This window comes from Orcinus orca, chromosome 9 (genome assembly GCF_937001465.1).
Source record: "Orcinus orca chromosome 9, mOrcOrc1.1, whole genome shotgun sequence".
Classification (NCBI taxonomy): domain Eukaryota; kingdom Metazoa; phylum Chordata; class Mammalia; order Artiodactyla; family Delphinidae; genus Orcinus; species Orcinus orca.
This window is the reverse complement of record NC_064567.1, coordinates 95,026,969-95,098,600: the sequence shown is the minus strand read 5'-3', so window position 1 is coordinate 95,098,600 and position 71,632 is coordinate 95,026,969. Positions and strand designations below refer to the sequence as shown.

The following is a 71,632-nucleotide window of genomic DNA, read 5'->3' as shown; positions in this document are numbered from 1 at the left end:
CTTCGGGGCTTTGGCAAGATTTAACAATAGTATACAGAAAATCAAGCAGATGAAAAAACAAGGTAATGATTAAATCCAGGAAAACAAAACATGTATAAGAAAAGAAATGTAACAGTGAAAGAAAAATAATTAGTATAGATTCAGCCAAATATTTTATGAATCTATTGAAAGATGGAAGGAGCGGGAGAGAGTGTGGGGTAGTGGGGAAGGGTTCGAGGGCTAGAAGGTCTAAATTGTAATATTCAATCATTAGGCAGTCGATCAATAAGGACTAAACTTGTAAAGTCAAGGAGTAGGATAGGCATGTTATTTAAACATAAAAGCTCAAGTATAAGACTTCCAAAAGAAAGCATAATAGAAAATCTTTGAAACTTTGAGCTAGGCAAAGAATTCTTGGACAGGACATATTTTTATATTATATGCATTATAGCACAAGCTATAAAAAATTGATAAATTTGACTACAATAAAATTGGCTAAATCTATACTGTCTTGATTACTGTAGCTTCATAGTAATTCATGACGTCAAGGAGTCTAAGTCCTCCAGTTTTGTTCTTTTTCAAGAATGCTTTGGATATTCTAGGTCCTTTACATTTCCAGAGTCATTTTATTTCATTTTATTTATTTTTATTGACATATAGTTAACTTATAATGTGGTATACAGCAAAATGATTCAGTTATATATATATATATATATGTCATATTCTTTTCCACTATGGTTTATTACAGGATATTGTATATAGTTCCCTGTGCTATACTGTGTGACATTGTTGTTTATCTGTTTTCTATACAGTAGTTTGTACCTGCTAATCCCAAACTGCTAATTTATCCCTCCCTGCCTTTCCCCTTTGGTAACCATGTTTGTTTTCTATGTCTATGAGCCTGTTTCTGTTTTGCAAATATGTTCATTTGTATCATTTTGAAAGATTCCACATGTAAGTGATATCATATATTTGTCTTACTCTTTCCCAAAGTCATTTTAGAATTAGCTTGTTAATCTCTACCAAAACAGCCTGCTGAGATTTTGACAATTTATTATACTAAAACTATATCAAAGTTCTTGACAATTAGTTAAAAAGCCCCCAAATCTCCATGTCTGAGTTCCGCTGTTAACTGAGTATTATATTTGTGAATTGGGGGTGTGGCTTAGTGGTCAGGATGTCAGTGCCATAGCTACATGGCTCAGGTCCAAATCCTGGCTCTGCCAGTTACTAGCTGTATGACACGCACATGGTACTGATGAATGCTCTACGTCTCTACTGCCTAATGTGTAGAAACCCTGTAATAATTGTACCTAGTCCATGAGGCAGTAGCAAGGTAGATGAGTTAATATGTAGAAAACTCTTAGGTCAGTGACTGGCATGTATCAAGTACTATGTGAATCTTTGCTCTTACAATTATATACTGTATATATATTTTCCTTACCTCATCCCAAAATGTATTTAAGGTGGCTTACAGTGGTACATAAAACATCAACATAGTTAAATTAAAAATCAGAACAAAAGCAAAGAAAAATAACTTGCACTAACTGATTCTGGATTTTTCCGTATTTTCCAAAAGTTCTCATTAAAGATTTTTTTTTCCTCTCTCTCATGGGCATTATTTTTATGAGGAATTTCACATTTCTAATTTAGATACATGGATGTAAGAGAAAGTAGATCCAAAAGGAGCAAAACTGTGAGCAAAGCCTCAAGGGGACCTGTGGAAAACCAAAACCAGCAGAGCATCCGGAGCAAACACGCACTGGGAGTAACAGGAAGGGAGAGGAGTTCCCACAGAGTCACTTTACAAACGGCGTGGAGCTCACGCTGAGGAATCCCATCGAGGGTAACAGGCTTTTGAGAAAGGAGTTTACATTATTTGACTGATGTTTCAAAATATGAATCTGAACTTGGTCCTTATTAATTTCATAATCAGATGTGTAAGTCATCGTGGTGAGATCCAAGTAAACTTTTAGTAAAGGGAAACAGAAATATAAAATAAAATGACGGTAAGGAAATCAAGCTCTTCTCTTCATAGGGTCGACCATGCATAGCACACTGGTGATCACTCGTTTTCAGAAATCTAGGTCTAAAAAACATATGGCCTTTAGGTAACTTATACTGAGCATCAAAGGGAAATATTTTAAGGCCTCAGAGCTCCAGACTTTCTTACATTTTTCATATCATTTTCCATAGTGCAAAGACATTTAATAGAAAGAGGGAGAGCCAGTGTTCCTGAGAAATGACTTTCCTTTTTCACCCTTCTTTGCAGTCAAGGTTGAAGTAGGCTGGGAGACATTTACCCTGCAGGTTCCAGTGGCCTGGGACTCTCACTCTACTTCTAGGCAGCTGGTTAAGTTCACAACTTTGCTGTAATATCATACCCAGGACTGAAACAGAAAACCCCTGAAGGCAATGGACATTTACTTCCCTGAGGGGTGATCTGCTCTTTCTCTAGTTTCCTGGGATAAACAGGGAGGTGATGGAAGATGAGCCCTCAGCACAGACCGGTGATACTCCCTCTTTTTTCCCCTCAATTTTCCTTTCTATAAAACTTTTCCAGTAAGTCATAGAGTAATAGAAGGTTCAGGGGCTTGATTAAAGTAGAAAAAAAACACATTCCAGATCACTAACATGAAACCAACAGTATTTTAAATGTAGGAAATATAAAATAGAACAGAAGGGAAAATGGCATAGGGTCCAGTTACAGTATCTATATTGCCAAACCTACAGAACAGGGGAAATCTAAATATAAAACTAAATAGATGTATTTGTTTATTTAAAGATAGAGGGAGGTTAAAGATAAATAAATAAGGTTGGCTAGGACACTATATCCCGCATTACAGGTGAATTTTAATTTGGACAGTAATAGTTGTATAAGCAGAGGACCATATGATCCAAACATTCCATAAACAATATTTCCTTGTTCCACAATGTCATTCTTTCTTTTGAGAGGAGAATAAATTTTTCTTCTGGAAACAGCCAATATGTCTGTTTTTAATAAAAATCCCTCAGTTGAATGCCTGAGCTGCATTCTGTGCTTCCTGAGTCAGAATCTCAAGGTGGATGGAAGCATCCCTACATTCTTTTCATGCCAAAGGTGATTCACAGGGTTCTTTTCCAGCACTCTTCCACGTTTGGCTGAGAACTATACCCAATGACCGTATTTGTTGCTCAGGCTCTAAAAGCCGGTTCTGTTTTTAGCCAATACTTTTCTTCCCTTCTAAATTACAAAAGAATCAGCTTTTCTCTCTCAAATTTCTTCTGGATATTTTTCAAGAGCAAACGAATTCTGAAGCAGGAGAGGAAACCGAAAACGACAAGGTTCAGTGAACGGGTTTTATCAGCCTAGAAACATTAAAGTAAATTCAAGGTAAGATTTCAGGGGAGAATAAAAACATTTCTTGTCATGCTAAAGTACTGTAAGCATTCATTTCATTATACATTCATGTTGCATCTTTTGGTGACATTTTTTTAAAAATAAAGGAATAAAGAAAAGGGAAGCTGTGTTAGTCATATATCAAATCTCGACTCAGTCTGCTGTACAATGAAAGGTTGAACGTGGGCGAAAGTGCCTTGAGGTTGGAAACCTATTACTAATTCAGGAGCAAATGCATTAGGAGGTGCTTCAGAGCAGTGGTCCCATCAGATACTATCAAAGAGCTGCACATGGAGACAGCCTCTTCATAATTCATAGGGCAATTCCACTTTCTTTCGGTGGAGGGGAGAAGGTTTCTTAACAACAGAAATGTGTCCTTGTGAGTAAATTGTTAGGAATATCAATTATGTGCCTGAGTATTTAATTCTACAGGTATTCTTAGTTAAGTCGTGAAAGCATGTAGCTGATCAAAATAGAATTTCAGCATCTTTCTTACAGTGTCATTCTTCGATAGCTCCAGTCTTGTTAAATGTGGGTTAATACAAAGTAAAGTTTATTAGGAATAATTTCTTTGATGTTCAGAATAGCTCTAAGGCTCCCCTTCTCCCAAATCACTGAAGTATCAATGCTCTAGCTGCCCCCTGCCCCTCAAAATACTCCTGACTTTGATGCAAGAAAAGTAACATTTACTTTTTATTCAGCGTTTAATGTTCTCTTCCTCTTGACTTACAATGAAAATGATTCCCAGCAAACACTACTGATGAAAGCAAGTGAATTCATTTACAATCAGTTGTCTATGTATTTTAAGATGTTAAAAAGGGACTTCCCTGGTGGCGCAGTGCTTAAGACTCCGCCCTCCCAATGCAGGGGGACTGGGTTCAATCCCTGGTCAGGGAACTAGATCCCACATGCATGCCACAACTAAGGAGCCCACATGCCACAACTAAGGAGCCCTCAAGCTGCAACTAAGGGGCCCACTGTTGCAACTAAGACCCAGCACAACCAAATAAGTAAATAAATATTTTAAAAAGATGTTAAGAGAAAAACTTGGTGGGGGGGTTAGATTGGGATTTCTTGCCTATATATATCTCTCTTAATGACTCTGTGTTTTTTAAAAAAATTATTTCCCGTCTACTACTAAGAGTTACTGAGTTTTAAGTGTTCATTTGCTGGAATTCAGTCCAGTGCTGACAGCATTTAAGGGCATAGTCTCATATAACATTAGTTCATTTCACAACTAGACAGGGCAAAAAAAGTAAAAAGTTTAAATGGAAAACAATGAAAAGTCTACATAATCTCTGAGATTTACAAAAACCCTAAATATTAGATCTTTACCAATTATGACAGAAAGGGACTGATTCCTTTTCTCAATGTAAGAATAATCCTAGGAAACCAAAAGGAGCTTTGAAGAGAAGATACTTAGGGAAAAGTACTCAGTCTTCCAAAAATTTATAGTGGGGAATATTTTACTGGAACATACCCAAATACCTTTGCCTTTTTATTTCCAAGAGTGTATATTTTAGAATTCTAAGAATAAAATTTTTGAAAAAGACATCAAAATCAATGAATGTAATATACAGCCACTGGAAAAATGAAGTCTCTAAGATTTATTTATACTGAGTACTGAAAAGTAGGCATGAGTACTGAAAAGTAGAGGGGAGTTTGGGCCATGGCTTTTTTCTGGGGGTGCCTAGTGGTGTGACCTAGAAATGGCCAGAGCAAAGGGGATTTAGGAGAGAGAGAATTTCCCAAGTGGATGGAAACTAGCAGTGTCTCCCTTTCTACCATAAATGATAAAGGATTCAAGATTCTGGTGTTATGCAAGAGGGCAGATGTGGCATCCAGGAAGAAACACCAGTTTTAGGAAGAGAGTCTCAATGGTAGACATTGAGTGTGGTTTGCTGTCCAAGTCTAAAAAGCAGTCGGAAAAGCTGACCCAGATCAGGAGGGTGATTGGTCTGAACATGGGGCCGCAAAGGTAGAGCAGACCCTAGGTTAGGATGCTTTGGTGAGAGGACCAGAGATTCCAGAACTAGATTTGGGATATATTCGATATTAGGGGGAAGGAGGCCCTAGTGCCAGAGACAGGCTTCTCCATGGCTTTTCATTTAATGCATATTTAATTCTCAGTATAGAGATTTATTTAGAAAGTTGGGTTATTTCTTGATATTGGGTAGGGAGAATTTCTAAGGGTTCATGTTAATCACTAAATTACTTTAGGCTTAAAAATAGCACGATGTTTCATACAGACTCCCACTGAGTGAGCACAGTGTAGTAAATAATTTAACATTGTTCAGCCAGGCAGGTTTTTTTTAAACTGAAATACAGTTGATATACAATGTTATGTAAGTTTCAAGTGTAAGACGTAGTGATTCACTATTTTGAGAGGTTATACTCCATTTATAGTTATTACAAAATATTGGCTATATTCCCTGTACTGTAGCTTATTTATCTTATACCTAGTGGTTTGTATCTCTTAATCCCCTACCCTTATCTTGCCCTTCCCCCCTTCCCTCTCCCTAATGGTAACACTAGTTTGTTCTCTATATCTGTGAGTCTGTTTCTTTTTTGCTATATTTACTAGTTTGTTTTACTTTTTAGGTTCCACATACAAGTGACATGATAAAGTGTTTGTCTGTCTCTGTCTGACTTATTTCACCAAGCATAATACCCTCCAAGTCCACCCACGCTGTTGCAGGTGGCAAACTTTCATCTTTTTTTATCAGCCAGGTAGTTGTTTTCTCTCTTTTTATTTTATTTTCCCCTTTACTTGCTACCACATCTAATACTGACCAGCAATTTCTTTGCAAGGCAAGGTTATTCTCTATTTCTTTATCTTCCGCACAGGTCTTGAGAAATAGAATTAATTTTTTAAATTGAAGCAGTCGAAAGATTGCTGACTTGATACAGTTTTGCATGTGTGAGTTGTAACAATATTGGTTCCTCCAAAAGACATTTTCTGCATCTGACTGAAGACAAGCTCTTGCCTCAGTTAATATTACCAGATTCTAACAGAATGCTTTCTTAAAATCTGAAGCACTCAAAAGACAATGATGATTTCAAATCACATCTTCAAGATTTAGTTATCACTCAAATCCCTAGTAAGGTGTTTACATTCTAGGCCTTATACCCATATGGCCACAGCAGCCAATACAAAGGCAAATTTATGATATGGGGATGGAAGCCTAGCTTTCGTTCTATTGTACCTAGTACTTCTAGTTGCCTCTAACTACTGGAAGAGATTATTCTCTCTGAAGGGAAGGTGGTAGCAGGGCCACGTGGCCAGAGCGAGGTTGGGTCTCTCAGATTGTGGGTTGGGAGCAGGAAACTGTCACCTGGGAGAAAGGGAGAAATCAAGGAATAGAGTAGTTGGAGAATCCAGAGTCCATAAAGGAAACGTGAGGATCAGATGCTTGGGGGAGCAAAGGTGGAGCTGCACCAAGATGAAAGCTAAACTTGGAGTTTGGGAGGCAAGAGGATGTGAATGAGAGACCAGGCACAGGGGCCCCGAGCTGCTTTCTGGAAAACTACTTTCAGGAAGGCTTCTTTGATTTCTCTAGCTGGTGTCTCCTCCTTTAACTCCCTATCAATATCTTTTTATGGTACAGCTAGTAACGTGCGTTATGATCTTTTGAGGGTATATTCACCGCGCCAAGTCCACTGCGCCCTTCATCCTGTGTCTTAGTAAAGGGAATAAGGAGATAAGAAAACAGGCATTTATGGAGCACCTGCTATGCAGGAGGTACATGTATGTGTTATTTAATTAAAGAGTTTATGTAATTGACAGACGAGGAAACTGAGGCTCATGATCGCTGAACTAACAAGCAAGGGAAGAGCCAGGACTGAGTTCACGCCCTACCCCGTGGTCTGCTTCTCACAGCATCATCAGCCTGCTGGCCATGAAGGAGAGAGGGACCCCTGTTCCTGCTCTTGAAGCAGGAGGAGACCCACAAGCCACAGCTAGCTCCTGTTTGCTCCAAAGTGGACGCTCCAGCTTGTGCATTATTCTTAATTTGCCTGTTCTCCTCTTACTTCATCTTTTCTATGACCTCCACCCAGGGAAGCAAAGGCAGGACAAGGAAGGTGAACTCTGGTGTGGATTTTACTCTTCATTGGAAGCTCCGGAGAAATTTTGCAGATAGAAATTATTTGCTTAAGTTAGTTTTATGGAGTGACTTTCTGACTTCAGAGAAGCTTAAAATTTCCTTTTTTTTTTTTTTTTTTTTTGCCACACAGCAGCATATGAGATCTTATTTCCCCGACCAGGGATCGAACCTCTGCCCCCTGCAGTGGAAGTGCGGAGACCTAACCACTGGACCACCAGGGAAGTCCCAAATTTCCTATTTTGAAGACTTCGAAGGGATCACCTGTATTACGCGTTTGCCTCCTATTTCTCATGACAGATAAAAGTGACTTATAAGCACACTCCGGAGATCTCTGGAGATAAAGGCCTATTGTTATCTATTGTAGAGAATACCTTTACTATTATTTTTTAAAATATCTCTATCATTTTAATAAGAAAGGGGGAAAAGCTAAGTCTCCAGAGTAACTTCCCTTTTGACTGTAGAACCTCAGAAGGTAGATATTTAGCAAGGAATCTGCTAAGCTGAAGACTAATTCCCTCCAACTTTGGTTTAATTTCTGACCCCTCCATCTAAACCTCCAAAAGTAAAGTTGTTAGGAATGTTCATTCCTGTCTAAGAGCCGGGTGTGAACCCCAGATAGTTGTGAATTTTAACTTTTTTAAAAAAATATTTATGCTGCTCTGGGTCTCAGTTGCTGCATGCAGGATCTTTAGTTGCAGCATGCAGACTTCTTAGTTGCGGCATGCATGTGGGATCTAGTTCCCCGAGCAGGGATCAAACCCGGACCCCCTGCATTGGGAGCACAGGGTCTTACCCACTGGACCACCAGGGAAGTCCCAGATAGTTGTGTTTTAAGCACAAAGGTCCCGTGCACAAGATTTGCAGCATCATTGAGAACCCTTCTGAACACCTCTTTCTAAAAGATACTTTCTCTTTGTGGCTTCCATCATTATGATCTGATCCCAGGCTCCATCTCCTCTGTAACCTCTCAGACAAGTAAAAACTGCAGTTGTCTTTGAATGACAGGAAATAAAATGAAAAGTAATGAGGAGTTTCTGCCAGAGAGGTTTTGTTTTGATGCTTTCTCCCATCTCCCTTTACCTCCCCTGTGGGGAAAATTAGGGCGATGCATTCATCAGCTTTTATTATCTTGATTTATAACCTTAGGTCACAGTTGGGAGGTAAAACATAAAGGCATAGATTTAAATATTGCCAGTTGTGCCGTCTCCATTTTGTTCTGATCTCTCTTTTGCTAGAAATGAAATTCCTCATGCCCTGTAATTGTGTATAGATCCGCCGGTGCAGAGAATGTGTCATTGCTCCCTTGTCTTTACTTAACACTACCCTTTTCTGCATTAACTCCAACCCACACGCTATACATTTGTGTCCTTTCATGTCTGGTTTGCACCCATTCAATTAGATGTACAACGTGCCTCCCCTAGTTTAATGAGTTGATTATGACAAGACTTGAGACGAACGACATTCAGTAGCTTCAACTGATCAGCCAGAAATTTTCATTGTCTGACATCTATCAGGGAATTAAAAGAATAGCTAGTAAGCTGACCTATTGTGAGTCTTCATTCTCTTGCATCATTTCACATTCATTACGGTTCACAGTGCAAAACGATGACATTCAGTCATTCGTTCAAACAAGGTTCATTAAGTTGCCTTCTATGTATCAGATACCAGTCGAGGTCCACGGGCAACAACAGGGAGATGACAGGCAAAATCCTGGCTCTCAAGAGGCTAGCCAGCTAGGGGCAGGAAGGATCTCAGACCAATAAACAGTCTGTTTTTAATACATCCAGGGGGATGACAGTAGGCAAAGGGCTTGTGAGCCATGGAAGGGAACTGAGGTCCCAGGAGTCTGGAAGACCTCTCTTAGAGGTCTTAGGGAAGACCTCTGGGTAGCCTTCCAAGCAGAGGGAGCAGTGCACGTCACGAAGCCCAGGACGGAGCAGGTTTGGCATGTGTGAGGAACAAAAGGACACAAAATCTGGGGCACAGGGAGCAAAGGGAAAGTGGTTGAGAGAGTAGGTGGCTGATGGACAGACTTAGGTATGGCCTTGTGGGTCAAAAATAGCAGCTTAGGACTTCCCTGGTGGTGCAATGGTTAAGAATCCACCTGCCAATGCAGGGGACACAGGTTCGAGCCCTGGTCCAGGAAGATCCCACATGCCGCAGAGCAACTAAGCCCATGTGCCACAACTACTGAGCCTGTGCTCTAGAGCCCACAAGCCACAACTACTGAGCTCACGAGCCACAACTACTGAAGCCCGTGCGCCTAGAGCCCGCGCTCCACAGCAAGAGAAGCCACCGCAATGAGAAGCCCATGCACCGCAATGAAGAGTAGCCCTTGCTTGCCACAGCTAGAGAAAGCCCGCATGCAGCAACTGACTCAAAGCAGCCATAAATAGATAAATAAATTTATTTTTTTAAAAATAGCAGCTTACATTTCATTCTGATAAGGTGTGGATACCACAGGAGGGTTTTGAGCAGAGGGGGCATAATCTGACCTTTGTTTCAAAAGAGTCACTCCAACTGAGAATGGACTCTAGGGGTAACAGTAGAAACCAGGAAGGCAGTTATGAGTTAATCACAGTAAGCCAGTGAAGGACCAGGATAGGAGTGGTGGAGGGGAGACAGGCAAGGTTAGGTTCATGCTGTACTTTGAAGGTGAAGCCAACAGGCTTTGCTGAAAGGCTGGACATGTGGTAGGAGAGAAAGGAGACAAGGATAACTCCAAAAACGGGGGACGTACTAGATGAATAATGCTAGTGTTTACTGAAAGAGGGAAGCCTGAAGCAAGAGAAGATCAGACAGAAGGAGAAAGAAATCAAGGATTCTCTTTTGGACATACTAGCTTAGAGAAGGTTGTTGGATCTGTAGGTGGAGATGAAGTTCAGAGTTGAGGTTAGGTTGCAAATGTGAGTCCAGCCTCTTTTGACATCTTTATATCAAGCTAACCTTAGGTTTGAGTCTTTGTTTATGTCTGAAGTTTAGTTCCTTTTTTTCTCTTCCCTTACCCTCACATCCTTTTATTTCCCCTCAGGAGTACACCTTCTGATTTCCCCTGTCCCCAGCCCACAAACCAATATTCCCAGGGTGCTGCATGTGAACTCAAGCACTTCTTCAGAAAAAAAACAAATTCCAAAAAAAAAAAAAAAAAGGCAAATTCCTCTTCTCTAAAGTGTGTCTTGATTACTCCCTCATATGCCACTTACACAGTATGACCGAGAGCCTTCACATTTTGAGAAATGTGAAAGATCCTTTTGGGGAAAGTAGTTGCCTGCAGAATAAAGGCTGAACTTGTCAGGCTGGCATTTAAGTTTCTGAATAATCTCACCCTGTCTCACCTCTTCAAGGCTCCATGTGTTCAAATTCAAATCTCAGATCTGACCTCTGAACTTCAAGAGTTGGTCTAACCTTCACGCGGCGGGTACAGGCAGTTACTCCCAGACACTCAGGGAGAGCAGGTGGTCACAGCATAAAAGGAAGATCCACATGAACAGAAGCTCAGTCCCAGAGGGAAAGACCCTTAATTTTGAGGACAGGAATGGCCCTGGAAAGGTGATCTCCTGTGTAGGGAGGAGCGATTCCACCACTGCTCAGCGCTTCCATGCTCTTTTGTGATTCCATGCTCTTTTGTGATTCCATATCTCCAGAGCGATTCCATCACCCCCAGAGCTTCCATGCTCTTTTGTGAACATCTAGTATCTTGTTCCTGCAAAGAGGGGTGCCCTAAATTGCAGAAGTATTTGGATCATTGGAAACAGGGCTCCCATCACGATCATCACTAATTAATAAATTGTTGTTCTTCTTATAGACAGATTAGTCTCATTTGCTGCACAGAACTATGGTTGAGCATGGTCCCTGCTGCCTGTCTACCTGGACTTGGAACCTACCCATCCTGGGTCTGTGATGTGGAAGAAGTGACTTGACTTTTCTGTAACTCAGTTTCTTTCTTTTTTTTTAACTTGTTCTTTATTTTACTTATTTATTTTTAAAATATTTATTTAATTTATGCATTTGGTTGTGTTGGGTCTTAGTTGCGGCATGTGGGCTCCTTAGTTGTGGCTCGCAGGCTCCTTAGTTGTGGCACGCAGACTCCTTAGTTGCAGCATGCAAACTCTTAGTGGTGGCATGCATGTGGGATCTAGCTCCCAGGCCAGGAATCAAACCCAGGCCCCCTGCATTGGGAACGAGGAGTCTTAACCACTGTGCCACCAGGGAAGCCTCTGTAACTGCGTTTCTACACCTGCAAATCTACTTCAGAGGGTTAGGGTGAAGAGGAAGTGACTTCATACACATAATGTGCTCAGAACCATGCTAAGCATGGAGCCACTGCTTAGTGAATGAGAGGTATTGTCATTACCATCCGTCCACCAGGACTGAGAATCTGATCATCTATGGGTTACGAAGAAAATGCAGTTGAAGGAATTGAGAAATGTTGACTTAGAAACTGGTTCGGCCATGGTGGCATCCTTGAGTGGTTCTGCCAGTGAAGGGCCACCTCTCCACGGCCCTCTCCTCTCAGACCCAATCCTGACCCCCATCCAGGCTGATCCACTGTCTTTCTTTGTTTCTCCCTGAAAAATACTTCTTCACTGGGGTAAAGTTAGCTATTGCTGAGTAAAAATTATTCCAAAACTTAGTGGCTTAAAACAATAAACATTGGGCTTCCCTGGTGGCGCAGTGGTTGAGAGTCTGCCTGCCGATGCAGGGGACACGGGTTCGTGCCCCGGTCTGGGAAGATCCCACATGCCGCGGAGCGGCTAGGCCCGTGAGCCATGGCCGCTGAGCCTGCACATCCGGAGCCTGTGCTCCACAACGGGAGAGGCCACAACAGTGAGAGGCCCGCATACCGCAAAAAAAAAAAAAAAAAAAAAAACAAAAAAAACCAATAAACATTGACTATCTTGCAGGATCCAGAACCCGGCTCAGGCACACAGCTGTTGGTAGGAGGCCTCAACTCCTCACCAGAGACCCCTCTGCAGGGCCACCTCATGCAGTGGCAGCTGGCTTCCCCCAGGGTGGGTGATTCAGGACAGCAAGAGGGAGCCATGATGCCTTTTATGACTAGTTTCAGAAGTCACCTACTGTCACGTCTGCACATTCCATTTGCTAGAAGTAAATCTCTAAGTCCCACTCATGCCCGTGCAGTGAGGAACTGAGCTCCACCCTCTGAGGGGGAGATTGGCAAAGAATTGTAGACATCTTGTAAAACCGCAACCATCGGTGACTGACACTCAGAGCTAGTGAGTTATAACATTCAGGACAATATAGACTCCCTCCTCTTTAAACCTCTAACTGCTTTATAAGACCTTGGGCCATCCACCCAGATATTCACTAAAAACTCTGAGAACCCCAAAGCAGTGCTTTGTGGTCATAAAACTGAGCAGGGGGCTGCAGGGTCCTCCTGGGTACGAAAGCCTTTCTGTGTCCCGTTTCTTGTCTGCAGGAAAAAGGCTTCAGTCTCCTATACCATCCCTGAGTTCCAAAGGGCAGATTCAAACAGTAATTAGGGAAGTGAGGGAATGTAGAAACAAGAGTGGATTTCGTTTGTTTGTTTGTTTGTTTCAAACCACTGAGATTTCAGTGCTGTTTTAATATAGGCAGACCCTAGCCTATCCCAATAGATACAATTGTTAAGCAGAAAAGGCAAGTGCTAAGAAAACTTTATTTCTTCTGTGTCCTTACATGAAAGAAGGGGGAGAAATATAATAGATATAGGTATTTGCTTACATTTTCAGAAAAACAGTGAAAGAATAAAACAAGAACAAAATTTTAAAAAATTATTGATAATGAAAGAGAGGAAATAGAGTTAAGAGGATACGGATGGAAGGCTGACTTCTCTAATTATGTCTTAATATACAGTACTCATTTTTGAATCACGTAATTATCTTCCATATTTAAAATATAAATCAGGAGAGGGGTCCTTGTGGTGATGGAATTGTTCAGTATCTTGACTCTGATAAAATTATTTAGAGCTAAACACACACACACACACACACACACACACACACACACACAAGTAAAACTGGAAGAATCTGAATGTTGATATTCTGGCTGTGATATTATACTACAGTTTTACAAACGTTACCATTGGGGGAAACTGAGTTAAAGTATATGTATGATCTCTCTGATTTCTTACCAAGTGAAAAATAGCATTTCATCACAAGAAAGTTTTAAATATTCAAAACACAAGAAGAAAACTTCAAAAACTCAATTGTCATGGAAAGCTTTAACTCATTACTCCTACACTATGACAACAGATGAAAAACATACTTAGATTTGACTAATTTTATTTTTATCCGTTCATCTATTTAGATAAATGGATATTTATGAAATAATAAAGGCAAAACTCTGATGAATGAATTGAACAAGGAAAAGAGGGTCAAGTTTATAAATAAGTACAGAAATTGCTTCTTTTGAAGAAAGGATCCTAAAATAGAAACACATCTGTAAAATGGATTCAGTGTTGGTGATGTCACAGTGAGATGGATTTTCACATGTAAGCCTGGGGAATTGTAAATTATCATTCATTTAACTAATATTGTCTTAAGTATAAAATACAGAGATGAGTAGAGGGTGTGTTAACCCCAGTATTTTGACACTAAGGAGACTTTGAAAATTGAGAGTGTTCAGAGTGAACTCCATCAAATCTGTTTTACTCCTTGATCAATTTTCTGTAGAGCAGTGCTGTCCCACGGGCCTTTCTGAAATGATGGAAACGTTCTACATCTGCACCATTCAACATGGTAAACCTAGTGTTAGAAGGAAATCACCAGGTCTATTGTACTTACTACTCTTTGTATAAACTGGTATCATAACCATGGGAAAAGAAGTATTGTTACCTCCAAAAGTTACAGTGAGAATGTCTCATCACCTCAATTTCTGATGACGTTTGGTATTTGTGTTATTAAAAGAATGAACATTTGCAAAGTCATGTATGGCCAGGATCATGATCCAGGTAAACAGTTCTAGACCCACGTGTAACATTCGTTAGCTTTGTGATCCTGGGTGAGTCTAGGCTTGAATGTCCTGAGCTCCAAGTGAAGCCATTGGACACATCATTTCCTTTCAAGCTTGAACAAATTCTACTATAAATATCCATATGCCACCTGGGAAGCTGGCCAACATTTGTTCTATAGAATTAAAAGGTGCAGCTTTAAGATGTGCACACACCAACTCTGTGGAGGCCGTGAGGAGGAACCCAAGCTGGCCTCCGTCTCCACCTCCCCACTGTGAGCTCCGGGCTGTGGATAAATGTGTGTCATTTTTTTTTTTTTTTCTTTTTGTGGTATGCGGGCCTCTCACTGTTGTGGCCTCTCCCGCTGCGGAGCACAGGCTCCAGACGCGCAGGCTCAGCGGCCATGGCTCACGGGCCCAGCCGCTCCACGGCATGTGGGATCTTCCCGGACCGGGGCACGAACCCGTGTCCCCTGCATCGGCAGGCGGACTCTCAACCACTGCGCCACCAGGGAAGCCCTCTATAATGTTATTTTAAAGATTATTTATAACGTATGTAAAATGTCTGGCATATAATAGATGTTCATTAAATGTCCCCCATCACAGTGAAGAAAATGGTTTTGAGTTTAATATAAAGACTGATAGTGTTTTCGAATGATGGCGTTAACTGGAAATAATAATTTTTTAAAAGACTTTGAGAATTTATCTTTCCTCTTGCTCATTTTTATCTCCTGACAACCACATCCGATGCTAGCTCAAAGTATATACTTAGATGTCCCTGGCCTTCATATTCTGGAAGATTGTATCAGCAGAAATAACCATTAAGCCTCTGGAATGACACATGACACATAACACCGGCCATTAAATCATCAATATATTGACCAAATGGAATTATTTGCTTCATCTAAGTCTAATGGCAGGAAAATGGGAAAAGCAAAATTATAGATTGGGCTGTTGTGAGGGCAGATTCAGAGACTCAGACTTCTAGGTATATTCCAGAAAAGTATGGAAATGAATCAGGCTTCTCAGATATCTTTTGGCTTCTTCAGCTACTCTGGTAAATAGGACGTGTCTGATGGAGGTGGAAGCTCCACTGGCTGACTAATAGGATACAGTCTCCTCTCCACTGCCAACATTTTGGGTCAAGGGCATTGAACTGACCCTTGCAATGAATGCATGGGATCCGTATGAGGAGAACCAGAGAATCTTAATTAAGGGTAGGAAATAAGATGAAATAAATATAGAAAATACCATGTTATGTAGAAAGACTAAATATACCAAATTCATTAAATTTTAGGGTTAATATTATCCCAAGCAAAATCCCAATGAATATAACACTGGCCCAAATGATTCTAAAGTCTGTTCTGAAAAATAAATATAGAGCTAATTTTTTTTTGAGACAATGAAGAGTAAGGAGGAGATACCTCCTTTACCATGCAGGAAAATGCACTATAACGTGGCGGTAATTAAAATGGCATTGTTGTGGTTCACGAACAGAAATGGGAAGGAAGAGCCTCAGACAGACCCTACCATATGTAAGAATTTATAATGGAAAAGTGTGTAAATGTTAAATAGTATTCATCTTTTGTGCATCAAAGGATGTCATTCATAGAGTGAAAAGGAAATCCATGAGAAGATATCTGTAAACCATATATTTGATAAGGGGTTAATATCCAGAATATATAAAGAACTCCCACAATTCAACAACAACAAAATCAAACAACCTGATTCAAAATGGGCTAAGGACTTGAATAGACATTTCTCTAAAGATGAAATCAGTGATGTACCCGAGGGTAAGAAACAATCATTTTAGATTCTGTCCATATATCACATATCAAAATTAATTCCAGATGTAGTAGAGCTTTGCATGTAAAAAGAAAAATCAAATCATAGGAAAGTTGAAGAAACGATTTTTGTTAATCTGACAACATGGAATAAGGTCATAAGCATAAAAATAAAACCTAAGAAAAGTTATCATACATGTGGCTACCAGCCTGGGGATTCAAAAGAGTTAGGCTGCAACTGTTGTTTCCTTTGCAAAACCAATTTTTAGTTTCTCCCCATAAATACTACAACTACTCTCTACTTATTTTTTAATTTTATATTGGAGTATAGTTGACTTACAATGTTGTGTTAGTTTCAGGAATACAGCGAAGTGATTCAGTCATATATATATATATATATATATATATCTTTTTCAGATTCTTTTCCCATGTAGGTTATTGCAGAGTATTGAGTAGAGTTCCCGTGCTATATAGTAGGTCCTTGTTGATCATCTATTTTTTATATAGTTCTACTCATTATTTTTAATGAGCAAAACCATTTCCTTGATACGAACTTGGTGCAACCTTGTCCCAGGTCTTCCTCCCGGTATAACCTTCAGATGTTAGGTTAGAGGGTGCATTCCTCTTTCTGAAGAGTGAGCCTTGGGCCCATCCTCTCACTTCATTAAAGACAGCTCCCTCTATCTGGCTGTCGGGTTGTCTTTCTTTCCATCATTTTGCCAACAGTCTCCTCTTTTACTGGATAATTCCCATGAGCATAAATACATGCTTGCTCTCTCAGTTTGCGAAACACACGCACACACACACACGCACACACACACACTCGCACGCACACACTGGCCCCTCCCTCCCCACCCCTCCTCCAGCTGTTGTCTCACTTCTCTACTCCCCTGCAGAGCATGACTGTTGGGAAGACCTGTCTAGGAACACAGCCTCCATATATCCTCAGTTCACCTGTCCTTCAGCCCACTCCTATCTGGCTTCTGCCACCAACACACAAATGAAATCGCTTTTGTCATGTCACAAACCAATTCCATTTGCCGCAATCGTTGGGCCCTTTTCAATCCTCATTCCAGGCACATTTGACAGAATGGATGGCTTCCTCTCTTCAACATGCTCTCCGCTCTTGGGATCTGTGGCAGGACAACATCTCCTGATTTCCCCCTCAGTTTATGGTTCTCTTCTCTCTCTTGAATACTTGCCCTGGATAATCCCATTCATTTCCATGGCTTTAAAAACATCCCATCTGAGGGAGTTCCCTGGTAGCCTTGTGGTTAGGATTCTGGGCTTTCACTGCCATGGCCCAGTTTCGATACCTGGTTGGGGAACTAAGATCCTGCAGAAAAATTCCATGTGCTGACTGTTTCTGACTTTACACACTCACATGTCCATCAACTGCCCCTACATCTCAGCTTGGAGGTCCAATAGTATTTCAAAAAAAAACTTGTCAAAAATGGGCATCTTCAGTTTCCCCCATAACCTGCCTTCACCTCACACAGGCTTCCTAATCACATCTCCTGTGTTGCTCAGGCTAGGAACTTGGGAATCATCCTTGATTCATAATCAGAGTCCCATCTATTCTGTTTCTGAAATACATCTCAACTTCCTCGCGTTCTCTCTACGTCCACTGCCACCATCCTGGTCTGTACTATATCATCTCTGACCTAGATTACTGCCCCAAGATGCATTCTTGCCCCTCCCTGATCATTCTCTTTGCATCCCTGCCTATGGCTCCAAACCAATTGCCTCAGGTCTCTGATATGTCATTGGGATAAAGTCAAGAGGAGTTGCTTTTGAATTCTATGTCCAATGAGAAGGGAAGAGAAAAATCAAGAATGACTAGGGTTTTGCTTGAGCAACTTTGCACGAGGCAATGACTGTTATCAAGGTGGGAAAGTTTGGGTCAGGTACAGGTTTGGCTGATGGGGATGGGTTGGGGGGGTGATCAATAGTTTTTCCATGTGCTAATCTTGAAATGTCATTTAGCCAAGCAGGAGTGTGCTATAGTTGCAAAGAAATATTAGACAGGATAGATGTTTGTTGAATGAATAAGTGAACCAAACTAGGCTACCAGAGAAGCAAATTCTGGGGGAAAGATTTGGAAGAGTTGGTAAGGCTGTGAGGTAACATTCTAATGGAAATCCCTGGTATTATTTGGATATATGGGCCTGGAGAGCAATAGGAAAATTAGACCTGGAGGCTTAGAACTGAGGGTTATCTTAAGAATTTAAAGTAGGGAAAAGATAAGATGAAAGTGAAACTTCTAGAAAACTAAAGTATTTTCTTTTCACATATTTTATTCAAAATAAAATTAGTTTTATTGAGTTTGATGGGGAAATGTTTAGTGTCATCCCTTTCTTTTACCCACTAGGAGCCAGTAGCTCTCCTCTCCCTCCACTCCAAGTGGTGACAACCAAAAATGTCACTAGACATTTCCCATCCCCGGGGTCGAGGAGAGAATCGCCCCTTGATGAGAACTACAGGATTACAGCAATGGCAATGAGAAAATCGGTACTTCGTTGTAGCCACTGAAATGTTAATATTAGAGAATACTGGAGAGATAACTACCATGTAGTGGCATTCTGAGCTTTTACCCTGCAAAAAGCTCTTGGAAAGAATTTGATCATGAAGCAGGCTGCGTGACTGCGAGGGCGTGGGGTCGGGAAAGAGGGTGGAGGAGCGCTCCCACGCAGGAGAGCATCGCTGAAGGCCAGGGCAGAGGGGAGCAGCCAGCACCTGGGCTCAGCGTTGCAGGCAGCGCTGTCTCCCCGTGAAGCAATCCTGGCTGCTCTCCACACGCGGATGGCTTTGGTGGAAATAGGCATGTCCCAGCATTGCCGAACCCGATGGGTGTCGATCTCATTGGAGATGACTCAGTACAGTTCACCTGCTGCCCCCTAGCGAGGCGGCTCGGGATGCCTGGTAAGTCGTGGTACCTCCCGAACTGCGTGTCCAGGCTGAATGCCAAGCTGGCTCTGAGCGTGAATAACAGGGGTGGTGCTGTTTGCAGCAACCTGGATGGACCTGGGGATTGTGCTGGGTGGGGTGGGTCGGACGGAGATCGAGGTGGTGTCGCTTATGTGCGGAATCTAAAAGAAACGTGACGGGGGTGAACTTATTTGCGAGGTGGAAACAGACAGAGAGAAGGAGCTTGTGGTCGTGGGGGTCGGGGTGGGAGTGGGGGGAGGGAGAGTTAGGGAGGTTGGGATTGACATGTACCACTGCTGTATTTAAAATAGATGACCGGCGGGGACCTGCTGTGTAGCTTGGGGAACTCTGCTCAGTATTATGTGACGCCTAGATGGGAGGAGAATTTGAAAGAGAATAGATACACCTATATGTATGACTGAATCATTTTGCTGTGCACCTGAAGCTGACACGGCATTGCTAATCAACTATGCGCCAATATAAAATAAAAAGTTTAAAAAAAACAAAAAACACACAAAAAACCAGGATCCAGGAGACCGGAACAGGTTGGCCTTCTAGCTTTCCTCCCGTCCTTGCTCCAAATAGCATCCTTAACAGTCACTAGCGACTTCCCAAACATGGCGAAGGGGACGGCACAGGACGTCAATGGGACAGCGGGGGCGGGGGGCGGGGGGGTTGGTGGTGACGGAAAGGCTCGATCACTACAAGTGCTTCCCAGGCGAAAAGTAGCCCGGCGAAAAGTGGGCTGGGGCAGCCGCTAGGGCACCAGGAACATGCTCTCTCGGTCGCCCTCTGCTGTCGAGACGAGTGAGGACAGCTCCTGCAAGAGACACCGTTCTGTTCCGGAGGCACAAATTAAGATGCTAGGCACCGATATAGGCCACGGGATGACATTGCTTCTTACCAGCTGCAGTGAAGACAGATCATCTATTTCAGTGTGTGTGCCAGGAAAAGAAACGCTAATCATAGACCGTAGAGTCCCAAAGCACAGATTTAGTGATATTGAGGGACTAATCCTGTCCCTGAAACATAACAACTGCATATGGGAGGGTAGCAGTAGGGATAAGAATTAGTTCTCTGAGGAAAGTGTTAAAATGATCTCCATACCGGGGATGTATGCAAGGCCCCTACTCTTTGTACTTCTTTTGAGAGGAAATCTTGAGTTTAAGTCATACCACACGAATTATGAAAAAAATCATTCATATATTAAAAAGATTTATCACAACTTCTTTAAATAGAGGTCATTCTAAATACCTAAAATATTTTTGATTTACCAAAACTTACAAGGAATTTGTATATATACATATGTTTGTGTGTTTGTGTTGATCACATAAAGCAAAAATCCTCATGTATCTGCATGTTTCATCTGAGTTAAGGTTTTGAATAAAGGAATTTGAAGAGAGAGGAGACACGATTAGACCTGTTTTGCAAGGATTCTGGCTGCTGTGTTGGGAATAGACTACAGGAGATCAAGGTGGTGGCAGGGAGACCAGTTAGTGGGGTACTTTGGTTTTCTAGGCAAGATGATGGGGGCTGTGATCAGGGCGGTAGTGGTGCAGGTGGTGATGAATGGTCAGAATCTAAGTATATTTTAAATGTAGAACCAGTGGGATTTGTGGATGTGCTTACAGATTGGGTGAGAGAGAGAGACAGAGAGACATCAAAGTCAAGGATGACTGAGCAACTAAGAGAATGGACTTGCCATAAACCGAGACGGAGGAGATTGTGGTCGGGGTGGGAGGGCAGGGAATAGTAGGACCTGGAGGGAAAAGATTCTGAGTGTAGACACTGAGTGAAGACATCTGTTAGACATTTGACTGGAAGGCCAAGCATAGTAAGTCTCCTACATACGAACGAGTTCTGTTCTGAGAGCACGTTCGTAAGTCCAATTTGTTCCTAAGTCCAACAAACGTAGCCTAGGTACTCAGCTAACACAATTGGCTATATAGTAGTATGCTGTAATAGGTTTATAATACTTTTCACACAAATAATACATAAAAAACAAACTAAAAATAAAGAAAACATTTTTAATCTTACAGTGCAGTCCCTTGAAAAGTACAGCAGTGCAGCACAACAGCTGGCATCCAGGGACTGGCATCAAGTGAACAGGCGAGAAGAGTTACTGACTGGAGGAGGGAGAGGAGGTGGGAGATGGTAGAGCTGAAGGATCGTCAGTAATACGAGACGGAGGGCAAGCTGCGATTTCACTCACGCCTGACGCTGATGGAACGCGTTGATGCATCTTTGAAAGTTCGAAACTTGAAGGTTCGTATGTAGGGGGCTTACTGTACACAGTTGAATATGAATCTGGAGTTCAGGGGAGAGGCCCATGCCAGAAATTTGGCCCATACCAAATTGGAAGGCGTCAAGATAGAGTTGCCGTTTAAAGCCGTAACAGTGTATGAGACCCCCAAGAATGGAGCCTTGGGCACTCTCAAGAGGTTAGGGGGAAGAGAAGGAATCAGTAAGGGGGTCTGAGAGGAAGACTCAGTGAGGTGGGACAGAGTGGGCCCAAATGAGGATGGGGGGGTGATGCGTGCTGAGGAGGGCATCACAAGCTCTGCTACACGTGGTTATAATTTCAACAAACTGAGGGGTGGGGTGTGTACCTCGCTGTGTTGGGAGGTGGGCACAAAGACTGGGACAGATCGTGAGGACACCAGAGAGGGTTTCATTAGGAGTCTGGTTTTGATCAGGGAGTGATACGATCAGAAGTGTTTCAGAAACCAGAATGTGGCATTGAGAAGCATATACTCCATAGTGGTGGAGTAACAATTCTTCACTTTTCGCTTATATACTATGCATTACTTCATTAACTATAGTGATGTATTAATTTTGTAAGTGAAAAACTATTAAAATGAATGAGAAATATGAGAAGGCTGGAAACCAGTAATTGGAAAGTGCATTGTAACAGCTCGGAAAAGAGATGATTAGGGTTTGAAGGAGGACCCTGGCTAGGAGATGCAGTGAAGTCAGACGCTTAGACCTTCAGCATCTGGCAATCTGCTAGGAACTGGCTAAAGGAGACAGGAAGATGGAGGGGACTGTCACCAAGCTCAGAGGGGACATCACCTCCTGACCCACCTCTCCCAAACAAAACTTGGACCCCTCCTTCCAAAAGTAATCTGTCTCAACATCTTGATGACGCAGACAGGTAGGGATGAAGTTCATCTCTACTGTTCAGAACATGAACGAATCGGTTACGTAAATGATTTTATTCAAACTCGTGTTTTCTTTTTCCTGAGAGTAAAAAAAAAATGGAGGTATTAAGTGATATAATCTGTTATAAAGATAACTTTGTGGGGACAACCTCTTCAAAAACAGTGATAGGCACTTTCCCTAATGACATGGCTTTCTGACATGAACCAGATATCTGGTTCTGCTAATTTGGGGATGCATTTGATGTTTATCTGCCCATGAGTAGCAAACAGAAAAGTGGACCTGCCCACACATTCTCATTAGGTTCATCTGTGTAGCTTTCTGCTAAATCAGTGGACAATATGTTACCCAGACATGCACTTTGCAACCTGTTGAGAGTCAAATGAGATGCTGAGTAGGCGGTGGAAGATTCAGGTGTGTACTTTTTAGCCTTAGCTTCCAAGTATACCTAGTTTGACACTAGGCATTTCTAAGGCTTGTCAGAGTGAAAAATCAGTATCTGCAGAGGATTGCCTTAATAAGAATACGCAGACAACAATTCCTCCAGAATTTGTTTTTTTTATGTGTGGGTGGAGCTAAGTCTTAAAGAGCTATTTACTGGGACTCCGGTACTTTGGAAGATTTAAGGATTTGCTCTCACTGAATTGCACTCCGATATATCATCGATCTGTACTGTACCACATGACATTGGTCATTTTACTTCTAGGAATGTTAACATGGATGACCCCATCAGAGTCCTCAGAAGTTCCAGGGGCAAAACTTACCCTAGGCCTCAATACCAGGATAGAGGTATACTTCTGGATTATGTCTTGTGGAGACTTATCAATGGACGTCCTTTTCAAGGCAAAGCAAGTTCAGGGTTGAACTCACTGCCTAATTCTTGTAAGTACTCAGGCTACTGTAGCATGCATTTTGTTGTGAATATATCCCTGGGCTTTATCTTATTTTATCCATTAATTTTCCATTCAACTGTAATTCTCTTACTTTGTGTTTTAATACGCTACCTCACTTTTATTATTTTTTTCAGCGAGGCAGGAAACAGCAAACCTTGGACTCAGGGTAGACACAGGAATGGGGGAAGGAGACGGAAATATGAAATGAATTGCGTTAAGTTAAAAAGGCCATTGCTATAGAGAGAAATATGATGAAATGTGAAATAAACTAAAAGGTCATCCTAGAAGGAAAATGCAAGGGCAACCCCCTCAGCACATTTTCTGTGTGCTACTGAATTCACTCACATCTCCTTTAAAAGATCTCTCTCCCCGGACTACAAATTACAGATCTCATGAGCCATCTAATGAATTCTGAATGTCATCTTGATTTAATGCGAAATGTCAAGAACTACTTCTAAGTAAACGAACATGTCTCCTATAAGGGCCATACAGAGGCCATTTTAATTTGCTGAAACAAACGAAAAAACCAAACAGAACGAACTTTTTCTTCCTGCTACATGTACCATCTTAAAAAAGCGATACCCAGAATTTAAATAACCTATTTTCAGGTGTTACTTAAACAAAAGCATTTGTGTAAGTATTCTTGTAAGAAAAACCAGTGGCAAACAAACAAAACCAGAGCCCAGACGCATAATTCTGGCTGCGAATTTTAAATTAGGTTTCATTTTTCTGTCCTGAAAATTCTGTTCACTAAAACTTCATAGTATAATAGAAACAGACACATAAATCCATTGAGCCTCTGCATAAACAAACATTTTCAGACTTTACTCCTGATGCATTCTTCAAATTACCCGCAAAAAACTAAGTGCTTATAAAGAATGTTTCAGGCTATGCTGATGATTTAAAAACAAGCACACAACCAACATAAAAACAAAGAATCTTCCTCTTTTTCAGGAGAAACGACTTGTGTGAAGTTATCCTCTAGAAACATGTTTGCTGTCAATTCTGGGTGAACCAGGATGGCCGCTTCCGTTCTCGCTCGATGATCCTCTTGCCCTGGTCTTGCTTGGAGGGTGTCTCCCCCAAGTACAGCACCATGGTCTCCACGGTAGGAGCCTTGAAAGGGCCTCCCTCTTGCTTCCCTATCTGTCGTCTGATTTCCGCTGTCTCTTTACGCACCTTCTCATAGCAATAGCCACAGAGGACGTGTTTCTGTTTCAGGTGACCGCATTCAGGACAAACGTCTATATTGTTCTTAAAAAAAACCCAACCAAACAAAAACATTTTAACAAGACGCAATATAACGCACACATCACTGACAGGAATGAGGCTTATATGTAAACTTTCTTGGAATGTCCATGCCGCACAAGGTCACAGGACCACCCAGTTCAACCTCACTTTAATAGGGAAACTGAGGACACACATTGATTTGAATTAGTAGAAAAATTGGGACTAGAATTCAGGTCTACCGACTTTGAATCTGGTACATTTTTACTTAAATACAACAGTCTTATTATGTGAAATGGTACTCCATTCCCCCATCCTCAAAAACTAAACATCTGATAAGGAGCCCATCAACACATTGGGGTGAACCACACAGCCAGCATCTTAAATAAGACACCAAGGTAAAGGGAATTCACTTTTTCTTTCAGTCTATCCTGGGAAGAACAAGGTGATAAACACATTACAAGTTGGCTTCCCCTGGTCATCAGAGTGTAATTCAAATTCCTGTATGGTATGTGGTGTGAGTTTTCTTCCTATAAATTAACACTGATTATTCCTTAATGTAAAACTCCCTATATATTACAATTTGAGGGTTTCATGAGTTTTATATGTCTACCCAACTTTAATAAGACAATTCTAACCTCTAAAGAAGTCCTTTCATTGTGTTCTAAAGGTAGGTTTGAAATATAAAGAAAAATAGTAAATGGGAACATCAAAGAAACTCTGAGCACTTCCGAAGATTAATCTACAAACATCTGTGAGGCAGACGACAAAAAGAACTCCATTTTCTGAACGAAACAAAAAACCTTGCAAATCATTTGCCTCACCGACTTCTCATCTTACTCCAATACCTGGAAAACTGGATCGCACATCCATCTTCGAGGTATGGAAAAAATACCCACCGTCACTTGGTGCCCTTTTCCTAACAAATCCCTCAGCATAACACACTATATGTAGCAGAAAACAATTCACCAAAGGAAATTAATGCACAAGACAAGAGATATTCTTTTCCCTCAGAAAAAACAAAGTCAGGGAAGTCATGTAACAGATCGCATTCCTAAACTATTAAATTCTCTCAACCAAACTGTATGAATTATTGGTGCCTCAATTAATGAAGTATTTTTCAGTTGCACATTTTAAATCTGGTCCCAACTGTGACTCAATAATACTTTAGAGCTTAAGTTCTAAGGGTTTGGTTTAATACTGAACGTGGAGGCTCATGAAAGTCCATTTTCTGTCCTTGAGTTCCATCTGTACTGCCCCATTGCTGGGGAATGCCGTGGAGTAAACAGGAACTCAAATCACGGCCATTAAAGCCATGAATTAACAAATCAAAGGTAAGAAACGCTGGGCTTCCCTGGTGGCGCAGTGGTTAAGAATCCGCCTGCCAATGCAGGTGACATGGGCTCGAGCCCTGGTCCGGGAAGATCCCACACGCCGTGGAGCAACTAAGCCCGTGTGCCACAACTACTGAAGCCCACGTGCCTAGAGCCTGTGCTCCACTACAAGAGAAGCCACCGCAATGAGAAACCCGAGCACCACAACAAAGACAACAGCAACTAGAGAAAAGTCCACGCGCAGCAACGAAGACCCAACACAGCCAAAAATAAATAAAATTTTTTTTTTAAAAAAGGTAAGAAATGCTAAAATTTTTGTTACTAGATCAATGAAGAAAGTGTACCCATGGGACATGGTGGGGAGGGTAAGGAAGAAGAGCACTGAGATCTAGAACTGTCTGAGGATAGGAACACACACAAAGTTTCAAGAGAAGAATGTGACTTCAATAGGAGACTGCTAGGGTTCAAATCCTGCTTCACCTTTTAAGTCTGAGACCACGGGCAAATTCTTTTTGCCTCAGTTTCTTCATCCTAAAACTTAGCAAAACAATATTTACTCTGGAGGATTGTTGTGAGGATATGATGAGAAAATTCATGTAAAGCGCTTAGATACATCATTAGCACTTAATAGATATTAGCTATTTTTATTACTTATCTAAGGATTTTCCTTCACAGTACCTTATTGGATACAGTGAAGAACAGAATAAATCTGTAAGGGCTAGTAAAACCCCATAATCGAATAGATCTACGCTTCTGACTTTAATTTTAGGGTCTGCCATAGTTAAAATGTTTATTCATATATGGTTCAAAATCACACAGCTCAGGACTGGCACAGCTCACAATACAAAAGTCACGTAGACTCTTAACAACCCAGTCCTCTGTCCAGACTCTAAACTCCCTCCTTGACTATGTTCCTAAGACTTAGGCTACAAGACAGTAGATACACACACATACATAACGAGAATATTGTATTTAATTTAGGCCAGAGGAATGTAGGCATGTAAGATCTGAAAATAATTCACTCATGGGTTATGTGAATAAACCAACAGAATATGCGGTGGTGGACACGAGAAAAAGCACACCCACAAAAATCAGCATCTTACCTTAACTTTAATAAGCTTATGAGGGTTTCTTCTCCTACACCTGTTAACTTCAATGCTGCGTCTGTTTTTGGGAGCTGCCATCCAAAAGATGTTCTCCAAAAAGCTGGAAATCTCCTTACTTCCATTGGTATCATTTGCTGGTTCTGTAAACATAGCTGGACCTTGGACCGCTAATGCTGGTCCTACAAAACAAACATGGAGATACAGAATCAGTTTCTAACTTCTAAATGACCATTTACAGGTATCATTCTCCTTAACAATCAACAATGATATATCAAAAGGCACATATAAAATATTACACTCAACAGGCATTTAACAGGAAACCTTAGTAGCTACTGAAATATAGTAGAGCTCACACATAATTTTAAAGAACACAGAATTTTTCTTAGTGGCACCTGCTTAAATGAATCGGTTAAATTCTACCAAGAGTTTCTCATAATACAGAACTCAGGGGTTTAGTAGTAAACATGAATAAATCTAAGCTTGAGATTTCCAAAATCCACTTCCTACTGGCACTGAGATAACTGTTGATTGCCCTTTTACATTACATTCAGATTGGGTTAGCTCCTCAGTCATATCCTGGTAGGCCCTTTAAGTCACTTCGTTCTTCATAATATTTAATCTCAATCCCCGTCACTTCTCTAAGGAAAAGAACTAACTCATCACTCTTTGTAGAATATTAATTGATTTATGTGATCATCAACATTTCACTTTTGTTTTTAAAATTGTTTATAAAATCAGAGAGATTCCTTTACCCTCTCTTTGCAATATTCCTCAGACTTGCAACAGTTCTTTTGACTTTAGGAACTCTTAAAAATATACAAAGCTGTCTAACACTTAACAACTTGTATTCCTTGTCAATATATCTAAAAGTATTGCTATGCGTAGCCTGATGTAATAGCGCAGGCTCTGGAAGGTCTGTGTGACCTTGAGACCTTTCTGAGCCTACTTCTTCAGTTGAAAAGTGGAGACACCTAATGGGATTGTTGTGGAGATTATCTCAGGAAGCACATGTAGGCTTTGACATATAGGGGGCTCACGGTTCAGACTGCCTGGGTATTATCATTATTATGTTCGGGATACCTTGGAAATCGAATGGAATGTAAATGTCAAAGCAATGACAATTTTAACAACCAAGACACTTCCCTTTAAAATCACTTTCCGGGGAAAACATGGGATCCGGATTCAACTTCACAAAGCTCAAACGCCACAGAGAGCAAATTGCTTTAGGGGGTGGGATGACTGGAAAGGAAAGATAAGAGAATCTAGATAGTGGCGTCCCTTGATGCTAAGTTAATGAGCTTCGGCTACACTCTGTGTACGAATGGGACGATCAGAGGACTTTTTTTTCCTGTTTCTAAGTAAGTGAATGTCCAGGACAACGTCCCCTACGCGTGGCCGAAGATCAGGACGCGGAAGCAGGGCAGAGCACGAGCGGTGCCCACCACTCTGCCTGGGGTCCCCTCCCCACCACCCCTCTCCACGTACCCCACTGAGGACTGGGAAAGCCTAGCCGGCTCTGCCGAAGTTTCCGCTGCAGTTGCTCCCAAAAGTTCCGGAGGAGTCCCTGGGCTGCGGGCCACAGCAGAACCTTCCGCATCAGCATGGCGGGCGCCATCTTGCTCCCGTAAACCACGCCCACCAAACCGCTGGGTCCCGCCCCTACCTCGAGCATGCGCGCACACACGCAGAGGCGGGCAAACGCGCACCTAGAACTACAACTCCCGGCATGCCCCTGAAGCGTCTCTGACTTTCCTCCAATCAGAGAGAGGGAAAGGAACGCGCGGGGAGGGGAAATGAAAAGAAACGGGCCGCAGTGCGCATGTGTGCGGAAGTGCGCTGGGTTTTCGGGTAAAGATGGCGGAGCGTGGTTACAGCTTTTCGCTGACTACATTCAGGTATGAAAGGGGCCCCGGAGGTCCTCCTCGTAACCGAGGTTGCAGGAACTCTGCTGACCCGGTTTTTACCGTCATGGTCTCTGGCTTGGTGCTTCCGGAGGGCCCAGTAGGGAACGGGGGTGGAAATGCCACTTTGCAAAGTCATTTGCAGGGCCCTCCCGCGGCCTGGGGAGCAGTAGTGCCTGGGGTTCGTGGGAACGCGAGTCGGGGGGTCCGGGGCGACCTTGACGCTGCTGGAGGTTGAGGCCCTCACCCAGGGATTTTCTTTAGCTTTGGAGATTAGGGAAGAAAGTAGCTTTGCATTAGCTGTCTCCGGGTGTCCCGTTCAGAATTCAGGATTTCCTTCCTGACCGAAGTAGGCTTGATTCGGGAGTTTCTGGAGCTCGGAATCTTGGTCAGACCTATGGGGGCCCTTTTTCTCGGAAAGCCCTAACTTTACAGTTTGGTCCGGGTCTTAGTCTCCATTTGGCACTAATGTCTCTCGAAACCTCTTCCCGCTTTCGTTTTCTTTGGTGCCCCCACTGGAAGCTTAAGGACTGAAAGTGAAAGCGTTATTTATCTTTCTATTTTCTAGTCTTTGTAGGCGCCAAACTACTAGGCTACATTTGCGTTTTGGCTGTTATTTTGGGAAGGGGATGTATTTGTTTAAAAAAAAGATTGTAGGCTTTTTAAATTTTAGAACAGGTAGATAAGTATATTTTTCAAAGTAAACTTGAGTTAAGCTGTCATCATTCCCAATGTAAGAAAACCGTCACCAAAGGATTTAACAAATCGACTGGGGAAGGATTCAGTTTGCCCATTTTCCTACAGACCAGTGATGCCCCGTTTAATTAAAATGTATTCTTATCTGACTGCTGAAGGCGGGCCGCATCTGACTTGTTGAGGACTTTCTGTGTGGGTGGAGCTTAGTCCATCTCTTTGGGCTACCATCTGTGATAAATGTTATCTCAACACCTTACAGATGAGCTAACCACAGCTCAGGCAAATTAAATAACTCGTCCCTGGTCATAGGTGAGTAGCTGAGTTAACATTCAGACTGGGTTCTTTCTGACGACAAATTTAATACACTTTCCATTACTGTGCGACGTCTTCTTAAAATGCTAAAATACCTTTATTTTAATAAAAGGTCTCATCATATACAACAATAGGGAGCAATGTTTGCCAAGTAGTCACTGTTCATATTCGTGAACAAAGCAAACCTGGACCTTTATCTTTAAGAGAGTGTAATCCTCGTGGAGCTGAAACATAAAACAACTATATGTTAGCAGGGAATGAATCTTTCTATAATAATTTTCCTTATTAAAACACACTCTTTTGTTTTTTAACATGATAGTGCATTTCTGTTTTAGAGTAAAAAATTTGTTTCCAGCCTTTTGTACTCAGAGTTAAACTACTAAAGGTGGAATGACAAGAGACTATACTATAGGAGGTGTTCTTGTGGATTACATTTAGTTGGGGATATTGACAATAAGTGGATAAACAAATGGGTGCCTACTAATGCATTCTGAAGAATGTTTTTCCTTTACTCAGGAATTTTTATCAAGAGAGGGAGAAAGAAGGAACAAAACTTTAGATTGGGTAGTCAGGAAAGACCAGTGTTCTGGGGGACTGAAAGATGAAAGGGAGCCAACTGTTTGAAGATTTAGGGGTAGGGAGAGTTGCAGACAGAGGGAAGAGCATGTATGAAAGTGCCAAAGTTGAGACGGACCGAACTGATAGGAAGGCCAGTGTGTTAGAGTATAATGAGCAGAGAGTTAGCATGGGTCAGGCCAATTTTGCAGGGCCCTGTAGGCCAGAGTAAGGAGCTTTTATTGTAAGTGAACCAAGAAGTTATTATAGGATTTAAATGGGGAATGACATGGTACAAAAGTAACTCCGGGTGGGGGAAGGGAAGTAAGAGGGGAAAAGATGAAAACTAGTTAGACGGCTATTTCAGTTATCCCTGGTAGAGATGCTGGTGCTTTGGAATTGGGTAGCGGCATGATTGAATACAAAGACGGTTGATAGCTCGGTGAGCTCCCAGGTTCGTGAGCTTTCATACAGAAAGATGCGATGACAGAAGTGTACATGTGTGATTATGGCAGCGGAAGAAAAGCTAACTTTTAAGTTTACCTAATCCTTTAAAATGTCCCCAGAGGTATTTGAACTAGGTATTGAAGAATAATTGAAAGCTGGATGGACCCAGAAAGTCATGATATGATTATCGAAATAGGAACCATTAAAGGAAAACAAGTACAGCCTAATTTAAAAAATGTAAATGCTTATTGCTCTTATTCTGCTCAAGTCAGCTAATTTTGTCATTTAACAGTCTTTAAACTGCTGCCCCTAGGCTTATTCCTTAAATAGGTCTAGATGTGTGTCTTGTCAGTCAGATGAACCTGGTCATAGGCTGTGTGTTGGAGTACTGACTGAACAGAGCTTACACTTTGTAAATGTTGAAAAAATAATTCAAGTATGATGAATCTTAGCCAAAGAGGAAGCATAGGACAGTATAGGTATGAGTGTGTGGGATTCAACCTAGTCTGGGTGGTCAGGGCAGCTTCCCTGAGGACGTGACATTTCTACTAAGGATTAGAGGATGACTTGGAAGGAGTTCACCAGACAGTGGTGAAGTGCATTGCAGACAGAGGGATTAGCTTGTCAGAGGGGTTTTTGAATGTTGAGTAGTTGTGTGTCTGGAGCAAGATGGGATGGTGTGAGTTGAGTGACAAACAGAATATCTATAATTTTGTGAAGATAAAACAGATGACCTTCTGAAACTGAAGATTATATTTTCAGTAGTAGACTGGAGATGTGGACCTAGCTGTGTGTCACTTTGGACAAATTACTTTTCATTCAAGGACTTTGTCAATAAAATAGAAAGGTTGGTGACATTTACAGTAATTGTTCTAACTCAATAGCTAGGTTGAAATAAAATGTGACCTAAAAAGCCAGTTTGGGCCTAGCTAGTAGCATTTGGCTGCCAAACTCATGGAACCAGAAATGTTAAGTATAACCAGCTCATGGCATCTCGAAATAGTTTTGTATTATATAGCAGATACTTTGTTGTGACTGATATCTAGGTTTTATGTCTTAGGCCATGTCTGCTTTATAAAATGTTCAACTCCACCCACATGGATTATTTGCTGTTATTTGGTATTTAACAGACACATACCTGTTCTTAATAATATTACTTTTAGGTATTTGCTTGCTGCTAATTTTGTGCCAGGAACAAAAGGCATCACTTCATTTAATCTTCACAACAACCTTTGAAATATTCATAGGTAACTACTATACTCCTATTATCCCCTTTACAGATGAGAAAACTGAGACACAGAGAGGTTAAGTAATTTGCCCAAAGTCACAAGGTTGGTAAGTGGTGAAAGGCAACAGTAATGATGCTGCTTTAAGGGGCAGACAAGAAAAAACAACCTAAGGAAAGAGATTAGTGTTACACTATGAATAAACTTAGTTTCCGTACAACTTCATGATAAATTTTCAAAGCCCAGCTATTCCTTGAAGCTTGATTAATGGATTTGGCCTACTTACCTGCCCTTTCTCAGAGGTGTTCCTCTAATAAGTATTTGAGAATGTGAATTTAGCAATACCTTTGTTTCTCTTTAAGCCCATCTGGTAAACTTGTCCAGATTGAATATGCTTTGGCTGCTGTAGCTGGAGGAGCCCCTTCAGTGGGAATTAAAGGTAATTAAATGCTTCATTCATTTCAGATTCCTGTTATTAGTTGTCATAATGTGTTCTTTTGGAATTAATAGGTAATTAATGTAAAAGTAAATAGCTGAGGCAGCATAATTTTTTAACAGTTCTTTTTGGGTTTTTTTGTTTTATAAATTTATTTCTTTATTTATTTTTGGCTGCGTTAGGTCTTTGTTGCTGTGCGCGGGCTTTCTCTAGTTGCAACGAACGGGGGCTACTCTTTGTTACGGTGTGCAGGCTTCTCACTGCGGTGGCTTCTCTTTGTTGCAGAGCACGGGCTCGGGCTCTAGGCTCATGGGCTCAGTACTTGTGGCTCGCGGGCTCTAGAGCGCAGGGTCAGTAGTTGTGGCGCACGGGCTTAGTTGCTCCGTGGCATGTGGGATCTTCCCAGACCAGGGCTTGAACCCGTGTCCTGAGTTGGTAGGTGGATTTTTTAACCACTGCGCCACCAGGGAAGTCCCAACAGTTCTTTTTATTAATCTACAGTATTTTGATGTTTAAAGAAAGTAATAAGCCAAAGAAGATGAATATTTTTTTTTCAAAATAAATATCGCACCTTTATCTATTGTGATGACCCACAAATAGTCTTTCCTATTCAGAAAACTGAGTATTCTTTTGTTTTTTCCACTGATTGTGTATCACTGTTCTCTGGCAGTTTTTTTCTTTCCATAACTTAGAAAAGGTTAATCATAAGATAACTTATAAAAAACATATCATTGGTTGTAAAATTTCAGATTGTAAGAACAGTAGGCCAAGTAGGCAGAATTCCATTATTTTAAAACATATGGACTCTTTCTTAAGAAAAGTTGTGTAATACCTTTAGCTGAGGGACTTCTTAGTGCAATCCAGATGACCATTGAGGGAAAGTTGATTTACCTTTCCTTGGGTAATTTTAATATAGAAATCCAGAAGAAAAGCTTTTATAAATAAGAAGAAATAAAGGAGTTTGGCTGAAATGCTTCCACAACTAGAAAACTGTTGAAGCGAGTCTTTAAATAACATTTAAGTCTTCTTTTTTTTAAAGCTGCAAATGGTGTGGTCTTGGCAACTGAGAAGAAACAGAAATCCATTTTGTATGACGAGCGAAGTGTCCACAAAGTGGAACCAATCACCAAGCATATAGGTTTGGTGTATAGCGGCATGGGCCCAGATTACAGGTACCTTGTACCCTTTATTCTTTTTCTCACCATCTCATGAATTCCTTGTAATCTATACTTTGAGGAGAAAAATCAAAGGATGTTTTTCCTTTAATCTCCCAACTTCTCATCGTTGGCAGCTGAACTTAGTTTGCCAGTGTGAGACAGACTGGGGCTTATTTGAAGGAGAAGAGCTCAGTGCCACTCAGTCGTAAAAGAGGAGATGGATACTTACCCCTCTCATCTCTGTTCAGTGGTTTTCCCTTCTGATCATAATACCTCTTCTACCATCCAAGGGCTCAGCAAGGGCTTTGCTGTTCTCTAAATGTATTTTAAAAACAACAAAAGCAATACATGTTATAATAAACTATATATTTTTAAAGTTGTCAGACAGCAAAAGAAAGCATACCATCCAGAGTTAACCTCATTTTATTTACTTCTGTTTTTAGCAAAGGGACAGAATTCTCAAAAGGCCACTGAAAGTTGTGGAGTATGACAGCCAGTGTGGATCCAGATGTTTATATAATCACTCCTTTGATATTTCACAGGAAGAGAGTAATCCTGTTACATCAGGGTGCCAGCAGGTTTAAAGAGATTGGTAGCTTTCTGTTTGTCATTTAAGAAGCAAAAGGAATATTATTACTTCATTCTTGAGTTTGTGGAGTAAGATAGGTAGAGCCAAAATTTCATGAGTTAGAAAAAGCACCAGTGTCACTGGCATGTGATCAGGCTTCACTACAGTGGATCCTGTTACCACTGCACGGAAGGGAGACTGCAGTGTACTAGCACTCACAGAATAAACTGACACCACAGGAGTATTGTTCAGAGGGCTAATGTGCAGAGCTCAGATTAGCACACGAGCAGGTAAAGGTAAATCCTGCTTCTCTTGCTAGGATATTTAATTGTTACACTTTTGACAAATTTTACATTTTTTTAAGTTATAATTAGTTTCACGCTGTTCATTCATCTCTGGAAGGTACCCTTTGAATTCCAATCTGTGGAACAAGATTGAGGCAGAGTGAGAAACATATGCCTGACAACGTGTGTGTGTGCGTATTAGCCTGTTGCCTGGAGTGAAATATAAAAAGGCAAGGTGCCTGCCCTTGGGATAAGGGGCGCACAATCTTGAAGACGCTGTGGCGAGATATAAAGTTCTTGTATACGCTAGAGCCATGGCTACTAAGCTAATGGGTACCCCCCAGTCCACAGTTTCCTTCCTTTTGCCTTGTTCTTGTTCATCTATGGTTTGTCTCCTCAGTGATGCTCTGATATTTTCTTGTAAATTAACCATAATCAGATTTAAGAACAAGACTGGCTTAGAGCGAAGAGCTACTATTAGAGATACATGTCAAACTTGTGCTATTGGTATATGCCTACAGAAGGAGAATGAGTCTTTAGATAGTAAAGCATCTGAATTTTAATTAAATCTTATTTCTTTTCTGTTTGTCAGAGTGCTTGTGCACAGAGCTCGAAAACTAGCTCAACAATACTATCTTGTTTACCAAGAGCCCATTCCCACAGCTCAGCTGGTACAGAGAGTAGCTTCCGTGATGCAAGAATACACCCAGTCAGGGTAGGTTGATTTTATTACTTTAAATGTGTCATGAATTAGAAAAAAAATCATTTTATGAGTAGACGTATTTTTTTAAAAAGGGCTTAGTATTCCTATATTTCCTTAATCAGTGGAGAAAATCACTATGATGAACATTTCTGATCTTAACTGGACCCGAAATATTTTTTTAAAGAGAAAATGGGAATGTTTTCTTGCTGTTCGTATAGTAGCAGAAACCATCTTCTAGATAAAGTCCTTTTGCTAGTAATTAAAACATTTCTGTATGGGCAGACAGTCATTGCTGCTTCCAAATTTATCTTCTAACCAGAAATGATTATAAGCACATGATGAAAGCAATAACTCTGACACATCCGTATTTATTTAATTCCAGTGTTCTTCAGCTTGCGTGTGAACACGGATGAGGTAGCTGCTGATTTGTAAAGCCAGTGGAAAAGCTGCGTTTGTTGAAATGTGTCATTTTGTTAGGACACTGTTACTCCACGCTTATTAACCCTGATGTTTGTATCACTCAATTTACCAAAATGATTTGACTGTCTTTTCTCAGTACCATAAAGAAAATTCATTTTGAATTGATTTGTTTAGAATGGTGTTAAATACTTTTTAAGAAGCTTAGAAGTCTAATTCGGTTTACCTGATCACTTGCTTTACTTGAGGGTATTAATAAATTCTTAGCTTAGGTTGACTTTAACACCATGAAGATGGCAAGTAATTTTCATTTCTCTCTCTTCAGTGGTGTTCGTCCATTTGGAGTTTCTTTACTTATTTGTGGTTGGAATGAGGGGCGACCATATTTATTTCAGTCAGATCCATCTGTAAGTATCATTAGATGTATTTGAGGGATTTGTCGAAGGGCTCTTTGAATATCTAGTAAAAATAGAAGCCATAAAAAGCTTAAAAATTAGAGTATTTTCTCTTTTTGTTTTTCATTTGGGCTTTAGAAGTAGTATATATTCACTTGCACATTTAAAATGTTGGTAATTCAGTCTTCTGATAAGGAAGCCACTTTAGTTCTGCCCCCTGTGTTCTTCTGGTATGTTGCTTGACTTCACATACTTTGAATGATTAGTTGAAATAGTTGTTATCAAGTCTCTTTAAATCTGTGGAATTCTTTTACTTTTAAAAAATTATAATTAAAGGTAAGGGTCTGGGTGGGGGCAGTGCCCTTTGCAGTCAGTTTAATCTTGGGGCTGACTTCAGTGTGACTCTTCCTGTACAAATATTGATGTCCATCTTGAATTCGATGTTTTGCAAAATGGGTGAGTTGTCTGCTCTAAAGCAGAAGATTGGTGTTCAGGTTAGCAGGTGTCTGTAGAGGGTACCACTCCTCCACGTGTCTCACATCTGTCACTCATGTTTGCTGTGAGGAGACCTGAAAGAAAAAACTCGTGATTAGAAACTGATCTTTCATAGTTTATAGATCACTAGATAATGGCAAGTTCACTCAATTCAAACTAGCTTTGTAATCTGAAAAGGCAAAAAAAAAAAATTTTTTTTTGGTTGTTACTTAAATCAGAAAACTTAAGTATTTGGGGAACTTTGACAGTGTCTGCTACCCCATATCCGAGCTTCTGAAGCTAAGTGACATGCCCTCTTACCTCCCTTTCCTGGGGGTAGCAGAGCCAGCATCACTGGCATCCAGCTTTCACCTTTTGCCCTTTTCCCCCTGTTGTGTCTAAAAGGCAGTCGGTTCTTTTAAAATAGGTTTTGTCTGTTTCTTTCAGTGTCTGTGTGTATGTGTGTGTATGTATTTTTTCAATAGATGAGTCATGTTATATAGGACATACTGCTGCTGCTTTCATTCAACATTAGATTACAAAATATCAACACCTTTGAAAAATTTTAATGCAAAGCTGTGTCTTTTTAATTTATTTGCTGCTGCTGCTGAAGAACTGGTCACCATTTTTCAGATATATATGACAGATTTCTAGAGCCCTTCAGTCCTAGTAAGCTACAATATTATTTGTGATTATTTGCTCTGAGTTAACCTCAGTTTCTTTTTTTTTAACATAAATTTTGTACAATAAGTTGCACATATTTAAAGTGTACAGTTTGTTGGGTTTTTGATGTATGTAAATGCCTGAGAAAACCATCACTACAGTGAAGATGCTGGACTTCTCCATAACCTCCAAAAGTTTCTTCATGCCTTTCTGTTATTTATCTCACTAACGTATTTTATGGTGTATTCCGTTGCATTCCAGTAAATATTTTGTGACCTTAGAAGTTAGAGATGAAATTATTGAACTGAGACATAAATGTCAGCATCCTAAGTAATTAGGTTAATGATTTAAAATGTTCTTTTCCTCTTCCCTTCCTGACTAGGGAGCTTACTTTGCCTGGAAAGCCACAGCAATGGGAAAGAACTATGTGAATGGGAAAACTTTCCTTGAGAAAAGGTGGGCTTATAAAACTAGATTCATTAGCAAACTTACTTTACAGTTTTCAGCTCTCTTTAAATAATACCATGAATCTAAACAAATTTGTTGTATGACTGTGTATTCAAGCCTATTTACCTGATAGAACAAACAAACTTTTCTCTACTCTGGCTCCCCAGCCTTCAATATATTAAGTGGTAATATTCATTTCTTACGAACTTCTCTTTCTGCATTCTCATGCTTTTTTTCCTAAATATTATTTTTATTTTTTTACTTCATTTTTCCTACTATCTCAAAGAAAAAAAAAAAAGACCATTGGATTTGGAGTAAAAAAATTGGGGAGGAAAATTTTTAAATGATGTAAGTGATAACAGCTTACATTTTGACGATTACAAAAAAAAAAATTGTGAAGCCAAACCCGGTGTCGATGGTGGATTATAGTTGTGATGTATGTACTTGATAAAAATCTGTCCTGCCAGCACAGCAGACTGCTCTCCCTTACTTCCAGCTGTATTCTAGACTCAGCATTATTGTAGCCCACCAAAAAATGTCCTACATTTTGAATGGGAAGAGTTCGCAATTGATTTTAACCACCAGATGAACCTTTTCAGTACATTTTCAAATAATATTCATGTTAAGATTATTTAAAAATCTTAGACTCGGGATTAATTGGTAAATTTAAATAAGCTTCGGATTTTAAAGCAATTTTTTTTCCTTTTACATATTAGTGAGTCTTCCAAACATAAAAAACATAAGAAATTTTAGCAGAAGTCTGATTTCTCTGCTTTATTTTTATAAATTGTTATAATATTGCCACCACACTCTGATTGTATTAAAATGTTTATACTTAAGGAAGTTTCCTAAAATAAACTCACGTTAGGGTTACACTCTTCATGATGTCGGGAATGCACACCAAATAATTGTCAATTTCTTATCTGGGGGCAGCTAGTTCCGTGAGGTGACAAAAAGAATTAATCTGTAACTTAATATTTTTAAGAGTGTTTTAGATGTTTAAGAAATCTTACGCTGTTGCTATCATTGTGTTTACATAGTCATAAATAATGTTAATAGTGCCGTAAATCATTGGGTTTTTTTCAAAAAATTCTTCAGATATAATGAAGATCTGGAACTTGAAGATGCCATTCATACAGCCATATTAACCCTAAAGGTTAGTTCAATATCTAACAGTTGGATTTGTAGTGATTGTATAATTAACTGCTTAGAAAATTGAAATTTTTCCCTCCCTCTTGATCAGGAAAGCTTTGAAGGGCAGATGACAGAAGATAACATAGAAGTTGGAATCTGCAATGAAGCCGGATTTAGGAGGCTGACTCCAACTGAAGTTAAGGATTACTTGGCTGCCATTGCATAACAATGAAGTGACTGAAAATCTGGAATTTCAGATAACCTCTGTACTTAAACATGTTTAAAGTATGTTTTTGTTTTGCAGACTTTTTGCATACTTATTTCTACATGGTTTGATGGACTGATGTTTTTAAAATGAGACTTATAAATCATAATAAACCGTTAAATTCAACTTCCTGCTTTTTAGGAATTAGTAAAATTTTAACATAGTTATATACTGCTTTTCATCACAGTTGGTTTCTGGAAACTACAAAGCAGAACGGTGAAACTGTCTTTAGTCCTCATGCAGTTTGGGTTAAGTCAAATCTTGTTACTCTCTTTGCTGTCAGATGTCTGCTTCAGTAAAGCAAAATGCTGATTTCCGTAAACATCACTGCTTTTAGAGCTGGGAGAATCTTCAGACTTTCGTGGATTCTGAGACAAGGTGGAAGCATAGATGCTTTTCAGGCACCATTCAGTGTGTGTCGGTGAAACCCTAGCATGCTCTGTGAGATTGCACTGGAGCTACCAAGAGTGCTAAGCCAAACAGTCTCCTATAGGAGATATGTTATGTACATACATCAAAAATGGTGCGCTACTTCCTGTTGGTTTTCCCATCGCAAGTAGGTACATGTATTTAAAAAGAGCCCCCTAGAATCTACTAAATCTTTTTAACTCAAGGATGAACGTGAGTGCTGGAAATAAAATACTAATACTTAAATGTCAAAATTATGGCTTAAGTCTCTCCCTCGTTCATGTAATCTCAGTGTAATCAGAACCTTCACTGCAAATTAAGGCTCATAGAAGCAAGCAGATAATGGGGTACCTGAAGCCTGTTTTCATTATATGTGAAGGCATAGCACTTAGTTTTCTTTTTTTGTTTTTAAGGCATCGTAGGATAAGAGAGATCATGTCATTAGTCTTGCTCATGCTTATAAATAGACTAAATAAATTAGTCTTGCTCATGCTTGCTTACCAACAAAGAGATCGCGGGCATTTCTGTGATTTAAATGTGGCTCTAAAGATCTTGATTATGATCTAGCCAAGTTTAGGCTCTTTAGGCAAGAGCCTTATCTTGGAGCATGTCTGTCAGGATTCCCAGTTCTACCCACTGTCACTGTAACACCCCTGTAAGTGGCTGAAGCGTTATGATGGGAGATGGGAGATACCAACTTGACCTATTTCTAGACATTTGTCTTGAACGCCTCAGTTAACATAACAGTCTCTCCTCGTCGGCTCTTGGTACATTGTGAATCCAGCATGCTAGAAGGTGAACTTAGTGTTAAAAAGGAATGGTTTTTGGAGTTAGGTCTCAACTCTCCCACTTAACTGGCCAAGTGACTGCACAAAGTAATTATCTCAGAGTGTTTTCTCAGGACTAAACTTGATTATGCAAGTGAAAGGCCTGGCAAGGTTAATGGTTAAGTACCCCATAAGTTTTAGCTCCTTTGAATTTGCTTAGGCTCTCTCTAATGTCTCATATTAAGAAACCAGAGGAATGCCAAAATTCTACAAATCAAAGAAGGGAAGAGTAAAGGCATTTTTATTTAGGACAAAAGGAAAGCAACGTGGAGGTTCTTATTGAGTGCTAACACAGTAAGTCCTATGGAATAAAGAGAGGAAGAATTAGCTGAAGCAGATCTGTGTCCAGGTTCTATTCTTTGCCTCTTTGCCCCATTAAGTACAAAGCCTAGCTCAGCTGAAGCTGCCTAGAACTCCCTTGGTTCTCAGTTTGTTCTTTTCATTGACCTTAATTTTCACTTGTCCCCTTTTGTTCCATTTCTTGGGAAACTCAAGTTTTTGGTCTGACAACCCATTATGCATCCCTGAATGTTCTCCAACTCTTCTGTCATTTCTAGCCAGTGGATTCTAGCTTCTTTTAATCTTATTTAAGTATCATAATGCTCCTAATATACAGTCCCCTCTCCATTTTTGGTCCAGTTTTTTTGTATCTTCTCTTAAAAAATTTGCCTCCACTTGTTTTTCTCTTCCAGTTCCTCAACTGAACCGTGAATCCAAGTTTGCAAAACAATTATTAGCAGTGAAACATGGAAATGTTTAAAATTCACACATGGGGGGAAGAGGGAGTTGAAAAGGAAAGGGAAATAAGGAAGAAAAGTAATATTGATCTTTATAATTATCCAGTGCTGGCTTATTGGGTACTGATTAGGTGAGAAGGGTGATCAAAGGATTTTTCATCTATTGTTCGACTACGTTCATGGACTGAAACCGCCAACTCTAAGCCTTAACTTCACCTCTTTATCACGCGTCTCCTTGCTGATGTAGGCAAGCTCTGAGCCCCTGTTGTAAAGAAACACAAGCTGATACTCAATGAAGTGCCTGAGAACATGTAAGAGTTGGTAACTCCTTTGGTTTAGAATCCTAATTTCCTGAAACCCAGTCCAGTGGTCCTGTATTAATGTCACGTTGCCTCACACGGTTCCTTCAGTTCAGACTCCTCCCTTGACCCTGCTCTCAAGGACCTTATTATCGAACCAGCAATACCTGCCTGCCAAGTAAGTGATAGCTTCCTAAGCATGAGCCTATTTTAAAAGTTAGATAACTTCTAACACTTAATCAAAGGCCCTGTCCCTGAGTTTCATCACTTTTACCATTTTAAGTATTCCATCAGGTACTCCCATATTTCAAAACAGTAGGCTTATTATGGTTATTTCTGGATTCCTGAAGGTCAGCCATCATATAAACATTTTATTCTGCAAGATGAGAATTTAGAACTCTTACACCACCCTCACTTCCCTTCTGCTTTAATTAGATCACAATGTTTAGCATAAAAGATTTTTATTAGGGGTATGTAAGTATACTGTGATTGCTTTTCCTCACTTTTTTGCTTTGTTTTCTCTGTAGCTGTCACTAATTCTTGCCAGTTCCCCCCTAACGGGATTGCAAAACCCTCTGCACAGTTTTCCTCACTGTCAGATACAAGGTAATCTGACAGTTCTCACCCAACCCTTCGCAGCCCCTCTCCCCCAGCACCATTCCAAGAAGTTACTTGAAACCCTCTCTTTCTGCTCTAATCCAAGCTGGTTGCGTCTTTGAAACTCTTTCTTCTCCTCTTGTCTCTTGATTGGCTGGGTTTAAAAATTCTAGATTAGAAAGAAATGTCTCCACATTTAAACTCCTATTAATTGGATACTGGAGCCTTTTGTTTTTGCTATATTTTTCACCTATTTTTTTAAATCTACTTTTTAGTAGATTTTTACACTCTTCTTTTCTATTGATGTTTTTAAGATTTGGGATATTTTTAATTTTGAAGAACTCTTTCCTATACTCCATTATCTCCCCTTTAAAAACAGAATTCTTCTTTGATTTATGGCTGAAATATCTTCTGTCTGAGGAGGCTAGTTAAAGATATTTAAAAAAAAATTTTTTTTTGTTCTGCTTTCTGTTTCCTTTAGATTCCAAACAGAAAAATGTTTGGAATTGCTGTGTTTGTGAATCCCAAACCTACCTACTGGGGGATGCCGAATATCAGCACCTATAAGCCATTTCTCTGTGGTCTTTCATTTGCTCTGTTTCTCCAGAGAAAAAGGGTTTGAGGGAGAGGGTGATGAGAGGAGTGGGACAGGAGTGCCAGCGTTCCGTGAGGGGCAGAGAAGGGGCCGACAGCATTTTACTGTTCAGGACGAAAACTTAAACTCTTTTCATAATGTGTCTGGAACCCCTCTGATTCCCTGTCTTCAACATCATAAACTCGACTTCCGCCTGGGGAAGGATGGGTAACTGTCCCAGCTCCACAGGACGGGAGAGAGGACTTGGTGTCTGTTCCTTATACAACATGTAAGCAATGCCCATTTTCAGCCCCTCCTCACTGCCTCCTTTCCTTTCAGGCATCTGTAGTCTACTAACTACTTTCGCAGAGAGGCTTCCTGGCTTCAAATAACCTCTCTCTGGCGGACTTAACTCTAAACCATATCTTTTAGGCTCAGAGGATTGAATAAATATGTTGAAAAGCACTTGGAACAATGCCTGCCACATAATAAGCATTGAATAAGTGTCATTATTGCTCTTTGTCTTGAAAAATGTATCGACATATCTCATGTGCAATCACCTCTTGTTCTTTTTAGTCTTGTGGGTTTATTCCTTTCCTGTCATTTAAGTAAGGTTTAGGAAAGGAGCAGGCAGGCATAGGATTAATTTTAAAGCCCTCTTAAAATTTTAAAGTTAGCCTTACTTTATGGGTGACTCTGGACACTCTACTAAAGCTAATATCAATTTCCTAGCCCTTCAGAAGCCAGCCACCAATCGTTTGTCCTCTTCAGAAAGGCAGCGCGTCTCTAATGACACTTTCTAATGGAGAGCCCGTGGTGGCGCAGTGGCAAGTGCTTTGGGGTGGGGTCAGAAATCCCAGCTACAGCACTTAACAGCTGTGAAACCTTTGACAAACCTCTCCAGCCAGTTTTCTGTTAAAATGAGCCAAACTTTTTTTAAGACGACAACCACTGTCTGGCACTCGTAGGGGTTTGAGCTTGATGGCAAAACGGTGTACTTGACCCGCGGAGAGGAGGTGGGCGCGATCGGGAGGTTTTCTCCACCAAAATGCACCGACTGCCGCCCCAGGCAAAGTCTAACCATGATTAGATGCTAGGATACGGGTTCAGCCTGCCTGGCACGCTGGGGATCGAGCGGCTGGTGCCCCAGTGGGAGATCATCTTTCCTGGGGCCAGGCGGTCGCGCGCCCCGCGCTTGCCTCGCGGCGGGAGTAGAAGAAGCCTCTTCCCTTAACAAACATGGCCGCCGCGCTAGCGTCAGCCCCGCTCTGGAGGCCGCGCTGCCGCCTGGGAATAGCGGGCTCGGCGTCACCCGGCGCGGGGCCACGTGACGCGGGAAAAACCCGAGGCAGCGGGGCTGGTGCAGGCGGAGCTCGCGCCAGCGCAGCAGCAGCTGAGGTCCGAGTGGGGAAGGGGCTGCCCAGTGAGGTTACTCGACGGGTCCCGGCCTCGCGCGCACGTGCCCGCCTGCTCGCGCTCGCGGTCTTGGGCGCTGACGGTGAGGAGCCGGGGAACGGGCGAGGGGGTGGGGGAGCCGGGCGCCCCTTCCGAGGCCGGGAGGGGGTTGGGCCGGGTCGGCGGGTCGGGTGGCGGGCGCCGAGCCGCCGAGCGCTCTCCGCCCGCGCCTCCGTCCCGGCGCTGGCCGTGGGGCCTCTTGGAGCCCGAGCCTGCCCGACGGGGCCAGCGGTGCAGGTGGACCGAGCAGGGCCGGGTGCCCGCCCGGAAGGCCCCGCCGACCTCAGGCCCGCCCGCCCGGGCCGCCGCGGGCTGCTCCGTGGAGTTTATCTTCGGGCGTTTTCCTCGGAGTGGGTGCGGGAGCCGAGTTGGTGGGCGCCTTCGGTCTTTAGAAATGGGCTGGGTTGACGTCACATGCAGGTACGAGGCGGTCTGGATTCCTGGGCGTGTGTACCGTGTGCCCCTGGGAAATCACGAGGCAGCAGGTTGAAGGAGACCCACTCATGGAAGATTAGCGTGGTCAATTGAGGAGAGAGTCTCCTGTTTTGGACAGTTTGTTCACCAGCTAGTCTGTGTGGATACTTTTAATCATTTTTATCTTGACCCTTCCACTAAAATTTCTCGACAGCCGAACAGTAAGACTGCTTATAAGGGAATTCCTTATGTAGCAGGTTGCCAGCCCCCTGCGTTTTATCCTAACCCGGGATATACTGTGGATCCCATGACCTTCAAGCTGAAGAAATGAAGGCGCAAAGAGTGTTAGAACCCAGCGGACGTAAGGAGCAGTTCAGAAGTCTAGCTATCATCCTTTCCTTAGCTCTCAGAGGAGGGAGTCACTCCAGAATCAGACACACAGAATCCCAGGTTCATAGACCCGGCCTCCATAATCTTTGTGGTCCGAATGAAGTCTTAGAATCCTGAGTGAAGAATTGCTTGCGGTTGATTTGTTTCTTTTCATAGGAAAGGCATAATGCTGTCAGCATGTCTGCACACTCCATGCTTTGTGAGCGGATCGCCGTAGCCAAGGAACTGATGAAGAGAGCAGAGTCACTCTCCAGGTCGAGGAAAGGTGGCATCGAAGGTAGTGCCAAGCTGTGCAGCAAACTGAAGGCAGAATTAAAATTCCTACAGAAGGTAGAAGCTGGGAAAGTAGCCATTAAGGAGTCCCATTTACAGAGCACTAACCTGACACACCTAAGAGCCATCGTGGAATCGGCAGAAAACCTGGAAGATGTGGTCAGCGTTCTCCATGTATTTGGTTACACAGACACCTTGGGCGAAAAGCAGACCCTTGTGGTGGATGTCGTTGCCAATGGTGGTCATACCTGGGTGAAAGCCATTGGCCGCAAGGCTGAAGCTCTGCATAACATTTGGCTGGGCCGGGGCCAGTATGGCGACAAAAGCATCGTTGAGCAGGCTGAAGACTTCCTCCAGGCCAGTCACCAGCAGCCGGTGCAGTACAGCAACCCTCACATCGTCTTCGCATTTTACAACAGTGTCTCCAGCCCCATGGCCGAGAAGCTGAAAGAAATGGGTGTATCTGTGAGGGGAGACATAGTAGCCGTGAACTCTCTGTTAGAGCCCCGTGAAGAGCTCCAGGCCAGCGAGAGCGAATCAGACGATGATGGCCCCGAACTTTTGCGGGTGACCAGAGTAGACCGAGAAAACATCCTAGCCAGTGTCGCGTTTCCAACGGAGATCAAGGTTGACGTGTGCACAAGAGCCAACCTGGATATTACTACTTTAATCACATATGTATCCGCCCTCAGCTACGGAGGCTGCCGCTTTATCTTCAGAGAAAAAGTGCTCACCGAACAAGCAGAGCAAGAGAGGAAAGAGCAGGTTCTGCCACAGCTGGAGGCATTTATGAAGGACAAGGAGTTGTTTGCCTGCGAATCTGCCGTCAAGGACTTTCAGTCTATCCTAGATACCTTAGGAGGACCCGGGGAGAGAGAGCGGGCTGCTATGCTAATTAAGCGAATTAATGTGGTCCCAGACCAGCCTTCTGAGCGTGCCTTGAAACTAGTGTCCAGTTCAAAAATCAATAGCCGCTCATTAACGATTTTTGGGACAGGAGACACCCTAAAAGCCATCACAATGACTGCCAATAGTGGTTTTGTCAGAGCTGCCAATAACCAGGGTGTTAAGTTCAGTGTGTTTATCCATCAGCCCAGAGCACTCACAGAGAGCAAAGAGGCCCTAGCTACCCCCTTACCAAAAGACTGCACAACTGACAACCAACACTGATGACATCCTTTAAATACTGTCATGGGAATAAGTTATTTATACCAAAGGCTGTGTCTTCCCATTCTTAATTGGAAAAAAAAATGGTCTATAGTAAAAATAATGCTCTTTAATGCTCTTTAGAGCTCTTAAACCAGTCAGGTTGACTGTCTCATCTATAAGGTATATAACCTAAAGTACGCAAAAAGCACAAGAGGCAACCTTATTTATCAAACTGGCTACATTATAATTAGAACAGAAATACATCTGTGTAAGGCTTGTAGCTGTATCACGGTATTTTGATTTGTTTCATTCAGTAGGGCTATCACTCCCCTAATGGTAACCGCCTCTCTTGGACTGTGGCTGCGTGGCATCTTGCATTAAATATCTGGAGAAACCTCTGAAGCTTGTTTTTCATTGTATTGATTTAGCAATCGATATGGGTTGAGGCTGGGAGGTAATAGTTTTCAGTGAATTTTAGATTCCAAAGTTATGGCTGTTACTGAAAAGACACTTATTTGATTGCTATCTGTCAGGTGCAGTCTGGTGGTTATGTTTACAAAGAGGACATTAATATAGAAGGAAATAAAGGGAATTCTGATCATGGGAGTCCCATGAATCTCTTGATACACCATCGTGATAAGATAGACAACAGTCACACTACTACAAACCTAAGGTGTTTAAGGTTAAATATTTATTTGACTATATTGAAAAAGAATTATATAAAATAATAGGTTTTACTTTTAAATATAAATGGCCCCCACATTAGCAGTATTTGGATTGTGAATACTACTTTTCCCATTCCTTTTGCAAGTGGGAAGGGACAGCTGCACTATTACGTCTCTCTCGTGAAACAGTGGCAGGGAGATTCCATGCCTGTTTCATGACACAGTTGTAATTAAAAAGAAATTTTTATGTCCGTATTGTGCTAGGTGTTTCATGAATGTGCAGTGAGGACAAATTAGCAAAGTAGGTACGTATTCACATTTAAAAAATTGGGAATTGAGTCTTAAAGCTGAAGTATTAACTTGTGCTGAGTGTAGGAGCCATTATTAGAACTTGATTCTGTGTTCTTACAGCCTGGCCTTTCCACTGAGCCAGCCCCTCTTCTGTGAGTAGGGAAACTTCAATTTCCAGCCACAATGTTGAGAAGGTGGAACTTGATTGTCAGGGCCCATGAAATGAAATGCAAAATTACGTGTATGGGGCGGGGGGTTTCTCCTGGGAGAGATTCTATTACTAACTCAACACATTTCCTAGGGGAAAAGGCTGTGATTGGGGCTCCAAGTTAGTGTGGAGAGGTAGATTTAACTTTCACTGGAGCAGAAATTGTCTAGTGTTAGAAATTGGGCTTAGGCCTTTTCAAGCACCTATTAAAGTACTAATTACTTGGTACTATTATGTACCAAGCATTATAACAGTTATTGGTATAAAAGATGAATAATTGCTCTTTGGTCTAAGGGGTTCTTCATCTGAAATGGAAGGAAACAATTGAAGTATAATTAATGTACTAAATTTTCTAAAAGAGTTACGTTTAAAAGACTGGGAACAGAGTAAGGGAGTAATTCGTGCTATGGGGACAGGAAGTCAAGAGAGGCAGTGACCTCTGAGGGGTTGGGTGTGAGACTCAACAGGAAGTGTACAGGGAGTGGATTGGAAAGGTACAGAAGTGTGAATATGAGGGCCTGTTCAGAGACAGGGCTCATGTGGACAGTTTATAAAACTGGAAGTGAAGTAGAAAAGCAGGCAAAGTTCTCTGAAGAGTTTGGCATTAGAGAGCCATTGGCCATTTTTAAGAAAGGATGGGTCATGATCAGATCTCTTAGTAAAACGAAGACCTGTAGTGTGGAGGAAGAATTAATGGAAGGAAAGATAGGATTAAAATGATAGCTAGTACAATATGGTGGAATGTAGTATATGCTGGGTGTGTTCAAGGCAGAATTGATGTGATACTCATTCATTTAATAAACATTTATCAAGTTCCTGTCATGTCAAACACAGTTTGCCATAGAGCAATATAGTTGCAGGTATCAAACAGGAAATATTACTGATACTAAAAGTGAAACCAAGCTGAATCACTTCCAAATGAGGGGCAAGGGTGGAGAATACATGTGGTCCGTATAAGAGAAGACAAGTCAAAAGAATTCTCAAGGGAAGCATAAAAACCAGAAAGTACAACATAAGAGAGCTGTAAGACCAAGAAAGATATAAAACAGCTTTGGAGAAGCTATAATTTCCCTAATTAATTATAGGGAAATATACAATAGCTAGATACTATTTTGATAAGTTTAGACATCTCAGTGAAACATGATATTCTTAGGAAATATGAGTTAAAATTGAGGAAGAACTAGAAAACCTATTTAACCCATAGTCCTTGAGAAGATTGTTCAAGTAGTTAATTAACGACCTCCAAAAAATGTCCAGGTCCAATTAACTTCTTTAGGTAAGGTTTTGCTTACATTTAAATATCAAATAATCTCCTTGCTCTAAAAAATAATGTGGGCAAACTGAATCTGACACATAAGTATCATGCCAATTCTGCCCTAAACAACTTGGGGTGATGAAGATGTTTTGGAACTATATGATAGAGATGGTAGTTACACAACATTACGAATGTACTAAAGCCATTGAATTTTTCGCTTTAAGTCAGTTAATTTTATGTTTTGTGGATTTCACCTCAATTAAAAAAAAACAGTACCCCTAAGTGGGGTGGAAATATTTAGCATGGTAAGATGTGATGTTCCATTTACTCGCCCTCCCCTACCCGCAAATGAGAACTTGGGCTGCTCCTGCTTGAGGACAGGGTCCTGTGAAGGTGTGCAGCCTGGGAGCTGTATCTTAATTTGTGTAATTGCAAGCTGGTTGTCTCAGATCATTACTGTATTGGGAATGTTTTCAAATTCATTTTGTGGAATATAAGCATGATTCTGATACTAAAACAAGATATCCTAAAAAAGAAAGCTGCCTGAAAATTTCAATCCCAGGCAAAGAACACCTCACCCTGTGGGAATCTTGTTTGCCAGAGGATAAAAGACACAGATGATCCCCCCCAACTTAAATATTAGGGACTTGGGGATTAATCTCCACGCTGCAATAAAATTGGAGGCAGGAGGCTTACTTTGAGGTAAAGAGGTAACCCCAAGACTCCTCCGTGCATGAAACCGGAATCTTGGAAAGGCTGGAGTCCCTGAGAAAAAGGATCTTGTAAACACTGCCCAGGGTGACAGCAAGGAAATGTGACTCCAGTGGCTCTGAGTGGAAGAAAAGGAGCCTGAGGGATGTCAAGTCCAGACTGTGCTCTGCTAGGAGCGTCATGGGGAAGGCCCAGGCGTGTGAAATTAGTATAAAAATGAGTCCCAGGTAAGTAGTATAGTTCAGATACCTCACAGAAACACTCATGGCATCATTCGTGACTTGTGGGACACTTCAGTTTCCCAAGCTTCACAGAGTCCAATGGAAATGAAGCTTTGCTTGGATGGGCTTTCAGTGAAACATTGTGAAATCATGTGAGGAAATCTTCTACCACCAGTGAGTCAGCAACACAAAGTTCTTCAACAACTTAAGATCATAGTAAAATAATCTGATAAATAATATAAAGTAAATATGGAGGGTTTGACGTGTTCCCCACATGTATTATTAAAAAAAAAAAGAGGAATGAGTCAAAGAGGCAGACAGAGGCTAAAATACCATCTGTGACAAAACACTGCGAGTAGCTAAGATGGAGGATGTGGTTTATAGCTGCAGAAAGTGGGCTGAACCCCAGAATTAGGCAGATGCTACCCACCCAGGCACAAGTAGTGCTGGGCGTGTGATGGGAGAGCATGTCTGGTGCAGAGGACACCTCACTTGTGGGAAGCTTGTTCCCAAGAGGAAAAGGGCAGAGCTGAGCAGAGCATCCCAGGTGGTCCAATAAATGACTCCGTGTCCCCAGAAGGGGAGAAGGGCCAGGAGTGCACTGTGGGGAAGACCTCCCCCGACCTGGCATCGTGGAATCAGAAATCCGTCTCCATATAAATAAAAAATGTTTTAAGAAGGTAAAATAAAGTATAGAAACCGTAAGGAGAGAATACAGGCAATCGGGAGTTCTAGTAATAGAAAAAGCCTCACTAAAATGAGATGTTCAGAAAAAACTTCAAAAACGTCAATCAGACAAAACTGAAGAAAAGATTCTGAACTGAAACATAGCTCCCCAGAATGCAGCAAAGAAGTAAAAGGATGGGAAATCCGAGAGGCTGAGACCTGGAGGACAAATAGTGAGGTCCACAAAGGTCACAGCAGACAGCAGGAGCCAGCACACTGCACCTGGTCCAAATTCTCCCTGCCTTTGCCTGCCTGTCCTGTAGGGGCTGGAAGCACCCACATCCTTGCTCTCTTAGCCTGAAATCCTTGCCAGTGAGACCCGGGGCAAGTCTGTTAGTTCTGCCTCCTCTTCCTTCCATCTTTTTCCTGATTTGACGTGGGCAATGGCCAGGCTTGCCCCGTGGAGGAATGCTAGCTAGTGCGCCAAGGAAACAGTAGAGTCGGGGAAATCACCATTTTGTGACAGAATAAATGATTTTATAAGGATGAGAGGAAGGCCGAGGGAACGTCACAGACTCTGGTGCTGACGTCAGCTTCCCTCAGGACTTCTTGCTGAGAGAAAATATAAAACCCCGATTTATTTAAGCCACTGGAGTTGGCTTTTCCTTTCGTGTATTAGGAAATATTTCTAACTGCCATTATGGTTTTTTGTCCCCAAAAGGAAGAATAGACAAAATGGGAGAGAAGCAATAAATACAGTTTTCAAATGTACAGAAAAACAATTAGAGTATGAGCATTCATATACCCATCACCTCAGTTAAACAGGTGTTATTGTTTTGCCCTATTTAAGTTTTTCTTTTGCTGAAATATTTTAAAATAAATTACAGACACCATGATGTTTTTACCTATACCTCCCTCAGTATTCAGTTCCAGAAAGAACATTTTTTTGCACAACCACGATTCCATGAGCACACCTAAGAAAATTAGCAATAATTCTGAACATCATCTAATGCCCAGTTCATATTCTGATGTCAGGGGTTCTGTCTAACCAGGATCCAGTCAAACACTAGGTGTTACTTTTGGCTTTAATATTTCATAATTCTATTTTGATTTAACACATAATCTCACTCTTTCATGACTTTGGCTTTTGAAGATACCAGGACTGTTGTCTTACAGGATATCCTATATTCTTTATTTATCTAATTGTTTCTGGTGGTAAATTTTATTTCCTGTAAACTGGAAATGAGATCTAAAAGCTGGATTAAATATTTTATAGGTGATACTGTATTCTTCATTTGCATTACACCAGGGGTCATGTCATATCTGGTTGTTCCACTGTTAGTAATGTTAAGTATTGTCCCTTTGAATAAAGTGGTGACAGCCAGAACTTTCCATTGTAAAGTGATGTTTTTCCCCTTGGGACTAGTAAATTAACTATGAAATAATACTTTTGCACTATGTGAATATTCAGTTCCCCATTGTCCTTTCACCTAATGATTTTAGCATGCATTAATCATTATAACCTTGAATCAGTTATTTCTTTCAGAGAGACAAAATGGTGATTTTCCCACTTCTACCATTTCCTTTACACTTATTAGGTATCATTCTTCTATAAGGGTACCGAAAAGCTTTCCCTATGAGCTGGGGCCATTTTGTTGCTCTGAAATATAGTTTCTTCTTGAATGTCAGGGTATCCTTAATTCCTTTTCTCTAATTAATGGTTTTCAGAGTATGGGATTGGTATAATAGTCACCTTCAGTAACAGCAATGAAATTTTTGGAGGGAGATTCTATTTTGTGAGTACCATATTGGACTCATGAATTATTATATATTTAAATGTGCCCAGATCAATTACACTTCTTTTTTGTTACAATAATTTATTTCATTTTATTTTATTTTTTACTAATGATACCGAAAATTGGCCTCTGTATGCCGGCACCAAATTGAATCTCGGAGACAGAGTTTGGATGAAGTAGAAAGGAATAACTTTATTGCTTTTCCAGGCAAAGGCGGGCTAATGCCCTCAAAACAGTGTGTCCCAAGCCAGGGGGGTTTGTGGGGAGTATTATAGTCAAGGAGCAGGGCTGCTGATAAGGATCAGGGTGCTTGCAAGGCCTGCATTCCTTCAATCCAGAGGTCGCCTGGCTTCAGGTGGTTTTGTGATGGGCTTCTGTGACCTTCTCTCTGGAATGAAGAATGCTTCATTAAGTAGGTAATATCTTCCATTTGGTGGGGGGTTTAGTTCTGCAGAAGAGCTCAAAGATAGTGTTAGGTATCCTTGAGGTAGTGTTAGGTATTCCTTGAGGAGGAACCAGGACCCTGTCCCAAAGGTATCCTTGAGGTAATGTTAGGTATCCCTTGAGGAGGAACCAGGACCCTGTCCCAAAGGTATCCTTGAGGTAGTGTTAGGTAATCCCTTGAGGACGAACCAGGACCCTGCCCCAAAGGTATTCTTGAGGTAGTATTAAGTATCCCTTGAGGGGAACCAGGACCCTGCCCCAAGGCTGCACTCTTGTTTCTTGACTGCTCCTCCCTTGTCTCCTCAACCCCTCACTACTCTGATTGACAACTATTTGAACCTGCCCTTTGGAAATTAGGGGAGGTCACGGAGGCTGAAGGAAGCCTACTTCATACAAATAAGAAACAGGGGACATGGAAGGACTTGTGCAGGGGATATGGAAAGACTTTTGTGCCCAGGAGCCCCACAGGGTCCTGATCAGTTTCACTAAGACTTTATGTTTTTTTTAGAGAAATTTTAGGTTCACAGCAAAATTGAGAGGGTAAAGATACAGAGATCAATAAAGTATAGAGATTTCCCATAGCTGGCTGACCCTTGAACAATGCAGGGGTTTGGGTGCTGAGCCCCAAGCAATCAAAAATATACGTATAACTTTATAGTCAGCACTCTGTATAGGCAGTTCCACATCCAAGGATTCAACCGATTGCAGATCGTGTAGTACTGCAGTTCCTATTTATTGAAAAAAATCTGCATATAAGTGGACCCGTGCAGTTCAAACCTGTGTTGTTCAAGGATAAACATACTCTCTGAACTCCATACGCACAGCCCCCCCATTATCATCCCCCACCAGTGTGGTACATCTGCTACTATTAATGAACCTACAGTGACATGTCATAATCACCCAAAGTCCATAGTTCATATTACTGTTCGCTCTTGGTGTTGCACATTTTATGGGTTTGGACAAATGTATCATGACATGTATTCATCATTATGGTATCAAAGAGTGTTTTCAGTGCCCTAAAAATCCTCTGTGCCTCACCTATTCATTCCTCCTTCCAACCTCCCCCAAACTCTTGGCAACCATTGATCTTTTTACTGCTTACATAGCTTTGCCTTTTCCAGAATGTTATATTATTGGAATCATCCAGGCTTTTCAGACTGGCTCCTTTCACATAGTATTAGGCATATAAGGTTCCTCCCTATCTTTTCATGGGTTGATAGCGGGTTTCTTTTCAGTGCTGAACAATATTCCATTGTCTGGATATACCACAGTTTATCCATTCATCTAGAGAAGGCCCTCTTCATTGCTTACTACTTTTGGCAATTTTGAACTGAGCTGCTATATGTTTATACAAAAACCCATGTGTGGGTTTTTGTATGGACATAAATTTTCAGCTCTTTTGGCAAATACCAAAGAGTGTGATTGGTTCTCCCTTCAGGTCCATTAATATTTGCTTTGTATGTTTAGGTGACCCTACGTTGGGTGCATAAATATTTGCAAATGTCGTATCCTCTTGATATAATTATCATTATATAATGATTTTCTTTGTATCTTTTTACAGTCTTTGGCTTAAAGTTTATTTTGTCTTTTATGAGTATAGCTACCCTTGCTTTCTTTCATTTCCATTGGCATGGAATATATTTTTCCATGTCTTTACTTTCAATCTCTGTGTGTACTTAAAGCTGAACTGTGTCTCCTGTAGACAGCAAATAGTTTGGTCTTGATTTTCTGTTTGTTTGTTTGCTTTTATCCATTCAGCCACTGTATATATTTTAATTGGAGAATTTAGTACATTTATATTTAAAGTAATTATTATTAGGTATGGACTTAACTATTTCCATTTTGTTAATTTTTCTGACTGTAATTCCTTTTTCCTTTCTTCTTTCTTTGCTCTCTTCCTTTGTGATTGGTTGATTTTCTGTAGTAGTGTGCTTAGATTCCTTTCTCTTTTTGCTTTGTGAATACTACACTGTTTTGATCACTGTAGCTTTTTTTTTTTTTTTTTTGCGGTACGTGGGCCTCTCACTGTTGTGGCCTCTCCCGTTGCGGAGCACAGGCTCCAGACGCGCAGGCTCAGCAGCCATGGCTCACGGGCTTAGCCACTCCGCGGCATGTGGGATCTTCCCGACCCGGGTCACGAACCTGTGTCCCCTGCATCGGCAGGCAAACTCTCAACCACTGCGCCACCAGGGAAGCCCTACTGTAGCTTTATAGTAAGTGTTGAAGTCAGGTAGTTTCAGTCCTCCAACTTTATTCTTCTTTAATATTTTGTTGTCTATTCTAGATCTTTTGCCTCTCTATATAAACTTTAGAATTGATTGTTGATATATGCAAAATAACTTGCTGGGATTTTGAATGAGATTGCATTAAATCTATAGATCAAGTTGAGATAAACTGATACCTTGACAATATTGAGTCTTCCTATCTATAAATATGGAACATCCCTCCATTTATTTAGATCTTTGATTTCATTCGTCAGTTTTGTAGTTTTCCTCATATAGATCTTATGCATATTTTGTTAGATTTATACCTGAGTATTTAATTTTGGTGGGTGCTAATGTAAATGGTATTGTTTTTAATTTCAAATTCTACTTGTTCATTGATGATATATAAGAAAGTGAATGACTTTTGTATATTAAAGTGTATCCTGATGTCTTGCTATAATCATTTATTATTTCCAGGGATTTTTTTTTTTTTTTTTTGCTAATCCTTTCAAATATTCTACATAGATGATCATGTCATCTGAGAAACAAGACAGTTTTATTTCTTCCCTCCCAGTCTGTATACCTTTTATTACCTTTTCTTATTTTACTGCATGAGCTAGGACTTCCAGTATGACATTGAAAAGAAGAGGATATATCCTTGGCTTGTTCCTGATCTTAGTGGGAACATTTTGAGTTTCTCATTATTAACTATGATGTTTGCTGTGGGATTTTTTGGCTCTTCTTTATCAAGTTGAGAAAGCTTCCCTCTGTTCCTAGTTTACTGAGAGTTTTTATCATAAATGGGTGTTAGATTTTGTTAAGTGCTTTTTCTGCACTTATTGATATAACCATATGATTTTTCTTTTTTAGTGTATTGATAGATTATATTAATTGATTTTTGAATGGTGAACAAGCCTTGCACACCTGGGATAAATCCCACTTGGTCATTGTGTGTAATTCTTTTTAGATGTTGTTGGACTCAATTTGCTAATTTTTTGGAGGATATTTGCATTTGTGTTCATGAGAAATATTGGTTTGCAGTTTTCCTTCCTTATAATGTCTTTGTCTTTGTTTGGTATTAGGATAAAGGTGGCCTCATATAATGAGTTAGGAATTTTCCATCTGCTTCTATCCTCTGAAAGATTGTAGAGAATTAGCATAATTTCTTCCATCAGTGTTTGATAGAATTCACCAGTAAACCCATCTGGGCTGGGTGTTTTCTGTTTTGGAAGGTTATTAATTCTTGAAGCAATTTATTTTATATATATATGCCTATACATGTTATCTGTTCTTCTTGTGAGAATTTTGACAGACTGTATCTTTCAAGGAATACTCTATTTCATCTGGGTTATCACATTTGTGGCATAGAGTTGTTCACTGTGTTCATTTCTTACCTTTATGTCCATGGGTTCTGTAGTAATGTCTCCTCTTTCATCTCTGATATTAATTTGTGAACTCCTCCATTTTTTCTTAGTTACCCTGCCTAGAGGGATTGATTTTGTTGATCTTTTCAAAGAATCAGATTTTGGTTTTACTGATTTTTCTCTGTTGATTTCCTGTTTTCACTGTCATTGATTTCTGCTCTATTCTTATTTTTATTATTCTTTTTTAAATATAAATTTTGAGATCATTATAGATTCATGTGCTGTTGTAAGAATAATACAGACAGAATCCATGTACCCTTTACACAGTTCCCCCAATACTGTAGTAACATCTTGCAAAACTATAGTACAATAGCATAGTAAAATATAGAACATATCCATCACCACAGGATTTCTCATGTTGCCCTTTTATTATGCTTTTTGATGCTTAAGTTGTTCAAACTTTGGCCAGTAGGAACCCTTTTGACTTCCCTGTGTCTTTTTATGTAATTACATTATCTTCATTTTCTTGCTTTCTGGCAGAACGAGATGTCTCAAAATTACCTGTACTATTTTACCAGAGACCTGGAATCAGCTATTTCTTCAAGGAACCTTTAATAACCAATGGCATTTCAAAACAATATTCTGATGGCCAGGGCATCATTTCTCCTGGGCACTTTCAAAGCATAAAGATGAAAATGTTTACATATTTCAAAGTAATTATATTGATGTCATCAAATTAAATCAACATTATAAGATTTTACTTAATATTAATTTCAAACTCTTTTCTCCTGCTCTGAAGATCTTTTCTTCCTAACAAGATTGCTTATTTGACTTATGCTACAATATACATTAAAAATTTCAAAATTCTATTATTACTGATTATAATAAAGTCACTAAATAAATGTGAATATTTCTTTGTAGTTCTTGTCCTTCTAGCCTATTAAAGAGATATGGTTAAAGTACTGTTTTAGAGTCATGTAACTATTTTTTTTCCTTGCAGTGTTATGTGACTAATTACATATCTAGTTAGGTTCACTAGTATCAGTTTACTATTGATTTTAGAGTTTTAAAAATTAATTTTATTCTTTAAAATATGTAAATTTATGTGGTTCAAAAGTGAAAACTATATAAATGTGTCATCAGAAAAATATTGTTTCTATCTCTCTCTCTCACGTAATTTCCCTCCACCCCAATAGAAACCCATTTTTATTCATTTCATGTTTTTTTCCTTCCTTCATTCCTTCCTCCCCTTCTTCCTTGTCTCCCCTGTCCCCTCCCCTCAGTTCTCCTCCCCTTCCCCTCCCCTCCTTTCCATCCTTTCTCCCCTCTCTCCCTCCTTCTGCTATTTGGCTCTTGTTATTTTATTTTTTTAGCTTGAAATGATATAATCTGTTTCCCAACACTTATTTACAAGTAAATCAAGGAAGTAATCATACTTTTTCCTTTCTTTTTTTCTCCTTTTTAAGTTGTGCTGTTTTTACTTTGTCAGGTGGTTTAATGTTTACATACTGTTCTTTCACCCTTATTCTCACCTTTGTTTTAGTCTTAGATCTTCAGTTAAATATATTTAATGCTCACTACTAATTTCCTTTTACCAGTTTTTCCAAGTATGAGCTTCCTCAAAAGGAGCTCATGGGTCATATCCCCTGAGTTTTTGCATGTTCAAAACTATTTTTCTGTAGCTTTGATATGTGAAGGAAGGTTGCTTGGATATAAAAGCCTCATTTCACACTCTCTTTTCTTGTTTTATTGTAGATGTTTCTCCATTATATTCCTGCGGTAAATGTTACTGTCAAGAAACCTGATGCCAACTTGATTTTCTTCCTTTGGTAAGTGATTTGGTCATTTTCCCTGGAGGTTCAGAAGATTTTTTCTATAAATTGTAATAATTTCTTTGGTTATGACTTGGAGTCTGTTTTCATATATGTGCTATACCTTTTTAATATGTAGATTCGGTACTTCTATTTTTCAGGAAATCTTTCTTAAATTATAGTTTTACGTATTCTAGTTCTTGTATTTCATTTTTCTTCTTCAGGTATTCTACTTATATTTGGGTTAGATTTGATTTGCATTCTTGTCTCTCTGCTTCCGTTTTCTTGGCTTTTCTCATTCCTACTTGTGATTTCTATTTGTGATGTCCCTTATGACATTTTTTTGGTCATCCAGTTCTCCCTTAGGCACCTAGTAATTTAATCTTTATTTCTGAGATGTTTTGTCTTTTATCTCAAATTCTTAACCGAATTTGGTCAGTTCTTATTTTCGTCTTATTGTTTATCTGTTTTCTGAGATGTTATTTAATATCTCCAATTGCTTACTTAATTATTCTTTCCAATCAGAAACATTACCCTTAGAAGTAACCATTATTCTGACCTGGATAGGTCTTATTTGTTTTGCATTCTATATAAATGGAGTAATACATTATGTATTCTTTTGTTTCTGCCTCTGTTACTCAATATTTTTTCCTCAGGATTCATTAATATTGTTGCGTGTAGTAGTAGTTATCTTTCATTTCTCTAGGGCTCTATTGTATGGACACAAGACTTACTTTCATTGTAATATTGATGAAAATTTGTTGTTTCCAGCCTTTAGTTATTATGCATAAAGTTGCTATGAATGTTGTTTTATGTGTATTTTATAGGACATATGCACTCATTTCTATTAGGTATATACCTAGAAGAGGAATTGCTGGGTTGCAGAGTATATGCATGTTTAGTTTTGCAAAGTACCACCAAGCATTTTTCCAAAGTGGTTATACACATTGACACTATTAGAAACACTGTAAGTGTTTTAGTTATACCACATTACTATCAAACACCCAGTATTTTCAGTCTTTCTGTCTTAGCCATTCTACTGAATGGAAAGTGTTATCTCATTGTACTTTTAACTTGTAATTCTTCTTACTGATGATATTGAGCAACTTTTGTGCTTAATTTTGGCCACTTTAATATTCTTCTATGGTAAAGTTCAAGTGTTTTGCCTATCATTTAATTGGCTTGTCTGTGTCTCCTTATTAATTTGTAGGAATTCTTTATATATTCTGAATATGAGTCTGTTGTTAAAGCATGTATTGCACATATCAACCCTCATTCTGTGGTTTTCTTTTTCACTGTCTTGTGGTGTTGTTTCATGAATGCATGTTCTGTTAATGATGTCCAATTTAATTATATTTTATTTTTTATTAGTAGTTTTTGTTGCATTTTTAAGAAATATTTGCCTACTCTTATGACGATGTTCTCCTGTATTATTCTCCTATATTTCTTTTATAAGTTGCCTCAACTTTTATATTTAGGTTGGTATAAGGTAGGGGGTCCAGGTTTGTTTGTTTTTTCTGTATAACTGTCCAACTGACCCAGCCCCATGTACCTTTTCCCACTGAATTGCAGTGGAGTTTTTCCCTCACAAATGAGATGCAGGAGACTTGTGCATCTGTTCTGAACTCTTATTTCTATTATATTGGTCTCTTTGTGTATTCTAGTAACAGTACTGCATTGTCTTAATATCTGTGGTTTTTTAGTATGTTTTATATCTAGTGGATTAAATGCACTAGCTTTGTTCTACTTCTTCAGTATTTCTTTGGGCATTTTAGGTCCTTTGCACTTCCATATAAATCTTAGAATCAGTTTATCCATTTCTACCCAGCTCCCCAACAAAAAAGAAAAACGATTAGGATTTTATTGGAATTGCCCTGAATTTATAAATCAATTTTCGGAGAACTGATATCTTAACAACATTGAATTTTCCAGTCAATGATTAGGGTACACCCTTCTATTTACTTAAGTCTATTAAAAAAATTCCCATTAATGCTTTGCAGTTTTCAGTGCAGACATTTTATACATCTTTCATTAGATTATTTAGAGATATGTTATGTTTTGATGCTATGGTAAACGGTAATTCTAAATTTTATTTTCTGCTTGTTTGTCACTCTCATATAGAAATACAACTGATTTTTGTATAGTGATCCAGGACCCTTGATAAATTTCTTAATTATCAATAGTCTGTTTGTAGGTTTATTTGAATTTTGCTCATTTTTCTCATTTATTGTTTTTTCTCATTTATTTTGTTAATGTCATTAATTACATTGGCTTTCATATGTTAAACTAGTCCTTTATTTCTGGAATAACCCCCATTTGGTCAAGACGTATTATTCTTTTTTTTTTTTTTGCGGCACACGCGCTCAGTAGTTGTGGCTCATGGGCTCTAGTGTGCAGGCTCAGTAGTTGTGGTGCAGGGGCTTAGTTGCTCCGCGGCATGTGTGATCGTCCTGGACCAGGGCTCGAACCTGTGACCCGTGCATTGGCAGGTGGGTTCTTAACCACTGCACCACCAGGGAAGTCCCCCCACCCCAAATTTTTGTAAGTAATTTTTTCTCAAAACTGTATACACTAAGGAAAATAATTGTCCATAATCTAAAGATTAAGGGTGGAATTCCTGAATGAGTTGTGTGTGTGTGTGTGTGTGTGTGTGTGTGTGTGGAGTGGGGACTAAAAGAGGGCAGAGGGCTGTGGTTCCTAAATCTCCAGCTCAGAAAAAAAAGGCAAGAGCCTCTGACACTTCTTCTCCTGGGATATTTCACAGTGAATAAAGAAGGAAGAATTCTCAGCCAGTCGGACCCTTAGAAGATGAAAATGATGACAGTAGTAATTATAATACTGGTAATACCAATATCGATATAACAAAAATGTCGTCTCTGGGCCTAATTTAATCACTTATAAAACAAAGAGAGTGAACTCAATAAATTATCTTTAACTTCAATTCTAGCTCCATTAGCTCCATTTTTCCCCCAGTTTTTCTTTCCTTTTTCCAAAAAAGACAAGTGTGGAGGTGGCTTAATGGTCTTACATAGGTCCCTGAGGATGTGCTAGTCGTTTCTGAGACCCTCTGGTGTGAAAGACAACTGTTCCCAGTGCCGAGAATGCAAAGGTGACACAAATTAGTCATAATGTGTAATTTATAAATTCCGGGCTGAATAAATCGGCATCAATTTGGTCATGAGGTCAGGATACTTAAGAATCGATATGATACGTGGACATATTTTTGCAAATCTGGTGCAATGAAGAATGCTGGGTAAAAAATGGACTTTGGAGATCATTTTTGCCCAACCCATCTCATCTCATAGGTAGAAACAGTTTTAGAGAAATGAAGGAGGAACAGCTAGAATTCATGTTTGGTAATTACCAGCTCTTGCCACTGGGAGGCAGCACAAGGTAATGGTCAGACCTCACCTGGGAGGCAGGCAGGCCCTGATTTGATTCCTCATTTTGCTACTCTTGGCGTGAACCCTGAGCAAGTGACTTAACCGCACCAAGCTTTAGTTTCCTTATCTGCAAAATAAGAATAGTATCTGTTTTACAGGGTTGTTATGAGGATTAAAATGAAATAAGACACTGTATGGACAGCATTTAAAGCAGAATCTGACACATAATAAGGCCTAGTAACCAACAGTTCTTGCTAGTTGTCATACTTTTTGTATATTTTACATATGATTGCTTTGAATTTTCATGCTGATGATTTCTTTTTGGAATAATTTATACATTTATATTATATATACTACATATGCTACACACACACGTGTGTGTGCACGCACACACCCAAACTTTTGGAACCCTTTCTTTTGCATCATTCGATCCTTTATTACTTTGCACCTCAGCTACGTTTCATTTTGAGAATTCCAATTCCTTCTGATTTTTGTTTGAATCCTAAAATAATTACTCCCCTTTCCTGAACTCCTGGTCATCATTCTGGCAATAATTCAGACATGGCAAGTAGAGGACCTTGGCAATGGCACTGCACGACCACACAGCTTCCAGAACAGGGTAGGTATTGTTAGGGGATCCTAACAATTTTAGGGTCATTTTCAGTGTCTGTGTTGAAGAGTACATGGACTTGGGAGACCTTTCCTGTATGTCTGTGGGTCTTCGGGGGTGGGGAGCATGGAGTCGGGGGGAAGTTGGGACTTTTGTGGGCAGGAAAGCTGTATGTGGGTCAGGGGAGTTACAATGCTGATGGCGAACAATTCAAAGATGTACAACTGGATGTCGGTCTCCAGATTCAAGACTGTGCATCTACACGTGTGCAGCTTGCCATCTGCTAACTAAATTCTGAGTTTTACGTCTGCCCAACCACAGGGGAGTGCGTGGGTTAGATGGCGGCGGGAGAGGAGAGATGCCACACGCATTAGAGTCACCCAGGTGGGGCAAGGGGAACTACACGGCATTCATTCCTAGAGATCTACTTCAGTTCTGATTGTAGGTAAAGCTCTGGCCTTTGTTTACCCTTTTTCCTTCTCACCTTAAATCCTTTTTTGAATCAAAGTGGTGATGCAAGTAAAATAAGCTCCTATTAAATGTCCTGTGATTTTAATAACCATCAATTTATTATTTAAAGTCATGTATGACAAAAAGGAGTGAACCCTACGATGTCACTAGCAGAGCATTTTTGGACGTGACGCGTGATTCTGTGTTCCGTATTTTACCACGGATAATGTGGAAGAAATGAAGCTATTTGGCAAGAGGCAGAATTTGGGTATTTATATTCTTTGTGTCATTTTCAGACTTGATGTCTCTGTCATCAGTTCTAGTTTGTTCCATTATTAATGCCACCATCTGGTGAGATTCTAGCCCTCTTGGCAATTCTTCTGTTGAACATTCTCGTGATCCTAGTCTATAAAAGAAAAACAAATGGGCATAGTGTGAGTAAGGCCCAGAAAGTCAATTTACTTCTGCCCCCTAAAAGGGTGCCCATGCATTCTCTGCTGTGTCCCTTTTCTCTTTCAGTTTTGCACAATGTGTATTGGAGATAGGGAACGTATATTCTGCCTGCATGATTTCTAGAACGTAGAACATTGTTTCAAAAGACAAAAATGTGACAGTAGAGCAAGGTTACAGCTCTAAAGAAAATTCTGCAGGAAGAAAATCAAATGGGAGAGGCTAATAAGTCCTACTGATTTTTGAATTTCTGAGAACCGAGTGAGGTGATGGCTGGACCACAGCAGAGTGGTTGTTTTGTTTCCATATTTATCAAGGATGGTAGGGTGGGAGCCAAGCAGACTGGTGGATTGTAAAAGGTACATGAATGAAGAGGGAAAAACCGACACAAATAGGGTGATCAAAACAAATCTGGAATGTCAACTAGGAGTCGCTACCTAAAGTCAGGGAGCAGAGTGTGCTTAGAGGCAATGGAACTCCCAGGTGGGTCTGTTGGTGTTTCCTCAGTGGCACCGCTGGTCTCTGAGCAGCCATCATGTCATCCAGGTCGGTGACATTGCTGACGTCTGGTTCCTGGACTGACTGGTCTCCTGGGGGAGAGGGCAGATGGTCCATCCGTGGTTGCTTCATTTTCAGCTGGCTGCATAACCACAGTATAATCATCTGTTGAGCCTTGGCTAGATGGAATAGTGCTTTCTTCTGTAAGCATTGGACTTAGGTTCTCAGGTGGCAAAGTTTGAGATAACGCTGAAAAATAACAATGACAACAACAACGAGTGAAACATGACTCTCTATTAGATTATTTTCTTCATTCAGTTGCATTTATCCCATTCCGAAATCAAGGAAATTAAGTCAGAGAAAAGGGACAATGACAAGCTATTTTAGGAAAAGTCTGCTTTCACTAAAAATCACGCCTGACATAAAAAGATGCTCAACATTGCTAATTATTAGAGAAATGCAAATCAGAACTACAGCTTCAGCTCAAACCTGTCAGAATGGCTATCATTAAAAAGTCTACAAATCATAAGTGGGTGTGGAGAAAAGGGGAGTCCTCCTGCACTGTTGGTGGGAATGTAATTGGTACAGCCACTATGGAGAACAGTATGGAGTTTCCTTAAAAACCTAACAATAAAGTTGCCATGTAAGCCTGCAATCCCGCTCCTGGGCATATACCTGGAAAAGATGAAAACTCTAATTCAAAAAGATATATGCACCTCAGTGGTCACTGCAGCACTATGTACAATAGCCAAGAGACAGAAGCAACCTAAGTGTTCATCAACAGACGAATGGATAAAGAAGATGTATATACATAATGGAATATTTCTCAGCCATAAAAAAATGAAATATTGCCATGGGTGGACCTAGAGATTTATCATACTAAGTAAGTCAGACAGAGACAGACGAATATTATATGATTATCACTTATATGTGGAATCTAAAAAAAAAATGCAAATGAATCTATTTACAGAACAGAAACAGACTCACAGACATAGAAAACAAACTTATGTTTACCAAAGGGGAAAGGGAGGAGGGATAAATTAGGAGTATGGGATTAACAGACACACACTACTATATATAAATAGATAACGAACAAGGACCTACTGTATAGCACAGGGAACTGTATTCAATATCTTGTAATAACCTGTAATGGAAAAGAATCTGAATATATATATAACTGAATCACTTTGCTGTACACCTGAAACTAACACAATATTGTAAATCAACTATAGTTCAATAATAAAAAAATAATCATGCTTGCATCACATGGTCCAGTTACTGCAAGCCCTCCTCCATTTCCTTTTATAAGACTTGCTCTTGGCCTCTAAATGTTGATACAAGTGATCAGATAACCAGGTCTGGAAAATAATGAATTTACAAAATTTGTACATTGTAAGGTATTTGTTATGTTAAATCAAGGCAATGTCTTTCCATAAATACGGCACTTGTATTTGAATGTGTCCTGGGAGGGGAAATAATCTTTCCTATAACTAGAAATCAACAGAAATTCATGATAGTCAACCCAACATATTTAAATTTCAAGAAATTTCTTTTACCATGCTTGCTATTCCTCGCTCACATCCCTCCAAACAGTGGTTTAGATTACTGACGTGTTCTATGCTTAGCCAGGGATGGGACAGTCGCAAGCCAGCAACACAGAGAATAAACTTTTCATTCAAGAAGAACCTTTTCATTAAGGAAGAAACAAAGTCATACTGAGCAGATTTTCTTATCGATGAACTCCTAAGTCGGAAAGTATAGAAAAACATTTTTCAACTTCAGAATCATCATAGCAAAATACAAGCAAAATACATGCTAAGATGTCTGGCTGCCAAAAGTCACCTAGAGTATAAAAGCAACTATGTTTTTAAGAACTCGAACATGAATCATTCGCTCTGAAAACGTCAGCTTCTCCAAAGGGTTTGCGGTGACTGGGAAAGAGAAAACTCAAATTCAAATTGGAAAGCAACTCAATTCAGGTGCTGAGCTAGAAATAATATAGACATCAAGTGCAGGCTGGAGGGATTGCTGCCCTGAGCTCTCCTGCTCCAGCAGCTGATAATTAATATTGTGTTTCATTCATAATGCCTGTGACTTCAGCCAGCTGTCAGCTACAACCTGGCAGTTGCCACCTGCCTCTAAAAGGACTAAGCCACACACTGCTGCAGCTGCTGACCTTCAACACCCCCTGAAAGGGGCTCAGGGTGGAGATCAGGAAGGAGGCGCCCTGTGCTCTGGGAAAAACCAGCAGAACAGGCCTTTAGATAGTTAGATATTTTCAGGAGAGGAATTTTTTTTTTGGGGGGGGGAGGTGTGAATCTTTTTTAAAAAAGTTTTTTATTGGAGTAGAGTTGATTTACAATGTCGTGTTACTTGCTGCTGTACAGCGCGGTGAATCAGTTATACTTGTACATATCGCCACTCTTTTTTAGATTCCTTTCCCATATAGGTTATTACAGAGCAGGAGAGGATTTTATGAGCCCAATTCTTGCATCTTCTCATATCTAGAAAAGCACTAAAATCATTCGCGGTGAATCTGTTCCTCGCAACCAGCAGCAAGCCTTTGTGAAAGCATGTGTGCGTGCCCGCCTTCACTAAGACCGTATATAACACTGACCTTCCCCCCTACCCCTTTGGAGCAGTTTCTCGGAGCTCTCTGAGATGCTGTCTCTGGGGCTGTGGTCCTCATTTTGCCCCAAATAAAACTTAACTCACAACTCTCACGTTGTGCTTTTTCTTTTCAGTTGACACAGCCCAGGCGTTCATTCATCACCCACCTTTCCCTCCATCTTTCCTTAGTGAGGCATGGGGGAACCATCCCCAAATTTATCCTGTCTGAGAGCATGTGTCCAGCAGGCAGAGGTGTGTGGGAAATAGATGAGCTGTGTCTTCTGAGCTATGCTCCATTCTTACTTCTTCCCTAAACTGCATATTTCTTCCAAAATCTAGTTCATAGTTGCTCCTGCCTTAGTTAGTACATTCCCAAGGCCACCTGGGGTCTGGACTGTTCCCAGCGCTCAGAGCATTTTCTCAACTGCAGCGATCGGGCTCTCAGGACAGCAGGCTCACCTTCCTGGGTCCTTGTTGGACCTGGTCACCTCTGTCACCCAAGTGGCCCAATGGCCCAGGCTCAGAGGCACACTGGGCCTTAAGACGCACAGTCCAGTGGGCAGAAATTGAAGATTTTACAGAAAGATGTAAAATAAGACCTTCGTAGTCTCACCCTTGAGGATATTCTCTGTCAACCATTTGGTTATACATCCCTGTAGACATTTTCATCTCAGATGCTACATTATCATCGCAAAAGAGTGAAACTCTACGGACATTGCTTAGGAATTTGCTTCCCCCTCCCCCATTAAAATACATATAAATTGAGCATTAATCATATCAGCTCCGAAAAACCTGTCTTCAGGCGTCCTAGACCAAAGGGCCAGTTTCTTCACAGGAGAAAAATGTTGGTTTGTTTCCTATAGAAATGTACCTTTTCCTTATTTATTTATTTCTGTAGGAATGTACCTTTTCCTTTCCAGAGATTTTTACCTTCATGCCAAGTGAAGACACTGTGTATCTGCCTTTTATTCTACAAGAACGAGGCCTAACCAAGGATAAAACAAGAGCCTTTCTAAAGACAAAGCCCACTACCACCCTTAGAACCAGTGGGTGCCCGTTTCTGAAAGCTTTATGAGTTCTCTTTCCTTGAAATTTTAGAATACCACTGAAGACATTATTGTGGTCCAGTCTCAAAGTAGCAATCTACTTTCCATAAAATTTGTAATATTAATAAACTTTTGTGTGATCATTAATTATTTTTCACTTTACTAGACAGGAAGCAAAAACCCCAGACTGTCTGCTTTGTCACATACATGAAAAGAAATCCATAAGAATTCATTTAGAATGAATTTAGAACCATTGTTCCACCGAAGTAATTTTTGGTTTCCTTGATGAAGCTTTTGTTATCTGTTCAACCAAATCGTTCCGTCCCTTAGCCTGTGAGATTGTTACTTGATCCTGTTGATTCTGTCAGAGAAAACCTTAGGAAGATTATTCAAGACATCTTTAAACAAACAAAAGGAAAGTCAAAAGGGCATGGAGACAGGCGCTGTGAAAAGGCTCACCAATTAGCCCTCTGGATTAGATATTCAGGAAATGTGAGTGAGGGAAGTTGGTTTATGAGCACTTTATTTCTCCTTTGAAAGATGATTGTTGACATCCCCAGGTCCTAGTGTACATCTGATCCCTCTACAGGATCTCAGTTGTTAGGGGATTTGTCTTGCTCTGTAGACATAATAGCAACCTTTTAACCCTTTGATTGGAGATGTCCCTGCCATGACCAGCCCAGTGTGCCCTATTGAAAGGTTTCACGTTTCTCTTTGCTCTAATCCCATCCTGCACCTGGGAAAATACATACCACCTACATCCCGGATCTCTCTACTAGCAGCTTTCCTATCACAATATTTTAGTAGGGCGTCTGAGGACCCAACAGCAGCTATGGCTCTTCACCCGCCCATGAACCAGAGACTCTCATCATGTCCCACGGTCCCTCTGCATCACTGAGAGGAAACAGGAACTGGGCCGATGTTCTGGGTGGGCCTCTTTTTTAAAAAATTTTATTTTATTTAATTTATTTTTTAAAAATTTATTTTATTGAAGTATAGTTGATTTACAATGTGTTAATTTCTGCTGTACAGTATACATTCTTTTTCATATTCTTTTCCATTATGGTTTATCACGGGATGTTAAATATAGTTCTCTGTGCTATACAGTAGGACCTTGTTGTTTATCCGTTCTCTTTATAATAGTTTATACCTGAGCAGGCCTCTTTAAGATCTTCACCAGGGGGCTTCACCAGCCACCTCTCTGTCTTAGCTTCCCCAAACACCATGACCAGCCCTAGCGCATCGCTGGTCTTAATGGGGACTCCTTTGTGTAATGCCGTCACTTTATTCCTTCAACTGCCCATGACTTTGGGAAAGGAGACCAATAAATGTCTCCTCCAAGGACATTTCCCTCTCTCTAGTCTCTCCTTTTGCATCTGTCAAAGCCCCTCGTATCACATGATATGGTTGCCCTCTGTGGCTCTTCTGTGCTTTGAAGCGTTTTCCCAAAGCTTGTTGAGGGTACTGTCTGCTCCCAGTGCCTCTGCACTCTCCCGTAGAACAGTGTACTCCTCAGGGAGAGGGACAGAGAAGTTATGGCCACACACCACGGTCACCAGTTCAGATGGTTCCCTGGAACAGGTGTGGGATTCACAGCAACACACCAAGATGTTTAGTACGGTGGACTCAGTTTTCAGGTGAGGAAGCTGGGGCTCTGGGCGGGTAAGTGACAAACCCACAGTGACAGGGTCCTTGGTCCCGTGGCTAGACTAGGGACCAGCTCTCCTAATTCTCTTCTGCTCACTCCCATTCTCACCATTTGCTGCAAACACAGCTCTGCTGCAAACATAGCTCTGCTGCAAACAGGTATAACCAGGCAGGATGGGAACCCTCGTGATTTTGAGTTAGAAACATATACGCTTCAGAAATGATGAAAATGTACATGTATCTTTAAATCAGGAAATTCACCAAGATGTAAGACTTCACCAACTGACACTTCCTATTACTTGAGAGATCTATCTAGACAAGGGTTTGTTTTTCTAAGAATTAGCTAGATTTTTTTCCTACTACAGATAATCCCTGGAAAGATAACTTTTCTTTTGTCTTTTAATTATGGGTTTCTACTACTCTGACAGTTTCTAAATTCCTGTCATATTTAAAAGCATTGTAATAGTAATAGATAACTCTGTTTCTGAAAATCCAAATTTGGAAAATTTTGTTTCTAAAAGTGCCCTGGTTTTATTTGTTTCAACCAGAATTTCATCGTTAACAGACATTCATATATTAAAATATTTATTATTTTTATTTTTCCAAGTAGAAAAGTGACATGTGTATTAACAAGAACATTGGAAACCACAGAAAGTAGAAAGGACTTCAAAGTACTCCATAATTCTACTCCTATAGTTAACATTTTAGTACCTTCTTCCAGTCTTTCTGTGTCATTTTTTGTACATGTATAATGTAATATATATTATATATATATAAAATATATGTAATATACATAACCTCTTATATGTAAATTTCATATATATGAAGATCACTGTGTTTTATATATACATATATATATATGGTAATTTGAACATTTGTAATAGTAAGAACATTAACAAGAAAATTATCCAAGTGTTATTATAAAAATGTAGATAGAAAAGACAGTTGGTTTTTAAAAGCAGGAATATGGTTAAAATGATGGAGCCTGTCTTCAAATGTAAATAAGAACACTGATGAACTCAAATAGCTATACGTAATAGATGAATGAAAGTATAAAAAGCTGCATACCGGAAGTTAAGGAGGAATATTAATAGCACCTATTTACAATACAAAGCACTTTGTTCCAAAAGGTCATTTGCAGATTGTGCTGGGACGTTTGCACTGAGGGCCCGAGGACATCTTCCCTGGCAGAGGGGCGGCGGGCACTTTCATGCCCGAACACTGGTTGGGGGGTCCCGGGGTTGGGCCTGGCTGGGCTCCAGAGGTGTAAGCGAGGGGCAGGCAGATGAGGCTGCAGAGAATGGGGCTCAAAGGAGTTCCTCTGTGGGTGCAGCTCTCTTTCCTATTTGCCTTCCTGCCTCCCCCCTCTTCCTCTGGCTGCTACTGAGGACAGCACTGAAGTGGGGGTCAGAGAAGGGGAATGGTGAGGGGCTTCCCTTCCCTCTCTCCTTGCATCGTCTCCTCTCTTTCTTCCTATCCCCTCTTTCCACCAGATATGCTTTCAGAAGACTAGATGCTCCTGGCCCGGGATCTGGGGGTCAGAACCAAAGAAGTGTAAGGATGGTGACAGGTGAGGGTGGGCTTGAGTCTGTAGGTAGGTTAGCAGGGTGTGGGCCAGGCAGGAGACCCTCTTCGGCTTTAAAGAGAGAAGGGGGGTTATTTCACAGCCGTACGCATGCAAACAGCCACTGATCTACAAGGCGCATGTGTGTCTTATGGACAATTGAACAGCATCACCTTGATTTAAAATCCTGGTCACATCAGTCAGTAGACAAATCAGTAGGTATATCCAGCTCTAGGAGGTGGAAGGAAAGAAACTGAAAAAGCTAAGTCTACAAGGTACAGGGCATCGAGATAATTCTTATTTAAGAAGTCGAGTGCACATTGGAACTTTTGCAAATTTAGAAGAGGGTGACTCATACCGTACATATGTACGTATGAACTTAGGAAATTTTAACATTGGTTCCTCCTCAATGGTTTTTACACCTCCAGGAGGCACGTCGTTTTCTTCTAAGAGATTCTGGTACTTGTTATCTTCTTCAGGTGCTTATTGTTACGTTGGGCCAAATGACACCAAGTAATGAAATTTATCCGGATCCAACATCGATAGAGGACGTAGATGGTCAACCCTTACGTGTATCACCAAGCATCAGAAAAAGTCATACCGGGATAGCAAGGGAAACAAAGTTAAACAAAACAGTATATTCTTTCCAGATTATCTCGAGGGTAGAAGGAAGGCAGGGAACGTGTGATGATAGGGCTGAGCAGTGAAATCACAGCGCTTTTGGGGAAGAGGTTCATTGGCAAAGTTGAATGGAGACAGACATAGAAAATGGGAAAATAATCGAAATCGGGCATAAACAGCCAATAACTCTTTATTAAGTGCCCACAATGTGACGAATGTTGTTCCAAAAAAAGGCTAGAAAATGTGAAGAAATTATCCCAAGTAAATCTTTCTAAATGATTTGGTTGGTTAAATGTTGCTAGAAAGAAAAAATGGCCTGGCATTCTTACTGAGTCTCAGTTCAGAGGCAAGCAGATTTTGATCTTGGCTAGAAAAGTGAAATGAGTAAGTCAAGTTCTAAAACAGTAGGACCTTGGGAAACGTCTGGGGGACGGCCCTGAATCCAGCAAAGGTGGGTGGTTCCTGATGCAGTATAGGAGACATCCTGGCCCCAGGCATCCTGTTGCCATGGCCCATCATTGGGTCTCAACACTGTTAATCTGTAGACTGTCTCGTCTGTGGCAAGGGCCAGAGCATGGGCAGAATTGCCATAAGCAAAACTCACAAGACAACAATGACGGGGAACCTCTCATATTAGTCTTTTTAAAAAATGTTTATTTAATATTGGGGTAGAGTGGCAATGTCGTGTTAGTTTCAGGTGTACAGCAAAGTGATTCGGTTATATGTATCTATTCTTTTCTTTGTTAAAGATGTGGTTTTGATGTGGACCATTTCAAAGTCTTTATTGAATTTGTTACAGTATCGCTCCTGTTTTATGCTTTGGTGGTTTGGCCCCAAGGCATGTGGGATCTTAGCTCCCTGACCAGGGATTGAACCCACACCCCCTGCACTGGAAGGTGAAGTCTTAACCACCGGACCGCCAGGGAAGTCCCTCTATTCTTTTTCAAATTCTTTTCCCATTTAGGTTATTACAGAATACTGAGCAGAGTTCCCTGTGCTATACAATCAATTTAAAAATAAAATGAAAACAATTGTTCGTTTTAAGACTCACAGATTTAGAAAACAAAC

The 71,632-nt window shown here is 40.5% G+C and overlaps 3 protein-coding genes across 5 annotated transcripts; 2 read left to right on the top strand and 1 right to left on the bottom strand.

Annotated features, from left to right (window-relative positions):
• Positions 1-23,584: 23,584 nt before the first annotated feature.
• MRPL32 (mitochondrial ribosomal protein L32) lies at positions 23,585-28,500 on the bottom strand. The gene is made up of 3 exons (XM_004263318.4): positions 28,332-28,500; positions 26,844-27,025; positions 23,585-24,433 (listed from the first exon to the last, which is right to left on the bottom strand). Exons 1-3 carry the CDS (start codon positions 28,459-28,461, stop codon positions 24,179-24,181), a joined length of 567 nt encoding a protein of 188 aa, XP_004263366.2. The 5' UTR covers positions 28,462-28,500; the 3' UTR covers positions 23,585-24,178.
• Positions 28,501-28,617: 117 nt separating this feature from the next.
• On the top strand, positions 28,618-39,052 carry PSMA2 (proteasome 20S subunit alpha 2). Of its 3 annotated transcripts, XM_004263319.3 has the most exons (8): positions 28,618-28,741; positions 32,346-32,422; positions 33,459-33,591; positions 35,021-35,143; positions 35,874-35,955; positions 37,463-37,536; positions 38,626-38,683; positions 38,771-39,052. In XM_004263319.3, the coding sequence occupies exons 1-8, from the start codon at positions 28,701-28,703 to the stop codon at positions 38,885-38,887; spliced, it is 705 nt and encodes a 234-aa protein (XP_004263367.1). In that variant the 5' UTR covers positions 28,618-28,700; the 3' UTR covers positions 38,888-39,052. The 3 variants fall into 3 exon arrangements, with proteins under 3 accessions (XP_004263367.1, XP_033294186.1, XP_049570643.1); XM_033438295.2 differs by lacking the exon at positions 35,021-35,143; XM_049714686.1 differs by lacking the exon at positions 38,626-38,683.
• A 4,595-nt stretch (positions 39,053-43,647) lies between these two features.
• C9H7orf25 (chromosome 9 C7orf25 homolog) lies at positions 43,648-46,451 on the top strand. Its single transcript, XM_004263320.4, has 2 exons — positions 43,648-43,866; positions 44,784-46,451. The coding sequence occupies exon 2, from the start codon at positions 44,805-44,807 to the stop codon at positions 46,068-46,070; it is 1,266 nt and encodes a 421-aa protein (XP_004263368.1). The 5' UTR covers positions 43,648-43,866; positions 44,784-44,804; the 3' UTR covers positions 46,071-46,451.
• The last annotated feature ends 25,181 nt before the right edge of the window (positions 46,452-71,632 follow it).

Bases quoted from the DNA above. Each gene is read 5' to 3' on its own strand.
- C9H7orf25 (XM_004263320.4), top strand. From the start codon at position 44,805: ATGTCTGCACACTCCATGCTTTGTGAGCGGATCGCCGTAGCCAAGGAA.
- MRPL32 (XM_004263318.4), bottom strand. From the start codon at position 28,461: ATGGCGCCCGCCATGCTGATGCGGAAGGTTCTGCTGTGGCCCGCAGCC. The intron at 27,026-28,331 runs GTACGTGGAGAG...TTTGTTTTGTAG, and splicing joins CTTTCCCAGTCCTCAGTGGG to GACCAGCATTAGCGGTCCAA. The intron at 24,434-26,843 runs GTAAGATGCTGA...GTTTTTTTTAAG, and splicing joins ATAAGCTTATTAAAGTTAAG to AACAATATAGACGTTTGTCC.
- PSMA2 (XM_004263319.3), top strand. From the start codon at position 28,701: ATGGCGGAGCGTGGTTACAGCTTTTCGCTGACTACATTCAG. The intron at 32,423-33,458 runs GTAATTAAATGC...TTTTTTTTAAAG, and splicing joins CCCTTCAGTGGGAATTAAAG to CTGCAAATGGTGTGGTCTTG. The intron at 35,144-35,873 runs GTAGGTTGATTT...CTCTCTCTTCAG, and splicing joins CAAGAATACACCCAGTCAGG to TGGTGTTCGTCCATTTGGAG.